This window comes from Myodes glareolus, chromosome 20 (genome assembly GCF_982192425.1).
Source record: "Myodes glareolus chromosome 20, mMyoGla1.1, whole genome shotgun sequence".
NCBI classification, from domain to species: Eukaryota; Metazoa; Chordata; class Mammalia; order Rodentia; family Cricetidae; genus Myodes; species Myodes glareolus.
In genome coordinates this window covers 18,446,041-18,517,925 of record NC_142045.1, presented here as the reverse complement: position 1 = coordinate 18,517,925, position 71,885 = coordinate 18,446,041, and the positions used below count along the sequence as shown (strand labels likewise).

Genomic DNA, 71,885 nt, shown 5'->3' with positions numbered 1-71,885 from the left:
CATGAAATTATTTATTTCCCATGTTTCCATGGTTGCAATTAACTTCCGTAGGTTGGAGTTTTCCTTCTAACAGTATCTGTAGAAATATGTATACTAAGAGCATCCTTGCTGGGCACAGTGACACAAATGAAGAAGACAAAGATGAAGGAGATGGTAAAAGAGAAGTGGAGAAGAAGAAGAGGAGGAGGAGGAGAAACAGGGCTTCCCAGCTAGGTGGTGGAGGCAAATCCCTTTATTCCCAGAATATGGAAGGCAGAAGCAGGTAGATCTCTGGGTTCCAGGCCAGCCTGATCTACAGAGAGAGTTCAGGGAGCCTCTGGCTCTGGAGTACTGAGATGAAAGGCTTTTTAAAACAATACAGTGCATCTCAACTTAGACCAGCCATGCTTCAGAAGCTACAGAGGACAGCCAGGGGTACACAGAAAAACCCTGTCTTGAAAAACAAAAACAAAAGAAAATAGCAAGAACAGCAACAAACAAAACACTGGGCTTGCCTTTGAGTACAACACCTGAGGGGAAAAGGCAGAGGTATGCTGATCTCTGTGAGTTTGAGGTCAGCTTGGTCATAGCTGGAACATAGTGGGTTCCAGGCTAGCCAAGGTTACACAGTGAGACTCTGTCTTAAAAAAAAGAGAAAAACTGGAAATTTTTGTTATTTTTCCCCCTTTTCTGGTTTGTTTGAAAAAATATTAACTAAGTTAGTCATGCTATGAGCTAGTTACAATGGTAGAGACTTACAATCCCAGCAACGGAGGCAGGAGAATCACAACAAAGCTACCAAATAAGACCCTGCATCAAAAATGAATAAATAAATAAAATAAAATAGTCCTGATACCGAGGGTTTGGGAAGCCCTGGAATACCTTTGCTTAACTTCCAATCCTAATCTAGTGTCTTACTGCGTAGGAGAACTCTAGGGTCTTTATAAGCTTGGATAGTATTTTCCATCTGAGAGTGTGGGGACACGCCACCTGCTTCTCACTGTGTTCAGGGTAGAAATGAGGAAGTTCTTGTTTACATGTGTGCGCTTGTGTAAGTGGAGACTGGAACATCTGTCTTGATGAGAGATGCTAAGTTTAAAGAGGCAAGCTGCTATGCTATGGAGAGGATCATGTGGCAGGGGACTGAGGGTCACAGACAGTCTGTCATCCCAAAGATGACAAAATGATGCTACCAGCCTAAGAAGTTGCCTTCTTCTGGGCTTTTTTTTTGGTACAGTGCATCCCAACTTAGACCAGTCATGCTTCAGATGCTTCATAACCATGTGTAGCTGCTCAGCTAACATCAGTTGTATGAGCGTGTAAAAGAAGGTATTTTATTATCCACATAAAAGTTTACTGGAGACAGCCTGAGTTTCCTATTTTTAAAAAAGATTTATTTTATTGTAGTGTGGGTGGGTGGGGGTGTATGCATGCACACATTCATCGGGAGAGGGCGTGGGTTGGATCCCAGATCCCGTAGAGGTGGTTTCACAAGTGGTTGTAAGCCCGACACGGGTGCTGGGAACTGAACGCAGGGGTCTAAAAAAGCAGCCAGGGCTCTTAAATGCTGAGTCATCACTCCATTCTCTAGCTCAGGTTTTCTAGACTGAAAATGGAGACCAGGAGCTGGAGTGACAGCTCAGTGGTCTAGAGCACTTAATGTGTTTTCCAGGACCGAGGTGGGAGTAGTTCCCAGCATCCACACAGTCATCCTCGATCATCTGTAACTTTAGCTGCAGGAGGTCCTAAGCCTCTGGCTTCCAAGGGCTGCTGCACTCATGGGCCCATGCCCATGTGAAAACACACACCTACACATAATTTTAAAAAATGCCTGATTATTATCATTATTTTTTTTGACAGTATCCCTCTACATGGTCCTGGCTGTCCTGGAACTCACTATGTAGACTTGGCTGGCTTGGAACTCACAGAGATCCTCCTATCTCTGTCTCTTGAGTGCTAGGACTAAAGGTGTATACCACCAGGCCCTGCTAAAATATATCATTTTTAAAAAATGCAAGGCCAGGCATGAAGGTGTATGTCTCACTTAGGAGGCCGAGTCAGGAGGACCACTGTAAATTTGAGGCCAGACTGTACTGCATAATAAAGTCAGTGGACAATGCCCCCCCCCAGCCAAATTGGTGAGTTTTTATTTCAATGAGAAACTTTATATCAGAGAGAGAGAGAGAGAGAGAGAGAGAGAGAGATCACATCTAATGAGCACACAGGTCATGCTCATATAGCTACGAACTCCTCAGCCAGTATCCCTTTTGATGGGATTTATGAGAGATTGCTAAGACTAGAGACTGGCTCCTCCTACCTGGTTCTGGTGAGCCCGGAATCACAGTTTTTGTCCCGTTCACTGATAGCTCTCCTCACAGCGCCCTACAAATTCTCATGTTCTGGATATGTCCTCTTTACGGTGCTCATTAATATTGTTTAATTCTTACCCTAGTTCCATAAATTACTCCTTTCAGAAAACCCCATTTTGAAGTTCTCTGAAAGAGAAACGAAAGGCCTTGACTCCAGGATGTTGAAGCCACTTCCTCAGACAGAGACTGTAGTCACCAGGGCATCAGTGGCCCCCAGGGCCTGTGCAAACTCACAGCTTCACTTCCTTCTTGATGTAGAAGACCCACGTCACCGCTGACATTCTCATTTTGGTGGCAAGCACGTGTGTGTCCATTTTTAAGTATGTTTTCAATATGTGTCATTTAAAAACTAATTTTAAGGGGAAATATGTCATATACATTGTTCTCTGATCTTTATCTCATGAATAAGGTTCCTCCCCCCCCCCAACCTTAGCATTATTTATCTAGTTTCTTTGTTTGTTTTGTTTTGGGTTTTTGAGACAGAACCTTGTGTTGCTGAGGATAACCACGAAGTCCTGAGCCTTCCGTCTCTACTGATAAAGGCTGGGCTTACATCTGAGTGCCACCAAGCATGGTTTAAGCTTTGTTATTGTGTATTTTATGCATTTATTTATGTTTAGAAACAGTCTCTCTAGGTAGCCCCGACTTAGAATCACTGTGTAGACCAAGTTAGCCTCTAAGCAGAGCAAGGATGTATACCCCATTCCGGCTCACTGGACAACACAATCTAATGTTTGTCCATTCATTTCTGTTCTCACAGTCATTGCTTATTTGGGGCCCTTAGTACCACTCATTCCAACTTTGCATCAGCCTCTGGCTTAGTTAGGTTTCTGTTGCTCTAATAAAGCATCATAGCCAACAGCAACTTGGGGAGCACAGCGTTTATTTAAGTTTAAAGTTCCACATGACAGTCCATCACCAAAGGGAGTCAGGGCCCTCAGCCTGCTTTCTTATTTCAGGGCCCCTAGTCCAGGGGTAGCCCTGCCTACATCAATCAAGAAAATGTACCACAGGCTTGCCCACCAGCCAGTCTTGGGGGGGAGGATTTCTCAGTGGATGTTTCTTTTTTCCAGAAGACTCTAGCTTGAGCCAAGTTGACTTAAACTAGTCAGCGCAGCCTCCACACGTGCCCATGTCTTCCATTCCTTCTCCTGACAAGATGCCCCATCCCTGTATAAGCCTGACACCTGCGTTCTAGCTAAGAGTACCACGTGAACTTGAGCGCTTTCTTTGCTCACGTCTAGTCTGAACTGGTGAACTTGAATAGAACAAAAGCTGAGCCACACGCCCCAAGTGCTTCTGCTAGTGGGTACAAGAAAAGGCTCCACGTTGGATCTGCCTAAGCTCAGAGTCTGTGATCTGTAGCCGTCACAGTGTGTAAAACATGACATGTCCCCAAAACATGAATAGTTCTTACCTCCTTTTCACAGACATCCAGTGGCTCCTCAGTGCATGCCTGAGGCTGATCTTCCAGACAGTATAGCTACCATTCCTTTTGCCATGCTCCACTAAGAATTTTATGCAAATTTATTATTATTATTATTATTTTGGAGCTAGGGTTTCACCATGTCGCCCTGACTGACCTGGAATTCACTCTGTAGACCAGGCTGACTTCAAACACAGAGATCCACCTGCCTCTGTCTCCCGAGTGCTGGGGTTAAATGTGCACAACACTGTCATGTGTTTTACTCTTTTAGCTTTTCGGGGGTCCCACCACCCAGCTGCCTAATAAATCACACATGGATGGAAGCTTATTCTTTGTTAAAAATGCCTGATCTTAACTTGTCTTGTTTCTTGCCAGCTTTTCTTAACTTAAATTATCCCAACTACCTTTTGCCTCTGGTCTTTAGTCTTTATTTCTGTATACCTTTATTTCTTTCTCCGTGGCTTGTTCCATAGCTGGGCGGCAGTCCCCTGCTGTCCTCCTCTTCCTTGCTTCTCCTACTTATCCTTTCTCCCTGGCAGCCCTGCCATCCTTGCTCCTGCCTCGCTATTGGCCGTTCAGCTCTTTATTACACCCTCAGGTGTTTTAGACAGGCAAAGAATCACAGCTTCACAGAGTTAAACAAATGCAGCGTAAACAAAAGCCACACACCTTAAGATAATATTTCCCAACACAGCACGCTGTATGGTTACCTCACCAGTCTGCATGACTGCCTCTGCACTCTCTGTAGTGGACCTCTTAGTCCACCCCAGATTCATATTTTGAAAGCTTAACCATCTAGGCGAGAGTGTTAAGAAATGGAACATTTGAAGAGTGATTTGGTCATGAGAACAAAGCTCTCATCATTGGTGTTAGTGTCCCTGCCGAAGAGACTTCACTACTGAAAGATGCCATCTATAAACCAGAGTACAGGCCTTTACCACAACCTGAGTTTGCTGGAGCCTTAAACTTGTGCTTGCCAGAGTCCAGAACTGTAAGAAATCTCTGTCTCTCTGCTGTCTCTCTGTCTCTCTGTCTCTCTCTCTCTCTCTGTGTCTTTCTGTTTTTGAACAAGGTCTGTCTATGAAGCCCTGGCTGTCCTGAAACTCACAGAGATCCACCTGCCTCTGCCTCCTGAGGAATTAAAGATGTGCACCACCCTGCCTGGCTCCCAGCTTCTGCTTGTTACAACCACCCCATTTAAGAATATCTTCTCCTTGTGCAGGGACCATGCTAATCTTCTCTGTGTAGTTCCAATAATAATAATAATAATAATAATAATAATAATAATAATAATAATAATAATAATAATAATAATAAACCCTCTCTTGGCACTCTGAAGGGCTAAGATGCTTCTCATACCTGTTCGCGTTCTCACACCTTTGCCCTCAGCGTTTCCTTGACTTGAGTGACCTTCCACCTTGTTTCTTCCTCGATGTGCTCATTTCACGTCAGAACTCACCTGAGACGACGTCTTCTTACTCCTACTTGTTTCCCCAGTCAACTTCTCCTGCTATGACCATAGCTATTTCTCCGGTTTACTCCCACAATGCCCTGCTGGTTGCATATAGTTACTTTTTCTCTGTGTGTTATTGAGTACTGCTCTGCTGTCTATAAATACTGTAAGGCAGGGATCACTTACTGTTTTATTTAAAGGAGGGTCACTGGTCACTGGGGCTTGCCATTTACTGAACCTGAAAGCAGACTGGCGCATGGCGAACCGCAGAGTCTCATCTCTCCACCCTGCCCTCTCACACAGCTGTGTTTGACCAGGCCTGGGTGGGTTTTTTTTTTCCCCTGAGGTTTTGCCTTCAGGTCCTGAGGTGTGGGTCTGCGTTGACTCACAGGCTGGCTTCAGTCAGGACAAGGGAAGAACAAGATTGAAAGACTGTGTGGAGGCCATACAATGTAGAAAGATGACCATCTTCAGATTGTGCCCAGAGTGGTGAATAATCGTGTATGGCCTGGCTGCCTGTCAAACCATGTTTGCAGAGGAGTTTCTCGGCAACCAGACGGACAACACAGACATCCTTAGACAGCGAAGACTTTTGATCATTAGGCTTACTTAAAAAGTCTCTCTGATAAAATCGCCAGGAAGCTTGTGGGCCAACTACCCCAGAGTGTTTCCTGTAGATAGAAATTGATTTTTTTTCCAAACTCTTGCTTCCGTCAATATAGACCTACTAAATACCTGCTTTTCTGCCATCCTTGTAACCAGGCTTCTGACCTCAGACTTTATTCCTGAATGAAGTACTACGTTAAGATTGCGGAGACTCACCCGGGCATCAGTGGGACACCCAGTTAACACCACCTGAGAAACTACAGCTTATGAGGTTGTAACACTATTGGTGTGAATGTAACCAGTGTACACACCTTCCATGACACAATACATATGTCTAGAACCAGTACATGAAGTGTGAACGACACTCTCTAGGACTCCTCTCGACTCACTTCTTAAATTTTGACTTTGTACCCTGCAAGGTTTTTGTTGTCGTATGTTTTTGTTTCTGTTTATTGAGACAGAATATCTGTCTCTAGCCTGTCTAGCCCTGGCTGGCCTGGAACTTGTTATGCAGACCGGGCTTGGCCTCAGACTCACAGATCTGCCTGCCTCTGCCTCTGAGTCCTGAGATTAAAGGTGGGTGCTACTGCTGCAACTCTGAATAATTTTGTTCTAACAATCTTGCTACCGAGGTGAGGAATCTTCCTTTAGGACATGCAAGAGCAGTCTTGTTGAACTGGGCTGGGCTGGTTCTTTTGCACTTCTCTTGCCTCACAAACAAGGGAAGAAACAGATTATGTGTGCTGGGCCAGCAAAATGACACAGCAGATGAAGCCCCTGCCATGCACAGCGGAAGACCTGAATGTGACCCCTGGAACCCATGTAAAAAGTAGGAGAGCCCTGAGTCCACAAAGTTGCCTTCTGACTTCCACATGACTATCACGGCATGTGTGTACCCCACACGTCACACGTGCGCAATTAACAGTAACACATTTTAAAATTGACTGTGAATATTGTCACAGATGCGCAATTCTGATTTTATATGGGGATGTAAGTTTCTGGAATACATCGAAGGGGGCAAGAGACTATTTGGACCTTAGAGCACCCTTTACCTTCGACCAGTCTAGCTGGGAAACCTCTGAGGTCTACATGTCAGGTCATAAAAGGCTCAGGTCCTTTAGGAAGGAAGGTTAGGTCACCTCATCAGGTTGATGATGCCAGCCATTTAAGCTTCTAAGGGTGTGGGCAGCGTTGCCTAAGTCCTAGAGAAAGGAAGTTGTAAGGACAGCCACGGTCTCAGGACCTCACTTTCTTCCTTGTTTTCTTCCCTCTTTTTCTTTTCTCTTTTCACTCGTGACAAACCTCACAATTTAGTCTATACATTTGAGGGTGTCAATACCTAGTTGTAACAGATTAGGAAAAATATTTATTATCTAAAGGTAAAGTTTTTGATGAGGTTCTGTATCTCACAGAGTGAATGCATGGAGATTTTTTTTTTTTAATGTACCAGGAACAATTGATTAACAAGAGGCAGGACCTTGTTGCTGTAACTGTAATTTTAGCATGGAAAGTGGATGAATAGATACTTAATAAGAAAAGTTAACTGAGTGGTTTCTTTTTCTCAACTTAACACATGTCAGAGTCGACTGGGAAGAGGACTCTCAATTGAGAAAGTGCCTTCAACAGATTGATGTGGTGTTCTTGGTGATTCCGTAGGAAAATTTCTTGATCAAATGATTGATATGGGAGGATTCACCCCATCGTGGGTTGTGCCAGCCCTGGGCAGCTGGTCCTGAACTGTATAAGGAGGCTGGCTGAAGAAGCCATCAGAAACATGTCCATAAGTGGCACTCATCCATGGCCTTCAGCTCCTGCCTCCCTGTTCCTACTCTTACTTCTCTAGAAGTTCGGTAAAATAAACCCTTTCCTTCCCGAGCTGCTTTTAGTTGTGGCCTTCATTACAGCAACAGAAAGCAAACTAGAAAACAGAGAGAAAGACAGTGGCAAATATTTCCATTGGCTCTTCACACAGTCTCATTGTAGCTTGACTTTCCGAACTTTAAAAGCCGGGAAGCTAAAGAACTGCATTTCCAAGACTCCCTTGGAGCATGAGTGTATGGAGGGGTTGTGCTGCTTTCTTGCAGGAGGAACCCTGCCTGAAGTAGCAGGCAGAGTGGATGGTGCAGAAACCATGCGCTTCTTCTGGGAGGCCCAATTGCAGAGTTTCCTGCTGTTTCTATGCAGCTGGCTTAGAGGTTCTGCTGATCAGATCCTAGACCCATGGGTACCCAGCAGGAGGAGGTGGCAGCAGCAGGGACATATTTGTTAGAGGGGTCACATGGCATGGTCAGTCATTACTCCTCACTGGATGGTCAATGGCTATACAAAAGGTAAGCCTTTGTTCTTGACATTCAGAGTCATGCTGTGAGTTAACCGTGCTCCCTAAGAAATCTCTTCATGATTGAATGAGAGTGTGCGCTCTTGTCTAAAACTGGTATATTAGTTGATTTGTTCCTAAATTAACAAGGGGAACTAGTCTGCACAATCTTGAGGTACAGGAGTGGGGTGGATATTTGAGAACTGGACACAATCATTTGACCTTTAATCCAAGCCAATTTAGTCTCAAATTTGGTGAATACAAAACTCTGGATTTTTGTTATTTTTTTAAAGGTTTATTTATTTTAGAATTTGTGTATGAGTGTTTTCTCACATGTATTTATGTATACCACGTACATGCCTGATACCCACAGAGGCCCAAAGGTTTCAGATCCCCAGGATACAGAGTTACAGACAGTTGTGAACCTTCACCTGGATCCTGGAAAACAAACCTGGATCCTCTGCAAAAGCCACAAGAGCTCCTAACTACTGAGCCATCTCTCCGGCACCTTGGTGGTTTGTTTACTTGAGGCAGGGTCTCACTGTGTTTCCCTGGCTGGCCTTGACCTCACCATGTAGTGCAGACTGGCCTCCAACTCGCAAAGGTCTGACTGCCTCTGACTTGGCAGCGCTGGGGTATGAGGTGTAGTGGTGCTTTTGTGAAGATGACAAAGACTTCCCAGACATGACCTCCTGGCGGCTGTAGGCCCTGTTTCCTTAGTTATCTGGAAGACGTCTCTTTGTTAAGCTTCCATGTGTACCTTCTTGTGGCTTCCTTCTTTCTTTGTGTCCCTCCTTCTTGTTCTTGGTTGGGTACTCTTTCTGCTGCTGACCCTTTACTAAAGAGGATTCCTGGGTGTTCTAAACTCAATCTGCTTCTCACTCAGCATTATTCAAGGGAGGAATTCCAGGTGTTCTCTGTCCCTATGGTTTTAATTCATTTCTATACAACACTGGCTTCTAGATTGGTTTCTTCAAGTCACCTCTCCTAAGGACCAACTATAGACCCAATATGTTCACATTAGCTTCTCATGGGCACTCATGACAATAGCATGTACGAACCAGAACTCATTAGCTTCCTCTTTCTACCCCCTCAAATTCCCTCTCATTGGCGAGCTACTATTTCCATCTCTTCTCTATGCAGGTGAATGGTACCACAGTCAACAGGGTTACTGAAGCCAGAAGCCGAGCACTAGCTGTTGCCCGTCTTTCCTTTGCTGAGCCGACCAGTCCTGCCACTTCTGAGCATTGCTCAACTTTCATCTCTACTGTCTTAGTTTAAATACCAGCACCTACAGCCTCCGTTGCTGCAATAGCTTTCAGCCAGTCTGTCTTCCCTTAATCCTGACTCTCTCTTAGCCTTTTTTCACCCTGAATGTAGATGAACACATCTAAGATATGTAGTGTTGTGCCTTTCTCTTGACTGAGTTTTCTGCCCCACAAGATCCCACAGCCATTTAGTCCCAAATAAATACACAGAGCTCTACATTAATTATAAACTGATTAGCCTAGTAGTTCAGGCTTCTTATTAACTCTTATAACTTATATTAGCCCATACTTCTTGTATGTGTTGTCCATGTGGCTTGGTACCTTTTTTGGCAAGGCAGTCACATCTTACTTCCTCTGTGTCTGGATTACGACTGCAGACTGACTCTTTCTTTTCCCAGAATTCTCCTGTTCTTCTTGCCCTGCCTCTACTTCCTGCCTGGTCACCCCGCCTCTACTTCCTGTCTGGCGACTGTCCAATCAGCGTTTATTTAAAATACAAGTGACAGGGTACAGACCATTGTCCCACAGCATTTCTCCGGCCTGTGAGTAGCATCATAAGCCTTACACAGGGCTTGGAGGGTGTCCTCTCAGTGGCTTCCTCTTGCACCCTTGTTACACTCCTTGGGGCCTCTCCAGTTCACTTAAATGCCCAGACTCATTGAGTTTCTCTCAGGTCCTAGTATGTGTTGTTGCTTCCAGCCTGTGTACTTCTGCTTCCAGCTGTCTGCTCCCCCTTCATTCCCCAGTGGCAGAGAAGTCCCCTCTACTACCGCTGGAAGTCTGCAGTCGTTAGCTTCTGATTTACTCTTGGTCAGACCCCAACAGACCCAGCTCATGAGTCAAGAGCTATCTTTCATCTTCTCCTTGTTAGTAGATCTATTACCTCACAGGATACTGGTTCTTAAATATTTTTGAAATGGTGAAATCGATGCAACTACTAAAGAACAAATACACGATTCTTCTTTATCATTGCTTGGCAACTCTAACTATAAAGATATAGGGTTGGCAAAATGAAACTTTTGGCTAGACCTCAATCATTGTCAAGCCTTGGTGTGGGAAGTCCTTCTGTCTATGTGTTGCTTTTATTGGTTAATGAATAAAGAAGCTGATTTCGGCCAATGGCTTAAGAGAACATAGCCAGGCTGCTGGAAAGTATATATATATACTACATACACAAACACATACATACACACATATATGTGTATATACATAACACACACACACATATATGTATGTATGTATATATATGTATATGTATATATATATATATATATATATATATAGAGAGAGAGAGAGAGAGAGAGAGAGAGAGAGTAGGAGAGAGTAGGCAGGGTCAGGGAGAAGCCATAGAGCCGTCAGAGGAGAAAGACACGAGTTGTCTGCTGGAACCTTGCCAGTCGTCCACAAACCTCATGGTAAAATATAAAATAATGGAAATGGGTTGATTTAAGTTATAAGAGTAAGCCAGAAATGCCCTTAAGCTATTGGCCAAACAGTATTGCCATTAATACGGTTTCTGTGTGGCTATTTCAGGAGGCTGGGTGGCTGGAAAATGAACCAGCAGCCTCATACTACAGATTGACGTGCCAGTATGGGGCAAGAATTTCCACGTAGAGTCTAAGTTAAAAAAAAAAAAAAGGCTTCTAGACCCACAAAAACAGGAACCAAGTGCAGCTTCTTGGTAACAGCAATTCTTCAGATAGACTCTGTTTGCAAGGGATGATGTAGGTGGGCCTTCTGTCTATGTGTTATTTTCATTGGTTAATAAAGAGACTGCCTTGGCCCTTTGATAGGACAGAAAATTAGGTAGGCAGAATAAACAGAACAGAATGCTGGGAAGAGGGCAATGAGGCAGATGCCATGGAGCCAGCCACCAGGTCAGACATGCTGAATCTTTTCCGGTAAGCCACCACCTTGTGGTGCTACACAGATTATTAGAAATGGGTTAATCAAAATGTGAGAGTTAGTCAGTAACTAACTCTCTAGAGATAATGGGCCAGGCAGTGTTTAAATGAATACAATTTGTGTGTTGTTATTTCCGGGGATAAGCTAGCCATGCGGGAGCTAGGCGGGATGAAAAGCAGGCCTGCCCACAGCTCCTCACTACAAAGGGAGGTACAGTAAAATCTGCATGACTTCTTTAAAAAAGCGGTGGTTTCCTGGTTCTCCAGTACAAATGGCTCTAACTCTTTTGGCAGGGCCACTATAGTTCATTTAAATGGGGTTTGTGAGCAGAGTGCTACAACTTGCTTAATGGCAACATAGACCAGCTGGGTGCCTGAAAATGGGGCTGTGAGCATGGCTCTCAGAGGCAGTGAACATACTTCCACCATGCTGGACTGGGCAGAACAAGCGGGCAGGGCCATAGTGGCCCTAGCCACACCCACTCAGCATAAAAAAAAGTGCTTCTGGTCAGAAAATAATTACAGATACACAATAGGACAGATTCAGACATAAAAGAACTCTAAATGAGACTCAGTGTGTTTAAAAAATGTACATAGGCTTGGGAGAGAGAAGAAAAAGAGTAAAGAGACAGTAAATGTAATATAAAAGTACAGGCAGTCATAGATTAAAGGAGTAAAGATAATAAAATAAATATTAAACTTGTAAAAAAAAGTAATAAAATAAGAAAAATCGCCAAATAAAGATGGAATATACACAAAGAGTCTGGATTATGTATATTATTGTGTATTCTTTGGATTTTTTTTGACTATGAAGAAGGTAAGAACAGAGAGACATTTCATTATATATATAATGAAATATATATATATAAAATTATATATATATATATATATATATATATATATATAGAGAGAGAGAGAGAGAGAGAGAGAAAGTGAGTGTAGGTGGGGTCAAGGAGAAGCCATGGAACCACCAGAGAGGAAAGACATGAGTTGCCAACTAGAACCTTGCTGGTAGGCTATGAGCTTTGTGGTAAAATATAAAATAATGGAAATGGGTTAATTTAAGATATAAGAGTAAGCCAGAAATGCCCTTGAGCTATTGGCCAAACAGTATTATAATTAATACAGTTTCTGTGTGGTTATTTTGGGAGCCTGAGCAGCTGGGAAATGAACAAACAGCCTCATACTACGGATTGACACACCAGCGTGGGGCAAGAATTTTCACACAGAGTCTGATAGTTTTTTTATTTCCCCAAAGGCTTCTGGACCCACAAAAACAGGAGTCATGTGCTGCTTCTTGGTAAAAGCAACTTTTCAGATAGGCTCTGTTGCAAAGGAGGTGCAATAAAAATTGCATGGCTTCTTTAAAAAAAAGAGGAAGGCTTTGCATGGCTTCCTGGTTCTCCAGCACAACAGAAATGGGTTAATTTAAGGGATTGCGGGCCTGCTGTCTCACTAATCCAAACTCGGCTTCTCATCCTTAAACAGCAAGCACCTTGACCGTTGAGTCATCTCCACAGCCCAACCATTAGTTCTGTTTTGTTTTATATTGCTACCGTCTCCCTTAAACTCCTCTCCTTCCCCCTCACCTTTCCAAGGATGGGGATTTCAGAAATCTGCCTCTGTACCTTGCCCTCCATCACTGACTTTAGAAGAGGCTGGGAGTCTCATTAGTACAACTTAGAATAAAATATCCAAATCTTAAATCGAAAGCTTGATTAACTTTTAACCTATATCCACCTATGTCGTCACTACTCGGATCAGTGATAGAATGTGTTCGGTGTCACACAAGGCTCCCTTGGGTTAGTCTTCCAGTCAGAATCTTTCAAAAGATAATCAGTATTCTAACCTCTGTTAGTTGTTTGACTAATTTCAAAGTCTACATAATGAAATTATGAACTATCTACATTTTTTCTTTCTCATCTCTAATTTTTTTATTATTTTTTTCCATACAATATATTTTGACCATGTTTCCTCCCTCTCCAACATCTTTCAGTTCCTCCTCACCTCCCTGTTCCCCTATGGTGGCTAATTTTATGTCAACTTGACACAATCTAGAGTCATCTGAAAGATCGCAACCTCAATTGAGAAAATTCCTCCTTAAGATCTGGCTGTAGGGCATTTTCTTAATTAGTGATTGACGTGGGAGAGATCAGCCCATTGGATGGGAACACCCCTGGGTCGCTGGTCCTGGATTCTATGGGGAGGCATGGGCATGAGGAGCAAGTCGGGAGGCAGCACCCCTCCATGGCCTCTGCATCAGCTCCTGCCTCCAGGTTCCAGTCCTGTGGGGGTCTCTGCAGTCTTCACAGGTCTCAGAGAGACAAGCCATGGAGGCAAGAAGGCAGTGTTCATCGCCCCATGACTCAGTAGCTGGGCTTGGTTCTAACTTCAGGAGTCTGACTCTGAGTTGTTTATTTTAGGCATATTTAAACACAGCACAATCTGGTGAAAACTATTCTTGTGAAGATTAGCTCAGTTCCACGTGCACAACAAAGCATACCTAAATCTCTTTGAGGAACAAAGTAAGCTAAATACAGAGTAAGTGTGACTACATCAAAACTCTGTAAAGTACCTTTCATAAGAATAGATTCTGTGGAGCGACTGAGAGAAAGGACAGGAGGAGGGTCTGGTGCCGGAACAATCTTCAGACACAGACTGCGCAAAGGTCAGCGGGCTAGAAAGCACGTCGGCTTCAGCCTTCTGGACAGAAAGCAGGTTTGACATTCCTTCCCTTAAAGGAACAATCGGAACATATAAGCATTGCTGCAATACTACAGAAAACATCCATAATTGGTCTCCTGAAGTTGGTGAGTTTTCAGAGACTAATAAAAACTAATAACATCCATTGAGCATGTGCTGTTTGCCTGACACATTCTAGGCACCTTGAGAGGTTGTCTTATTTAATCACTGTAACAGTAGGAAGGGAATTGCTGGTACCCTCATCTTATGATTGAGAAATTTAAGGCATACAGAGACATATAATTAATTTATAGACTTGAGCTAGCTAGTACCTGTTCAGATTACTAAACATAACCCTTCTTTGGTCTGATCAGCCTACCCAGAAAGCATTTTTATGAGAGATAAAAAATTTGGATTAGAAGTCGCTGTGGTAGTGCACAACTTTAACCTCAGAACTCAGGGGTCACAGAAGGTGGATCTCTATGAGTTCAAGGCCATCTTTCTCTGCCTAGAGAGTTCCAGCCCAGCCAATTTTTCATTTTCATTAGTGAGACCCTAGAGGAGAGAAAAAGGAGAGAGAGAGACAGAGACAGAGACAGAGAGACAGAGAGAGAGGTATTCATTCCTATCGGAACCTAGCACTGTGATTTTGGTTTGTGGAATAGTTTTACCAAGTTCTAAAATAATCTACAGAGTGTCAGGTAAGATCCTATAGTAAAAAAATTACATCTAATAGGACTAAAATCTAATAAGATTTTGGGGAAAGAACATAAAGATGTCAATTTTCTAAATAATCAAAAGTAAATTATGTGAACATATTACTAAGGTCTAGTGGTAGTGAAGAATATTCTTCATTATCTCTAGCTCCTGGTATTCAAGACCTTGTACAGTTCCTCTTGCCTATTGAGTTGGTGTTGTCTTTTACCAATGGAATGTGGTAGAGCTGACAGTGAGTCACTTCTGTGGCTAGGACATAGAAATATCATTAACTCTCTCTCTCTCTCTCTCTCTCTCTCTCTCTCTCTCTCTCTGGACATTCACTTTGCAGAAACCCAGCTCCCATGTTATAGGAACACTCAAAAGAAGTATGAAGAAAGAAATGATCCCTCTAGCCTATGATCATGTGAACTATTTTAAAAGTGGATGTTCGAGCCCTGGTCAGGCCTTCAGATGACTGTAGCTCTGAGTGGTAGCTTTGTAAACTCCCGAGATAGCCCGGTACAGACCACCTGATTCTCAGAAATGACGTAAGAAAAAGAAGCTTATTGTTTAAAACTGCTATGTTTAGAGCAACTTGTTATGAAGAAATTGGTGATCGTGGCCTGCGGATGTAGCTCAGTTGGTAGGGTGCTTGCCAAACAAGCGCAAAACCCTGGGTCCAATTTCTACCATTTTATAATCTGGGCCTGGTGGTGCAAGCCCATAATCCCAGCACTTGAGAGGTGGAGACACAAGATCAGAAGTTTAAGGTCATCCTTGACTACTTAGCAAGTTTAAGATCAATCTGGTATAAATGAGATCAATCCCTTTCTCTTTCTCTCTGAAAAACAAAAAGAAAGTGAAAAAGAAACCATGGGGCCCGTGACACTGAGTTCAATCCCTAGGACTCTCTACAGAAGGAGACCCTGAGCCCTGAAAGTTTTCCTCTGACCTTCCCACACGTGCTGGGGCACATGAGTATGGACATTCAGATGAATGCATATCACATACACATTCACAAATAATAATAATAATAAATATGTTAGATTTAAAAAAGAAGTTGGTAATGAGTGCAGACTCCGTGTAGAGCCTTGTGAGACCTACACTAGAGAGAGCCCTAACTCAGCACCAAGCTTCAGTCACTACATCATTATGGTAACTGACCTCCGCCTAGGTTAATAGCTGAGACTACTAGGTAGTCATAGCAGAAATGACTAATTTTTTTTTAATCAAAATTTGTCATCAAACTTTGTGTCTCTATCAGAAGGTTATGTCTATGTGTCCACTTTCTGTTACCGAAAGAAATGCCTGAGATTATCTGCTTAGGAAAGGTTTGTTTGGGTTCATGGTTTCAGAGGTTTGAATCCATGATTGATTGGCCCTGTTGCCCATGGTCTGTGATAAAATATCAAGTCTGAAGCCTTTGGAGGAGCGAGATTAGTTCCCTAATGGCACGGATGGAACAGACAGAGAAGAGAAAGCTGGGTATTAAGATTCCAGATGAGGCCTCGGATTCAATCCCTAATACTCCAGGCAAAGAAGAGAGAGACCCAGAATCGCCTCTGAGCGCATCCTCCCATGATCCCGCCTCAGACAATTCTACGACCTCCGAGGAGTACCAAGCTGTAAACTGAGTCTTTAGTGAGTGAGTCCTTGACGAACCCACACGGGAACTGCCGCACCGGCCGAGCCTCCGCCACACTGCCGACTTTTCCTTGCCGCTGTTTCTCAGAAGCAGAACTGTGGCTCATCTGGACCACCAGGGCTGTGCTTTCTCAAGATGCGCCATTGTGTGCTGCTCCGCGTGTCTTACAGGCCAGGCCTGGGGCGTGTCAAATGACCTTGGCAGCCACGTGTTGAAGACAGCCTGGACATCTACCACAGAGTGAGTCCCTGACGGCTTTATGGAACACTCCCTCCACACACTGCGTCTGACAGATCATTCCATTAGACAGAAATTACTTCCATTTGTGTTCACATGGCAATCTCTTTTAAGAGCTATGAATTAAAATAAGGCAAGCTTGACCCTAAACAATTACAGTTTCGGTCTTCAAACTCGAGATAGCCTCCTTTTCGTCCAGAGTCTGGCTTTGATTTTAACAGTATTTATTTCTCCACGTCTATTTTTCTAAGTTCATTGTTAGGGCGGGAGTCACACATGACGGATGTGCAGAGGTCAGAGTTCAACTTTCGTGGAGTCGGCTTTCTCCTTCAGCCTTGACGTAAGCTCTAGGGATCACACTGCAGCTGCCAGACTGCGTGGCAAATGCCATCACCTGCTGACTTACCTTGCCGTCGCCAGTCTCATCATTTGGTTTGCCACTTTATTAACATTTTAGTCTCCAAACTGCAAACATACATGGACAAGCTTAAATAATGCCTCATGTGCTCGTAACTCAGCCTCAATATTTGGGCTGAGGCCATTCCCTTGCCCTGTATAGTTTTTTTGCCTTTTCCCCCTACACATCTACCTGTTCTTTTAAAGCAAATGCCACAATCCCAAACATCATATCGTTTTGTTGAAAGAGTTTTAACTGTCCCGTAAGAAACTCCTTTTACCTTCCGTGGAATCCAGTGTTTTGGGGAGGCTGAAGGACCCAGTTCCCGTTGCACCCCAACATAGACGAAGACAGCTGTAAGGGAAGGCTTCCTGCTCCTTTGTGGGGCACAACCCCCTCCCTTGAGGATCCAAACCTTCCTTCGCTCCCGTAAAGCTTGGAACATTGCTCCTATACAATGATGCTGGGTGCCAGGCAAGCTGAGATTCCCAACGGCCAGTATGAAAACAATGAGAAGCCATAGATACGGGCATGAGCTGGCACTATGATCTTGGCTTAGCTACTTGTATGCCCTTTGACCATTAATTTAATCACTCAAATCTTTATATCTTCTTCTTTACAAAAGAGATAGTACCTATTCTGTGTGCTTCATTGAGTCAATAGAACAATAGAAGCAGTGAAGGTTTTTTTTTAAAACATTAAATACTGGGCTAAGAATGTAGGTCAGCTGAGGGCTTACCTAGCATGCACAAGGCATTAGGTTTGATCCCCAACACCTCCTCAAATAAGGTGTGGTGGCTCACCCTGGAAATGGAGGCAGAAATATCAGGAATTCAAGGTCATTCTCATCTATATAGAGAGTTTATGACCAACCGGGGGTACATCTCAACTAAACATTATCTAATTACCAGTTTTTAACATGGAAGGGATTGCAAGATGTGCTTTTAATTCTTATTTAATGCTTGCCTCTAGAGTATTATTCGAGATCACTTAAACTTCAGGATTATTAAAAATCAGTACTAACAACAGGAACAATTTTTTTCCAGGTCGTTTTCGAATGTGAATCACCATCCGTGACGGGAAATTGGCTTTGCAGTGTGTATATTTCTAAACATATTTCATTTGAGAAGATCAGACAGCACTATAGTTCTGGAAGTAAAGGGGAAGTAGATTCTTAACTAAATTTTGCCCTGAGTAACTTAGCTTCTCTCCCCTCCCGACTGGCCAGATTTGATCTAGAGAGCTGGGTAACCTGTGGTAGTGAGAGGAAGCCAGCCCTGCGTTTTCAGACTTCAGTGGCTCCCCTCAAACAGAATGCGTCTTTCTGGATTCCTGAGCTGAAGACCAACTGAACTGGACCGTCAGGAACGTGCCAGTCGCCAGGGAGAGGCAGAGCAGTCTGCCCCACTTCCGGCAGGCTCTCTGAGCTTGCTGTGCCTGCTCAGCAGCCATGAACTTGCACCCTGCCGATCTTCGCCCCACCCCAGCCCCTAAGCTCACCTCTTAACTCTGTGTTCTCCATCTTCTCTGCTCATGTACAACATTTCAGCACCATCATCATAGAAGTTTAGTTTTCCTTTTAAGGAAATGTACAATAAATAACATGGAAAACAAGCTGTTTATTTTATGTACACACACACACACACACACACACACACACACACACACACACACACAAGTCAGAGAGACACGGAGAGTGATGACAGATGTACGTGTACACAGAGGCCAGCAGAGGATCAGGTATTCTGCCTTACTGTTCAGCTGCTCCGTCTTACTGTCTTGCGGCCCTGGAGATAGCCTGATAGCCAACACGCCCTAACAATTGTCCTGTCTCCACCCCATCGCTCTGGGGTTACAGGGAAATACTCTACCGTGTCCAGTTCCTTTTACCTGGGTTCTGGGATTTGAAGCCCGATCCCTATGTTTGTACAGCAAGCAGGCTTACCTCTGAGCTATGTCCTTAACCGTAGATACAGACTGTATTTCGTTTTGTTTTCTGAGACAGGGTCTCACTATTGTAGCCCAGGCTGTCCTTGAATTTCTACCTTCCCACTCGTCTAATAACTGTAAAGTATCTCCTTGTGGTTTATGATAAGCACTGACTTACCGCATTTTAAATTCTTATAGGTGCTAACTTAACATTGTAAAATTTTAGGATTTATTTTTGTTATTTTTAAATTATGTGTGTCTCTTCTTTGTGGAGGTATGCACATGTCTTGTCAGAGATGCTGGCTGTCCTTGGAGCTGGAGTTACAGGTTGTGAAGCCACTTGACATGGGTGCTGGGAGCCAAACTCAGGTGCTCTGCAAGAGAAGTGTGTATTCTTAACCGCTCAGCCATCTCCAAACCCCAACACTGTAAATTTATTAACTCAGATTATTCTGGGTTAATCTATATATTCACTAACTATTGTAAGTCTAAGAACCACTCAACTGTTGCAATGGCCTCTAGGCGACAGGTCACAACCGTGAAGTAACTTGGTCTTCCCTGATGAAGAAGCAAGATGATGAAGGACGGATGTCCCTGATCTAATTTATGAATAAGCTTAAGGAGAAAAATTTTCAGTGAATTCTGTATGGACTCTGGTGCTCTACTTAACCTGATAATTAAGTGTCCAGTTAATGTGGACTTTCAAAGTAATATTTGAAAGGAAGGTAACCGTAGGCAAATAGATTTCCAGGACAAATGGAGGTTAGGTGTCTAACTTTTAGGGGTCACTTGTACTGGGAGTGAAGAGTTCCGTAGTACTGCATGTATTGACTCAAAAAAAAATGAACATTTTTTTTCTGTAAATGGGGAGGAAGTGTCTTAGACTATGAAAGCAAATACCACGGCTCTAAGTTCCACTATATGAAGAAAAAAATGGAGTGAGTCAATTAAAATTTTCCATTCCATCTAATTTGAAAACTTACCTTGTCTTCAAAGAGAGAAAACAGAGTCCAGGCAAAAGATTTCCAGTTTAATCCCCAGAACCAGAAACTGAAAAGCGTAAGAGAGTCCACTGTGACCATCACCGGCAAGCTGCATGTTCTGTGACTTTCACACCTGTGAGAACGAGTTGCAGAGTTAGTTCTGAGTTCAACCCCTTGTACCACAGCCTCCGTAGGCATCAGGTTTGCATGTAGCGCACAGACACACATTCAGGCAAAATGTTCATAGACATAAAATAATAAACTGATTTTTAACTTAAAATCTTAATGCATTTTGTTTAGTATGTGCATACATGTGTGCTTGTATGCACATGTATGTGAGTATATGAATGGAACTCAGAAAGAAACTTACTAGAATCACTTCCATTCTTCCATATATGCCCCAGGGATAGAACTCAATGTAGCACAATTAGCGAAAACCTAGAGACAGAAAATTGGAGTCAACCTGAAGGTCAGAAAAGCAAAACAGCAAAACCGGCTCTTATCTCTACCTCAGTCTGAAATGGCCATCCTGCCTCCAGGAATGTCCGAGACTGTGTCTGAGAGCTGTCTCCTCCCGTCTTTTCTTCCTCTCTAGGGCTGGGATTAGAAGTGTGTCCCACTGGGGTTAAAGGCATGTACCATCCAATTTCTATGGCAAATAGCATGGCTACTGGGATTAAATGTATATGTTACCACTGCCTGGTCTTATCAGTGGGGTTGTTTTACTTCAGGCAAGCTTTATTGATTAAACTACAAATGAAATATCACTACAACTCAAGTCCTCAGACTTGGTGAAAAGTGACTTCACCCACTGAGACATTTTGCCAGCCCCAAATTTCATTCTTCCTCAAGGCCAAACACAGTTCCATTATGTATATATAACACATTCTCTTTTTTAAGATTTTTTTTATTTAATTTTCGATTTTTTTCTATACAATGAAAAAGGAAAGCTGTACAGAGAGAAAGGGTCCATCCAGAGAGGTGCTTGAAGTCCTGAGGGCAACTCTCATAAAGACCTAGAAATACCCAGACAAGGGGCTACAGTGAGGGTTCAGAGGTTAACAGTACTTGTTGCTCTTGCAGAGGGCCTGGGCTGGTTTCCAGAACCCACATAGTGGCTCACAACCCCCTCTAACTCTAGTTCCAGGGATCCAATACCTTCTTCTCACCTCCATGGGCACTAGGGACAGGCCCTGCCCCCACTGCTAGGAGTCCCACAAATAGACCCAGCTACACAATTGTCACACATGTTTAAAGGCCTAGGTCGATCCCACGCAGGTTCCGTAGCTGTTGGTCCAGAGTCTGTGAGCTCCTGTGAGCCCAGGTTAGTTGTTTCTGTGGTGAACCAGACATCTCATGTAACCAGATTGATGTCTAGCATAGTGATTATCAGAGAGGCTTCATCTAGCAACTGATGGGAGCAGATGTAGCCACAGACAAACATTCGGCAGAGCTCTGGGCATCCTGCAGAAGAAAGAGAACAAGGAGGGATTGTAGGAGCCAGAGGGGTCAAGACACCACAAGAAAACAGCCCACAGAATCAACTAATCATGGTCCATAGGGGCTTACAGAGACTGAACCAATAACCAGGGAGCCTGCAGGGGACTGATCTATGTCCTCTGAATATATGTTATGGTTGGGGTTCCTGTGGTACTACCATTAGTTGGAGCGGGGCTGTCTCTGATTCTTTTGCCTACTGTTGGGACCGTTTTCCTCCTACTGGGTTACCTCATCCAGCCTTAATATGAGGGGATTGCCTAGTTTTATTATAACTTGATATGCTATGTTTGGTTGATATCCCTGAGGGGGCTGCCCTTTTCTGAAGAGAGAGGAGGAGTGGAACTGGGGAAGAAGGAGTGTGTGTGTGTGAGTGTGTCTGTGTGTGAGTGTGTGTGTAGGGGGAGGGGGGACTGGGAGGAGTGGAGGAAGGGGGAAAACAAGAAATAGCAACAACAAAACCGTGATCCAGCCCATGTCAAGAGCCAACTGCCTTGTTCTTATAAAGCCCCAAGCTAAAGACCCCCAAGTGCCAGAACCGTTGTTTGCAATGAACTGATCTGGGTACCCTCACAGCTGCAGGTAATTACCAGAGGAGACCAGGTGTCTCTGGCTGGAGGCTCCCCATTGCTCTGACTAGAATATTGCATGTTAGTGACAGTGACCCCCCCCCCCCGCACCATCCCCCTGGCAAGAAGAGATGTCCATTATAGGGGGTGTCCCCACAGGGACGAGGATGTCACAATGAGTACCTTCTCTTTCACAAAGAAAGGAGTATGCCATTTGTGAGAGCGGGTTCCCCATAGTGAGCTTTTTAAGGTTTCTGTGCTCTACGGCAGTGCTTCTTTGGCATTGCCCAAGGGCTGGCCAGACAGCTCAGTAGATAAAGGCACCTGCCAAGAGCCTGAGGAATTTGAGTTGGAAGCCTGGCACCCACAAGAACTGACTTCTGCAAGGTGTCCTTGGGCCTCCTCATGCACATGGTGGCACATGTGCAACCCCTCCCCCACTAAATAAATAGCATTTAAATGTTTTAAAATATCGCAGTGTGGTTGAATTACCCAGAATGCTATTAAAATAGGTTTACGGGCCCCACTGTAGATGTCCTGATTCAGCAAGTTGGGAGAGGGGCCCAAGAATATACATAGTAAGCTTCGTTATGTGGAGCACCTGTGTGCTCCCGTTAATCCTCGTGGTACCAGACTCGTATGGGGAATTGCTAAGTGATACGGAGATAGGATGCTTCTTGCAACCAGCGCAGCTTTTCTCCCTGGACCAGAGTCTGTCTGGACCACGTTGCTTCCCCTTCCCCAGTGAAAGGACAGCAACACCCACCCCCGAAGCAAAAGCTGCAGTGGGAGGTCCCCTCTATAAAAATGTATTCTTTATTTGTGTGTGTGTGTGTGTGTGTGTGTGTGTGTGTGTGTGTATGTGTGTATGCATATGTATGTGCAGATATTCACAGAAGCTAGAGGAGAGCCTTGGATCCTCTGGAGTTAGAGGTGCAGGGAGTCATGAGCCTGCCGTGGTGGATGCTGGGAATCTCACATTAGTGCTCTGAAAGCGTAGCGTGGGCCCTTGACCCACTGAGCATCCTCTTCAGTCCCCTTTCTCCTTGTTAATCTCTTCCTTCTCTTTCTTTTACTTCCTAACATTAATATGCAGAAAGCAACTGTGAATAATGCGTGGAAGAACATAACTGGGCAATTGTCTTTCAGGAGTTCAAAGAAAGGCAATCAGGAAAGGCTCAGGTGGAACTCAAATGGGAGCCTGACCTTGGTGAAGGGTGGTATTTGGTTAGCCAGACAACAGGGAGTCCATGTTTCAGACTAAGGCAGCAGCGTGGGCATGGCCTCAGATGCAGGCCAGCGGGGAGACAGGCCTGCAGGATAAGATAGGGAGGTCAGAAAAGGAAGCCGCAAATATACAGCTCATTCGGTAAGACATGGGAGGGTGCTGGTGGTTTGATAAAGCTCTGCTTCAGGCAAGTGAATCAGCCAGTGAATGTATGAGCTGGCTAGCCACAGAGGCCACCTAGCAGACACCTCTGAGAATTCAAACCTGGACAATTCGTCTCTGGTTCCTCCTTCAGCCTGAAATGTGTCTAATTCACAGCCTAAGACACCCTTAGATGTTCCTACCTCAGCATGTCTGTCTAAGTTTGGTCCCATAGCATTCTGTCCTTCCTTCCTTCCTTCCTTCCTTCCTTCCTTCCTTCCTTCCTTCCTTCCTTCCTTCCTTCCTTTACTCTCTCTCTCTCTCTCTCTCTCTCTCTCCTTCTCTCCCTCCCTCTCTTCATCCCTCCATCCCTCCCTCTCCCTCTCCCTCTTTCTTTTCTTTTTTTTTGGGAGGGTTCCTAGAAAGGGTTTCTCTTTGTAACAACTCTGGTTGTCCTGGAGCTCACTCTGTAGATCAGTCTGACCTTGAACTCACAGAGAGATCCACCTGCCTCTACCTCCTGAGTGCTGGAATTAATTTAAAGGTGCATATGACGACACCTCAGCTCTTGTTTTTTTTTTTTTAAACAATATTGTTTCAATCTTTTCCCAGCATATTTTTACTGATTATTTGGGAATTTTACACAATGCACTCTGATCACACATGATGCCCATTCCTCCCAGGTCCATCCTCCCACCCTTGTACTCTTCCCCCAAAATGAAAAACAAATACATCAAGTCCAGTTTGTGTTGCTCATCAACTCATTGGGGCATGGTCAGGTTCCCAGTAGTCAACCCTTTAAAGATAACCGAGTCATGAGTGTGTGTGGTGTGTGTGTGTCCATGTGTGTGTCCATGTGTGTGTCCCACCAGATGTCAACTGTGAAGAGCTACAGTTCAGCATCTTTACCACAATTTTTTTAAAAAGTTTTTGTTTGTTTCAGATTTAACTTTTAATTGATTCTTTGTGGATTTCACATCAGGTGTCTCAGTCCCACTCACTGCCCTGTCCCTTCCCATCTATAAGTCAGTAGTAACCTCCCACCCCCATTCCAGGGTAAAACGAGATAAAATTGAAAAGAAACGAGAAAGAGAAAACTCTTGTTGTGAAGCTGCAGTGTAACACAGTGAGTCACACAGCTTTTCAGTCCGTTTATTATTAGTTGCAAGTATTCATTGCACTGAGTCATTGGTCTGGTTTGAGGTCTGCTTTTTGCTACATCATCAATACTGGGCCTTCCCTGGGACTCCTCTCAGATATCCTGACTGGTGCCTTTGGGTCTGCAGGACCGGCCCCTTCCTGTGCTCCAGCAGATCACAGGTGGGGTGGATGACGGGGTGGACCAACTTATAGCCCTGCTTCTGAGTCTGTGGCTGGGTTGGTCAGCCTGCCAGTTCTCCCTCACCCTCAACATCAGGGTGAGCTCTCCTGCACCACCCTGGCTAGCTCACTCTATGTAGTAAGCAACAAGGGGCGGGGCCTGTTCTCCTGCTCTCGTGTCCTGGATTGTCTGGCACACGCCTCCACCACCAGGCCCAGCTCTACTGTGTTGCCCAGGCGAGGTGCAGGGCTACTCTGCCCAGGGCTACTTTGCCCAGGGCTGCAGCTGGTGAGAGGTCTTTATCACAATTTCGAAGAACTCTCTTCAGTGATTTCCTGTCTGAACTGTTTGTTTCCTTTGTGGGGAGCAGCGGTAGTTGTCAGAGAAATCTTCAATGTCTCTCATTCTCAACCCTGAGTCTACCGTCATTGATACCACTACAGAAGCTTCCCTGCCCAGAACATCCAGAGGCAGCCCAGATCATGGATTTCCACGTGGTTTCTAGTGTTTCTTTTTTTTTCTTTTTTTCTTTTTTCTTTTTGGTTTTTCGAGACAGGGTTTCTCTGTGGCTTTGGAGCCTGTCCTGGAACTAGCTCTTGTAGACCAGGCTGGTCTCGAACTCAGAGAGATCCACCTGCCTCTGCCTCCCGAGTGCTGGGATTAAAGGCATGCGCCACCACAGCCCGGCTCTAGTGTTTCTTATGCGTTCAAAAGTCACTTTCATTGTCTCTGCAAGCTCTAAGTGGTAGCTCCAGTATTAAGTAGTTTCCCAACTAGTCTTTGAGTTTTTAGCTGGGGGCCTGTGGTGCACCTGTGGAGGTCAGAGAACCCGCAGTCTGTTTCCGCCCTGCACCATACGGGTTTCTGGGATTGAACTTGGGTCATCAAACTTTACTCACGGAGCTATCTCGCTGGCTGCCAGCTGGCCATTAATTAATTAAGGTGGCCTTGTGCACCTCCCGTTCTCTTCCCTCCGAGCCTTTTCATCCCTCCCTCAATACCTGCTCCCTACTGGGTCATCAAAACCCAAACTAGCTTTATGGGTTTTTTTTCCCATTTATCTTAGTTTAGAGGCATTTTCTTTTTCCTGCTGATCAAACTCACTAGAATATACGGCAGCAGATGGGTTTTCTCCGAATGTTGCTTCCACTCAATGGATCTCACGTGTGACTCATAGATCATCTCAGAATTACAAGCAAGATGCATTTGTCAGCTGAAGAAAGGGAGAGAGTAGCACTACCCCCTACGTTCATGTTTCTCAGCATGCCTCTTGGTCTTCTCCAGAGAAATACAGAGGCCAGGTTAGACCCTTCTATGGGAGTCTGCTGGAGAGATACAGAGGCCAGGTTAGACCCTTCCGTGGGAGTCAGCTGCAGAAATATAGACTAGGTTAGATCCTTCTACGGAAGTCTGCTGCAGAGCACGCTTTCCCGGATCCCTGGCAGGCCACCATGTGGTTCTCACCATCATGACATACTCTCCTCTCCACACGCTGGTGTGTTCATGCTTGCTTCTTTACTCAATTCTCAAGGGCTAGTTCACTCCACCCTTGTCTCTCTACTCGCCCTCTTCCTTGGCCACAGAGCAGATGTGCTGGTGCTATGTGATTTATGGGTGCCCTGTTTTGTTTTTTTTTTTTTTTTATCTCATCTCCAGGAGCAAAGCTTGCGCCCAGGGGCTGATCTGAGCAGCCATCACAGAGACACCCATTGGACTGCTATGGTCCCTTTTTTGATCTCTTCCTAGAACCACAAACCAAGCAACTACACTGAATCTCCATATGGGAACAAACAGAATCTTGCATTACATTTCATTATTTATTTAGATGATTAATTTATTTTTAATATTTTTGATGTTTTCAGATATGCGTGAAATACATTTTTCTATTTGCTTCCTTTTGTCCTCTTACACTCCCACTAATTTTTTCTCCTCTCTTTAGCCCCACATTGTGTATGTGCGTGTTTGTGTGTGAGTGTGCATGTTCCTGCGTGTGTGTGTTATGGGATATTTGTACACTGTGTGAAGATGTATTGTTGTGATTGGTATAATAAAAAGCTGAACAGCCAATAGCTAGGCAGGAGGTGTAGGCGGAACGTCTGACAGAGAGAACTCTGGGAAGAATAAAGGTGAAGTTGCCAGCCGGACAAGTAGAAGAAACAGGAGGTCCAAGATGGAAGAGAGGTTAACACCACATGGCAGGATGCAGATTAATAGAGATAGGTTCTTTTAAGTTAAAAGAGCTAGTTGATATGAGCATAAGCTAAGGTCAAACTTTCATAACTAATAATAAGTTTCCATGTCATTATTTGTGAGCTGGTGGCCGACAAAAATGTTTGCTATAAGGGTGGTTTCCCAGTGAGTTTAATGGGTTTAATGGATTGCTTACATGAGTAGAGGTGAGGGGTTATTTTTTTTAAAAATTATTTACTTATTTTTTTTAAATTTCATTTCATTTAAATTTCATTTCAATCACACCCTCCCACCCCTCCTCCTTTACCTCTTCATCTCCCCCCAACCCACTCCCATCCACTCCTCCCAACCCACCCTCATCTACTCCTCCCAAAGGATAAGGGCTCTCATGGGGATTCAACAAAGTCTGGCACATTAAGTTGAGGCAGAACCAAGTCCCCCCCCCCCATTAAGGCTGAGCATGGCATCCCACCATAGGGAATGGGCTCCAGGAAGCTAGCTCATGCACCAGAGAAAGATCCTGGTCCTGCTGCCAGGGACCCCGGGTGAGGATTTATTTTCCAAAGTCTAGGTAACTTTTCAGATGAATGTTTCCCACTCCCCCTCGCTAGCTGGTTTTGTAAACTTTGGGCAGATTGAATGGTTTCTACAAGTTTTTGGGAAATTTGGAAAACGACAGCAGGGAGCTTTCCTCTTGTTTCTCAGCCTCTCCCACGGTGCCCTAATGTGTCCGGGACTGAGGTTTCCGGGGTCTTCATTCCAACACATCAGTTTTGTCGGTACTTAAATACCATCGCAATACCAAAGCATTCAAAACACACCAGTGGCGCTCTCTGCATTCACTGAAAGCACTCCTGATCACACGCTCGGTGCCAAACAATGCCGTAAGCGCTTGGATCTCAGCAGTGAGCAAGGCAGACTGAAGCTCAGCCCTCCGCGTGGACTCACAGATGAGAATAAGCAAACATACAATTTCAGAGACTGGTAAGTGTTATTGTATTAATTAGGACTCCCTAGGGGAACGAAATGAACAGAAGGGATATGTTTATAATTACGAAAGGAGGTTTACTGTGTCGGCTTATATGATTAGAGGCTGAATGATCCCTCCGCGGCCATCTGCGTGCTGCGTAGCTGCTCAGCTCAACAAGCTGGAGGCCTCAGGAGAAAGACAACCCGTGACACAGTTCTGAGTTAAGGCTGAAGAGTGTCTGTCCACTCGTCAGGAGCATCACCAGACTGCAACTCGCTCTTACTGTCCAGCTCTTGGCCTTCCTCCACTCCCTCAGCCTTCAGCCCGCTGGATGGTGCCACCCACACTGAGGTTGAGTCTTCCTGCCCCTCAGCTACTGTACTGGTGCCAGCTGCCTCTGGACAACCAGTCTGACACACACCCAGGGTGCCCTTTACTAAATCCTAGGCATCCTTCAGTCCAATCAGATTGACTACCAGGATTAACCACAATAACTATTGAGAAAGAAATACAAAGTATCAAGAGAGACAGTGGTGGGGGTAGTTAGTGGGGCCTCTCAAAAGACGTGGACCGCGGTCTGCGGTTTCCATGATATGGAAGAAGGGAGCCATGAGAGGTCTGGGACAGCTAATGCTCCCGGCAGGAGGAGAAATATTAAGTGTGAAGACACAAGTTGAAGGTGAAAGTCCATGATGCCACGCCCACAGAGGTCCAAAGAGGGAAGGGAATAGGAGGATCTCCTGAACTTGAAGTTACAGACCATTGTGAGCAATCTCGCAGGTGCTGGAAACCAAACCCCAGACCTCTGCAAGAGCCGTAGGGCTCTTAACCACTCAGCCATCTTCCCAGCTCCTTTATTGTTTATTTTTTCTAAATTGGAGATATAAGTCACATGACACAATCTACTATCTACATTAGGTTTGGGGAATTTTTTTTTATTTTATTTTTGTTCTAGCATTTTACTATGGGTGCAGTCACAAACCACAAATTTCAGGACATTTTCACCAGAAATCCTTTCCCTGTTGGTAGTTATTCCCCATCCTCCTTCCTTCCAGCTCCCGGCAGCCACTAGTTGACTGCCTCTCTATGTGGCCTTGCCTGTCCTGGGCATTTCAGGTAAAGGGAACATGGGGCCTGTTCTAGTTTGTTTTTCTGGTACTGTGAGGAACACTGACTGAAACCAACTTGGGGGAGGAAAGGGTTTATGTGGCTTACAGGTTACAGTCTATCTTTCTGGGAAGCCAAGGCAGGAACCTGGAGGCAGGAGCTGATACTGTGGCCATGGAGGGGTGCTTTTCCTGGCTTGCTCTCTAGGGCTTCCTCAGCCTGCTTGCTTACACAACTCACTTGCTCAGGAAGTAACATGCTGGGTGGTCTGTGCCCCTTCCAACATCCATGGAGATGCCTTCCAGCCAACACGATGGAGGCAACTCTTCAACCGAGGCTCCCTCTCCCCGGGTGTGTATAGGTTTGTATCCAGCACCACCTGTTGAGTCTGGTCTCTCTCATGGACCAGAATGCTTTGTTTTGCTTTATATGTACATGAGTGTTTTGCCTACATGTATGTCTGGGCACCACTTGCATGCCCATGGTGTTGGATCCCAAGAACTAGAGTTTCAGACAATTGTAAGTGGTCGTGTTGTTGCTTGGAATCAAACCTGGTTCCTCTGGAAGACCAGCCAGAGCACTTATCTACTGAGGCCTCTCTCTAGCCCTGGGCATAGTGTTTTTAAGGTTCACCTATGTCATAGCATGTAATAGTACTTTGGTTTTTTATTTTTAGGGCGAGTAATATTTCATTATCTCTGTGTATTATATTTTATTTCTCCGTTGATCATCTTCTGAGCTTTTATTTGTACTGTTCTACACCTTGGCTATTGTAAACATGACCATGAACATTCTGGTAGGATCTTTGCTTCTCTTTGTAACTAAGGGTGATTAATATAGTAACTATGTTTTAACTGTTTGAGCAACTGTCAGTCCCTTTTCCAAAATGGCTGCACCATTTTAAATTCCCAGAAACTAGGAAGAAGATTCCCACATCCTGACACACTATTTTCTGGTTTTGCAGTTTGTAGCCATTCCAGTGGGTACAAGAAAGCATGTCATTGTCATTTTAGCTTACCGTCAAAGTTAGTTTGTATCAATTTGACTCAAACTGGAGTCCCCTAGGAAGAAGGAATCTCAGTTGAGGAATTACCTCATTAGATTGACCTGTGAGCCTGTGCGTAGGGGTATCTCCTTGATTAACGACTGTTGTAGGAGGGTCCAGCCCACTGTGGGCGGTGCCATCCGCAGGCAGCAGGACCTGGGCTGTGTAAGAAAGGAAGCTGAGCAGGCCGATGGGAACAAACCATTAAGTAATGCTCCTCAACGGTCTCTGCTTTAGGTCCTATTCTTCGTTCTTGCCTTGCTTTTCCTCGCGATTAACTGTAACCAGCAAGCTAAGTAAACTCTTCCCTTCTCCAGTTGCTTCCGGTTATGGTGTTCATCACAGCGGCATCCAGAACACTTGCATTTCTCCAGTGACTAACAGCGCTCTCATTTCCTGCGCCCGCAGGTCATTTGTCCGCCTTTGCTAAGGGGAGTTTCTGCAGCCATTTGCCTGACTTAAAAATTGTCTTTTACTGTTGAGTTGCAAAAATTCTTTTATGTATTTAAGGTTCTTGACCCTTATCGGATATATCATTTTAAAAAATTAATTCTTATCTTTTGAAACAGGGTTTATCTATGTAACTCTGGCTGTCCTCAGACTTATTATGTAGACCAGGCTGGCCTCAAAATCCTCTTGCCTCTGCTTCTGGTGTGCTGGGACTAAAGGCATGCACCACTATGTCTAGCTTAAAAAAGATAATTCTTGTAGTATGAACTGTTTGTCAAATGTCTTTGTAGTGCTCTTTGACCTTCTATAAGTTACCTTTTTCCTTTTAGAAATAGAAGATCTGCTATGTAGTTTGATCTTTCCCAAGCCTGTCAAACAAAGGAAAACAGGTTTGATTTCTGACAGGTTTGATTTCTGACCCTCACCTCACTGTCATCCTCCTGCTGTAGCTTCCTGAGTGGATTACAGTCTGGGATTACAGACGTGAGCCACCATACCTAAAGGATGTAAATTTGTTTAAAAAAAAATCACTTGCAGATATGTAGAAAATTCACTGTTGGGTGAGGAACGGTGGCAAAGAGACAAGGTAGAAATTATTGCGGCAATCCAAGCAACAGCGAGCAAAGACTTGTGGAGGAAAAGGTTGGGTTTAGATTATTGTCGCCAGCTAGCGGAGAGTGGTGTCTCACCAGCTGTCTGAAAGGCTGTCGGCATGCTTTAGAGTGTTTAGAGTGAGACCAAGAGAGAAATTTGGACACTGCTCTGTCCACGCAGGTGACCTGTGGACCAACCATCAGCGCTGCCAGCCTTCTCAAGCAGCTCTGGACTCTCTCAGGAGGCTGGCAAGCGGATTTTCTTAGGAAATCAAGATCAACTGGGCTGACTTGAGAGTTGTGTTTCAGTTTGTCTGGAGGAGCAGAGGAAGTATAAAAAGAAAAACAAAACACAGAAAGATGAGGTGATTAGCCGCAGGGAGGCAGGCAGAGCGCTCAAGCGGAGAGACTGGATCTCTAGGAAGGTCAACTGAGCTCTCAAAGGCAAGGACAGAGGAGGTGGATCCAGGTCTGCTTGTTTGAACAGGGAGGATTAGAGAAGCTAAAGATGTTTTTATTAGCTATCATTGGTTCAGGAGTAGCAACTGGATTAAGAAAAACAAATGGTATCTGACAGGACTACCTGCCCGGTGCCCACAGGAAGCCTGTCTCGGGAACTGACAGAGACTCCTGTGACCGATCCAGGTGAAGAACCCACAGTGTGAGCGCTTGAACGAGCTTCTGATGACGGGCAGAGTTCTACCAAGTGTTCATAAAGAATTTGGACTGACTCAAGATGGAAAGAGCAGGTAGGTACACGGCAAACACTCCTGCAGCTACCGAGTGGGTTAGATCCAGAACCTGGAGATAGATGCAGCCAGCAATCTAGTTTGGCCTGTGTCTTCAACGCATATGTCAGACATTTATGGAGTTGTTATGCTAAATTGTCATACTAAAGCGTGGCAGAGAGGAAGAATTAAGTGGACAACAATAACCAGCCAAGTCTATTGGTCTATTGATGGGACAGCTCTCCTGTCAATCAATCCAGCATAGGTACCAGAACCAAGGACTATTTAAACAAACTAGCCCTAAACTTTGTTGACTTCATATTCCTCTTTTAAGGTGGTTCATTGTATCAAAGCTACAGAGATAGAATAGAAAAAACATTTTCTGGACCAGAAGGCATGGAGAAAATCAAGGAAGGTAGACTTTAATTTCCAGCCCAGTGTGCACTGAGAAATTCTGGAACTTCAGCTCTGGAAGGCTCAAAGTTACAGCAGAGAGGTGTTAAAATACAAATTGACAAGATGATTGAGTGGGTAAAGATGCCTGCTGCCAAGCCCGGCAATCTGACTTTGGTGTATTTCTGTCGACTTAGCGGCTATGCGTGATCTACTGATATTTTAATTACTTTCTGTGGCCCCATAGCCCCCCCACAACCAGTGCCCCACCGGCTACTCAGGTCTCATTGCCACCGCTGTGATATGTAAGTTTAAACGAAGTCTCTACTGTTCTATTTACCAATAAAGACTCGGAAGTCAGATGTGGGGGTGAAAACCTGCTAGATCAGAGAGGCCGAGAAGCAACCAGTTGACCTTCCTTTTTGGCCAGAGACCTAACAAGAGACACATCCCCGACTTATCCCAAACCAAAAAAAAAAAAAAAAAAAAAAAAAAAAAGCGTGAAACTCCAAGTCCTGTCCTACCCCTTCCCATGCTTCTCTCTCTATCCACATTCCTGGCTCCTTCAGACTGTCTATGACTAATTCCCGTCAACTAGTTGCTGACTCTGCCTCCTGCACCGAAGTTGATTTTATTTAATTAACATAAATGCAAACTCGGGGTTCACTGTGTGATCAAATATCCAAAAGCATAGTTTTGATCGCTGAGATTCTCAGGGTGGAAGGCGGGAGGCGGGAATGCATTGCTGCAAGTTGTCTCCTTTCCTCCACACGCTTACCATGGCAATTCACATACACACACACACACAAACACACACACAGACACACACACACACACACAAAGTCACACACACATATAAATAAGCATAATCAAGTTTTGTTAAAGAATGTAAAACTATCAGCGAACTATGCTTAAGGTCTGAGCTATATGCCTTTATTCTTCCTGGGCTGCAAACTTGCAATTTCCAAGGAATTGCACAAATAACCCAGTCCGTGTAGAGGACAGGTCTCGGCCCTTGTGAGACTTCTGTGAGCCATGGTTCCACTTATCAGATTGAAATCCTGTCCAAGATACTGCGGAACTACCCTATAATCTCATTTATCAAAAAAAGGGGAAAAAATGGGGGCTGGATAGACGTCTCCGTAGTTAAAAGCACTGCTTGTTCTTGCAGAGGACCTGGCTGCTCTTGCAGAGGATCAGGGTTTAATTCCCAGCACTCAAATGGCAGCTCACAACCATCTGCAACTCCAGTCCTAGGAGATCTAATGCTCTCTTCTAGCTTTTCTGAGATCCAACCCCCCACCACGCAGCCACCACACACACACACACACACACACACACACACACACACACACACACAGAGAGAGACTTACATGCAAACCAAGTACCATACATGTTTAGTAAATAAATTTAAAAAAATGTTTCTTAGCAACCCTTTGAGATATTACTTGAAAATCTCAAAGCTGAACATATAGCCACTGCTAAGACACATAAACGAGGCTCTTTGGATTCCACATCTGTATGTTTCTTATTGTTTCCCCAAGTGTCTCTCCATAGTAATCTCGAGCTTAAAATCTATGCAAAAATCCCTTCCAAATAAATTCCAGTTCTGCTTCACTCTTTTCTGTGGCCAAGTCAAGAATCAGGTATGTGTGATGTTTTTCTATTCTTTCCATTTATTTATTGGCTTTAAAATTTTTTTACTCAAACACTATATTTTGATTATAGTCTTTCCCCTCCCCCAACTCCTACTAATTCCCTTCATCTCCTTCTCCACCCAACTTCATGTTCTTTCTCTGAGTCTCAACAAAATAAAAATAAACAAACATAAAACCAATAAATACCAAAACAAAACAAAAACAGAACAAAAAAGTACTGGCCAACTATGACTGAGCGTAAGGTTTGTCCTGGAGTGTGGTCAGTATACCTAGTGTCACTCTGTTAGAGAAAACTGATTGCCCCCTCCCAGCAGGTCTTAACTGCAAAGAGTTTCTTGGTTAGCAATGGGAGTTGTGCACACTTCCCCTCCGCTGTGCTGGGATTCTGAATGGCTTGAACATGCGCAGGTCTCATATGGCCGTGACAGCCTCTGTGAGTCCATGTGTGCATCAGCTCTGCTGTGCCTGCAGATGCTGTTGGAGTCACCTACCACTCTGGCTCTCACACACAGTCTTCCCACTTCCTCTTCCACACAGATCCCTGAGCCCTAAAGGCAGGGATTTAATATACACATCCCACCTCAGATTGAGCGCTGCCAAGTCTCACTCTCTGCACACCATCCTGGTGTGGGTCTCTGTGTTAATTCCCATCTACTGCAGGAAGAAATTTCTTTGATGAGGGCTGAGTGATGCCCAGATTTTTGGGTATAGTTTTATGCCTTCGGGAGTTGTTTAATTGCTGCGTTCATTTAGCAGAACAATAGTAGTAAGTTTTCCCCGGGGCACATGACCTATCTAGTCCCAGGTTCTTGGTCATGTTGGTGGTGTCAGGCATGGTTTCCATCTCAGGGAGTGGACTGTAAATCCAACAAAAATGTGGTTGTTACTCCAATAACATTTCTGCCACTATTGTGCCAGTGGGTATATCTTGCAGGCAGGTCACTATTGTAGGCACAAGGGGTCACAGTTTATTGATACTGATGATTACCTGTCTCCTCTAGTAGCATGCACAGTACCTTCTAGCACCATGAACACTAGTTAGTAGAAGTGGAGCTTCTTGCTGGATGTCAGCTCAGTTTCTCTATGTTTATTCACATAAGTGGTGTCTTTAGCAATAGAGCCTTCCCATCCAAACTTGGAGGGTAACACCAGTAATTAACAAATGGGACCTGATGAAGCTGAAAAGCTTCTGTACAGAAGAGGACACCCTCGTTTGAAAAAAAGCAACAGTGTACAGAGAGGGAAAAAAGCTGCCAATTATACATCTGACAGAGGGTTAGTACCCAGAACACACAAAGAACTCAAAAAAGAAAAAGAAAAAAAAATCCCCCAAACGTCAAGGAAACAAATAGCCCAATTTAAAAATGAGGTATAGAACTAAACAGAATTCTCAAAAGATGAGAAACAAATGCCCAAGAGACACTTTAAAGATGTACATTCTTAGCCATCCAGAAAATGAAAATAAAACTACTTTGAGATTTCATCTTCCTTAGACAGAATGACGACATACGCTCGTAGGATTCGGGGTGAGGGGAACACGGAATCGTTTCTGGTGGGAGTGTAAACTGGAAGAGCCCCTGTGGAAATCAGGGTGAAGGTTTCTAGAGGCTGAAACTGTATTTACCAGAAGACACAGATATACCCTTCTCAGCATATGCTCAAAAGACTCGACATCCTATTACAAGGATGCTTGTTCATGCATGTTCGTTGTGTCTCTCTTAAAATAACCTAAAACTGGGAATAACCTTAATGTCTATCAACTGATGAATGGATAAAGAAATCGTGGTATGGTTACAATGGAATAATATTCTGCCATTGAGAAAAATGAAATGACAAAATTTGCAGGTAAATGGATGAAGTTCGAAATAATCACTCAGCGTGAAATAACCCAGACCCAGAAAGACAAACATGGCATGTTTTGCTTTGATATGCGGTTGTTAGTTTTTAAGCTTTGGTTATGTGAACTTCAATCCAAGTAACAACAGAGCTTATATTAGCTAGGAGGCCAGCAGGAAGGAGGGGATCTTCCAAGGAAGAGGAAATAAAATACAGTATTTTAGAGAGATAAGGAGAAGCTAGAACAGGAGGGCTAAATGGGGAGGGAGATTGGAAGGTAGGGCAAATAAGAGAGTGGAGAGGGGTAATTGACACGGAAAGGCTTTTGGAAAGTTGTGTGGTAAACCTTCTGTTGTAGAAGTGTCCTAAATATATATACAAATATGAAAGGAATCTGAGAGAGGTCACCGTATAATAAGGAACATAATGCCAAAGTAAACATCTTATGTCATCAGCGAGAACCTCCAGTGCCAGGAATGGGTTCCATCCTGCTGAGTCATTGGTCAAAGGCTTGAATAGGCAGTACCCCCCAAGACTTACAGGCTACCTCCAATTCTATATGAATGACGTTTTCACCTGAGTAGAGTTCTCCAAACAGAAGTGCTCAGTCTGCTGCAGGTGGCTGCAGCGGGAGCTTTGTGTCCCTGGCTCCTGCCCAGTGGCTGCTGACGGAAACACCCTCTCTGGCTCAGACTCCTGAAAGGGTTTGCTCATGGGTTATTGATGAGGCTTGAATTCAGCTCTGCGTCAGGGTGCTGGAAGAATAGCATTCAAAAGGATAAAGGGAATTGGAGTTACAGATACACAGGAAAGCAAGGAGACAGCAAACAAAGCCTCGTGACTTATGCTGCTGACAGTTTAAGCGTCTGACTCTGCAAGAAGATTGCATTGACTTAAATTCTATTGTCATAGAAAGAGGGCTACTTAGAGATCTCAGCCCCGCTCCCATCGACAGATATGTAGACATGTGTGAGAACGTGGGACTCAGATTGTAGATGCAGAGCTTGGATTATGGAGAACTAGCCCAGAGTGGCTGGTGTCACAGAGATGTGAACGCAAAGCTCTTTTCTTACTCTGACCAACCCTCCATCTACTCCCATTTAATTATCGCCAGCAACATGGACAACACAAATCCTGGGCACTGAAAACATTCTGTTTAGATAATATTAGTTTGTTTTCTAGACACGGTGGGTTTGGTTCAAGGCTGTGGGAATCTTTAGTGTACTGTAAAAATCTTCAAACAGAAGAAAGAGCGAAGAGGCATATATCCTCCAAAATCCTTCAAGACTTCTGTCTGTGCCATCGAGGATGTGGGAGGTTGAGGCTCCTGCCCAGGGCTACCTACAGCGTAATCCATTGAGGATGCGGGAGGTTGAGGCTACAGCCCAGAGCTACCTACAGCCCAGAGCTACCTACAGCCCAACCTACTGAGGATGAGGGAAAGTGAGGCTCCTGCTAAGCTCTACCTACAACCCAACCCTCGCAGCCGAGACCGGGCAGAGCAAGAACCCGCGGGGCCTAAAGTTTGGATCGACTTCGGTTTCTTTGCATTTTCAAGTCCCATGCACATGAGAGTGAGATTTTTGGACTTTGATTCTGTTGACCTCTGAAATCTTTGGATTAATTTGCATGCAGATTTAATTTTTAACTTTAATTTCCTCCCAGGAAAATCCATGTAAGAAGGCAGTTAATATTCAAATCTGGGACTTTGAATGTCACCGGCGTTTTTAAGATTAGCGTATTTCTATCTTGTTAGTTTCATCTCGGTGCCAGTGTTCTCTTGATGAGCTCCAACTGGATAATGTTAGAGCATGGTGGGACAGGGAAACACAACAGCAAAGGGATTTCCCTTGGGATACAGGCTTTCTAATTTATAGTCTATTCTGACCCATTTTGGCATCTTCTATCTAATAAATGCCAGCCAGCAGTATCCCAGAAGAGTCAGACCCTGTTTTGGGGTGTAGCTGATTGAAGGTGGGACTAGGATTGTCTGAGCAGACTTCGGGCCACGCCCTTCAAAGGGGGCAACCATGGCAGTGGTGAGTTAATGGTTAAACTCAATGGAGTAAAAGAAGAGATCTCCCTTGTGACCCGCTGGGGACCTTGCCACCTTTCCACTCCTCATTTCCTCTTCTCAGAATGTGTCAGAGCCGGCAGACCTGGGGGATGTCACCATGCTGCTCTCTGTCCATACAGGGATGCTCACCATGGCCTGTGTGACCTGGGACTGAATGGAAGCCCGAATAGCTGAGGCTTCACTGCCCGAATAGCTGAGGCTTCACTGCCTTCTTACCCACAGGCAGAACTTTTCCTTCCCAGAACTCCCCACTGCTATTGCACGGCCCCTATAGGCTGCCACGAGTTCTGCTGAGTCTGCTTGCTGTTCAGAGTCCTGGCTCAGAACAGGGGCGATTCTCTCCTCTTCTTCTCTTCTCTCTTTTGGGTGCTGAGCAGAAAATAAGTATTATTTTTTTTTCCTGGTACTTCTGGCTCTTTTTACTCTTTCTGTAAACTGCCCTTGCCTTGTGACACTTGCCTACTGTGTGGCTGTGTCTACCCTGTGGTTGGTCTCCATGCCTAACTCAAACTGATATTGTGGCTCTTCCTCCCTCTTCAGCTCCAATCTATGAATGGATTACAAACGCTCTAAAACTCACCCTCTGTGGTCCATGAATTCTACTTTTGGAATTTGTGAGACAAACCACTAGCTTGGGAAGCTTCAGTGGCCACGCAATGTGTCTTTCCAAGAAAGTCTCCAAAGACACCCCTACTTTTCTGTATACTTCCGATCACATGTTCTCCTCTCTTCTTCCTCATCAGTAGGAGCAGACTGAAGAAAGAGAATTTGTAATTTTTTTTAATCATTTGAGATATAGAGAGAATTTCCAGGACACAGGTAGGGGCCAGTGGATTGCCATTGTTCTGGAGAGGGAAGCAGGATGCAGTGGATTCCAGGAGAAGCAACTGATAACTCAGGTTGACTAGAATGGAAATCAAAGAAATGATGAGAGGAGAGAGCTGGGCAACAGTGTCTACTGCTGTGGGACCATCTAGGGAACGGCCTGCAGTTCTTGTCAGTGTGATCTCTGCTCACAGATTGCTCAGGGATGAGGCAGATTGATGGACAGGTCAAGAATGAGCTTCTGTCTACAGCTGGTCCATAGAGTTTGGAGTCTGTCTCTGGAGATACTTTACAAAGAATTATTTGATGATCCTGGAGAGGTTTGGAGCACTTGTTGCTCTCCCAGAGGACCTGGGTTTAGTTCTCAGCATCCTTACGGTAGCTCATAACCATTTTAGTTTCAGAGGATCTGAACTCTCATCTCAGGAACTAGGCACAGAGGTGGGACACACATATACACAGGCAAACGTTCATACACATAAAATAAACATAAACAATTTTTTTTAAAAATGTTGTTTGGGGGAAGAGAAAGAGAGACTACACATTTGCATGCGTGTCTACTGGCCATGGAAGGGCCACAGACCTTACCCCAACCCTACAGGCATGCCCAAAGGCCTATCTTCTAGATCCCATAAAGTAGACAGTTAAAATCAATCAGCACTCATCCTGATACAGTTACTATGATTATTTTTGTATGTTTTCTTTCTTTTTTCTAAGATTATTTTACTTATTGTTACTCCTTAGAGAATTTAATATAATGCATTTTGGTCACTTATATAGTTTCTTTTATATCCCACTGTCTGTGCAGATTTTTTAATATAAATATGAAAACTACACATTTTCTGGTAAGTTACTAGAATATAATTATTTTCTCATGTTGTTGCATTTGAATTTCAATAGTGTGAGAGCTGAAAGGGTTACTATATAAATACAGTGATGGAATTTGGTAGGTATAACTTCTCTAATTAAAAATATTTTTTTTAACTTTCATTTAGTCTGCAATTAACCCTGTAATTCTATGGTTATGTTCTTTTCCAGTTTTTCTCAGTGTATGTGACTTTCTAGAAGCACAAACCAACACTGAATGTAAATAGTGAATGGAACACGAACATGTAGGGCAATCACTTTGTAAACACAAAAACAACTTAAATGTGGTTTCAAACCATGACATGAAACAGAAAGTAATGCCCAATTTCATCAAATAACACCAACAAAAAAGAAGGAGAAGGAGGAGGAGGAGGAGGAAAGAAAGAAAACAGAGAAAAGTATTGAGAAAATCAATTCATTGGAAATGTCTGTTTTAAGGTCCCCCCCCCCCCCATTAAAGGTCCTCTGTGAATACAAAATTGTGCAGCATGGGTCCACAAGGGAAATGCTTGAAAGTTCATCAGGATTTCTTTCTTAAAGCAATAGTATATTGGACTTAAGTTTTAGCCAAAGGCATTAGAAGAACCTTATCCTAAGGGTCAGTGGGGTGGGGGGGTGTTTAGAGAGATATGTTATTTTGCTTATAGACAAAGAAACTGAAACTCAAGAGTTAAATAATTTGCTGACAGCCATAGATCAGCAAGGAGAAGGCCCAGTTTCGCAGGCCAGGTCTGTCTGACCCCAGGGTCCAGTTCTGTTCACCACAACCTGTTCTGTAGACTTCTCTGTGGTTCTAATACTGATTTTCCTCTTACCCTGACAATTGTATCTCATCTGAACTAATTTAGCAAGTCCTGGTGTTACATTTGGGTGTGGCTAAACAGTAAAATTATGTAGGGAATTGTGTTGATTTTTCATATAATTAAAACATTTTAATTAAATTATTTGGATTTTTATGCAGAGCTTTATTTTCAGGGTCTAAGCTGTTCGTTGAAAGCGCCTTATTAAAATGTATATATTTGTATGACTGGCACAGAAGAAATTATCATTATTTAGGGCATCGCTTCTTTCCATTCATTTTTCTCTCTTCCATGCTCTTTCTAGACCAGTGCTTCTCAAACTGTGGGTCGTGACCCCTTTCACTGTGTACCAAATATTTACGTGACAATTCATAGCAGTAGCATAATCACAGTTATGAAGTAACAATGAAAATATTGTTGTAGTTGGAGCTCACCACCCCCGAGGAACTGTATTAAAGGCTCACAGCATTAGGAAGGTTGAGAACCACTGGAGGTTCAATGCAGAGGGCTTTTCCCTCTGAGGGGTTCCCTCCTCCAATGAATGGAAGTTCTCCTGGCAAAAGAAGCTTCTGTCTTTTAACCTTTCTGATGACGAAGCCAAATTTGCTTTTGGTTTGGTTCATTAACTATGCAGCTAAAACGAGGCAGCAAATCTTTGCTACGTGGCTAATAAATAAGACTTCCCAATTCCACTCTTAATTTCTTAATGCTCTGAATTTGGAGTTGAAAAACAGACTCTCCAGCATCGTATAAACGAAACACCAACTTGGTTTAGAATTTTCTTTCTGGTCGTATGGTAACCGACAAGCATTTTGCATAGCTAGGAAGGAAACGAAGCTATGTCGTGCCGTTCATCCACAATCACTGCCAATCAGAAAAGTGAAACTCTAGCCATAGAAGCATGAGTGTGTTTTATTAGGTAAAATTTGAATAAACATCTTGATTAATTTATGGTAATTTCACAGATGGAACATTTATTAATTTCTCTGAAATACAATTTAGAAACTTCAGGAGACAGGTACTTAGCATGTGCATCAAAGAATAACAGCCTCCTCTGAGACAGGTTAGTTCTGAACGGTCCTTTAAGTTTGTTTATTTATTTATTGCTAGGTGGCTCTGGTTGACCTAGAACTGGGAGCAATCTTCCTGTAGCAGCCTCCTGCAGTTGTGAGTCAGCACTGACGGAGTTGTAAATATTTATTTTATTACGGCTGGAGAGATTACGAGCATGCTACTCTCGCAGAGTCCGTATTGTTGAGTGTTAGTAGAAGATGTGTTACATTTGTTTATGCTGTGAAATATCTGTTTAATGATACAAAGACTTGTTGCATTTGTTTAACACTGTGAAGCGGTGTTACTTTGTCTAAAACACCTGATTGGTCTAACAAAGAGCTGAAAGACCAATAGCCAGGAAGGGGAAAGGAAAGGTGGGACTGGAAGGCAGATAAAATAAATAGGAGAAATCTGGGAAGAAAGATAAGGGAATGAGAAAAGGAGGAGAGGAGAATGCCAAGGGCCAGCCACCCAGTCACACAACCACCCAGCCACCCAGCCACCCTGCTATCCAGCCACCCAGCCACCCAGCCACCCAGCCACCCAGCCACCCAGTCACCCAGTCACCTAGCCACCCAGCCACCCAGCCACCCAGTCACACAACCACCCAGCCACCCAGCCACCCTGCTATCCAGCCACCCAGTCACTCAGCCACCCAGTCACCCAGCCACCTAATCACACTGACACCGAGTCACCCTGACACCTAGCCACCCAGCCAGCCAGCCACCCAACCACCCAGCCACCCAGTCACCCTGATACCCAGCCAGACATGGAATAAGAAGGGAAGAAAAAATATACAGAAATAGAGAAAGGTAAAAGCCCAGAGGTAAAAGGTAGGTGAGGTAATTTAAGTTAAGAAAAGTTGACTAGAAATAAACCAAGTTAAGACAGGGCATTCAAAAGAAAGAAAACATCTCCATGTGGTTATTTGGGAGCTGGGGGTGGGTGGGCCTCCTAAAAGAGCAAAGAGTAAATAAATAAAACCAATTACAAGAACCCAGGTTGGCTTCTCAGCACCCATGCCACGTGGTTCACAATCATCTGTAATTCCAGATCCAGGGATAGCTGGCATCCTGGACTAGTGTGAACACATACACTCATATACACATACCCACATCTAATTAAAAATAAGGTAAAATCTTAAAAATATTTTAACTAATTAACTTAATTTGCTGTTGTTGTTGCCTGTTTTTGAGACAGGATTTCTCTGTGTCACAGCCCTCGCTGTCCTGGACCTGGCTCTGCAGACCAGGCTGGCCTCGAACTCACAGAGATCTGTCTGCCTCTGCCTCCTGAGTGCTGGGATTAAAGACCTGCACCACCACCACCCAGATAGCTTAAATTTTTGAATTAAACTATTCTTTTTTTAAAAAAAAAACAACAAAATATTTGAAGAGCCAGGTGTAGTGGCCTTTAGTCTCAGCACTTGCGAGGCAGAGGCAGGTGGATCTCTGGGAGCTGGAGGCTAGCCCAGACTATAAAATGAGTTCCAGGATTCCAAGGGTGGCTACACAGAGAAACTCTGTCTTGCAAAACCAAGAGCCAAACCAAACAGAGCCAAACCCGAAACCTCAACACTTCCCCTCCCCCCAAAACAGCTAAACAAATGAAAACTAAACATGTGTGCATGTATCTGAGCTAGGTAAGCATGGTGGCTCATACCTGCTAATCTGCACACGAGAAACCGAATCAAGAGGACTGAGTGAGCTCAAGGCCAGCCTGGGCTATATTATGAGACCTTGTCATAGAAAAACCAAAGAAAAATTAATTAAAAATTTCATTGCCTTTTTATTTATTTACTTCGTGTGCACACGAGTATGTGTGCTTGTGTGTGGACGTCAGAGGCAGCCTGTAGAAGCTGATTCTCTCCTTTACCGTATGGGTCCTCGGAATCACAGTCTGGGTATTGGTCTCAGCATCATGTATTACAACCCTCTGAACCAACTCACCGATCCCTAAAATATGACTCTAGAAAGAAGGTGAAACACATGTCAGTTATGTTCACAGCAGCATTGTTTGTCATAGCCAGAACCTGGAAACAACCTAAATGCCCCTCGACCGGAGAATGGATAAGGAAAATGTGGTACATTTACACACCGGAGTACTACACCGCAGAGAAAAATAACAACATCTTGAAATTTGCAGGAAAATGGATGGGGCTTTAAAACATCATACTGAGTGAGGTAACTCAGACCCAGAAAGACAAATATTATATATACTTACTCATAGACATAAAGCAAAGAAAAGCAGTCTACAATTCACAATCCCAGAGAACCTAGACAACAATGAGGACCCTAAGAGAGACATACATGGATCTAATCTACATAGGAAGTAGAAAAAGACAAGATCTCCTGAGAAAATTGGGAGCATGGGTACTATGGGAGAGGGATGAAGGGGAGGAGAGAGTAAGGGAGGGGAGCAGAGAAAAATGTAGAGCTCAATAAAATCAGTAAGAAAATAAGGTGAAATAATGGAGATTAAATGGGAGTAAATTTAAGCATCTTAGAAATTTATCATGTATGCACACACATGAATAACCTGTGCACACATAAACACCATTTCTGTTTGATAAGCTAAGTGTGGTCTACCTCAGTCTCTGTAGAGAAAAGCAAGGGAAAAGAAGAGCAAATTAGCAAAAGGATGTTTCTGCCATCGGACTGTTAGTTGACTCATTTCTTGGCAGGGGCTGTCCATGGAAAGGCATCACTGGACGGGAGACCCAGTATGGCTGAGTTCCAGCTCCGACTCTTGTGATGATGAGTCTGTGTGTCAGGTCTACATCCAGAAAATGTTACCGTGGTGATGTTAAGTTTAGAGGTCTGGGAAGGAACTCACAGAATATGATGGAGGTTCTAAGTCCCAAAATGTTACGAGGTTCAACATCCGAGGCAGACAGAGTTGATTAAAAAGCTGCCTCTCCTTTGCTAGTCTTGGTGGAATTTTTAGGACAGAGCGTTTTCTAGATCAGAGCCCACTGCTGGCACTCAGGAGAGCTGTTGCTGTAACCTGGAGTGAAGGAGCACGCCAAGCTCGACTTTCCACACATACAACCTGCCATAGCCCATGCGACTACTTATTGGACATTTTACAATTTTATTTATTTGGCTCCTTCTGCGGATTTCATAATTTAATTTCATATCATTTCTCTTAGCATTGCTTTGGATCCCATCAAGTCCTTAAGAGCAGGCAGAAACACACAGGGCTTCATTAGACTCAACTCCAGGTTTCTAGCTGATATGGTTATAGTTCTCCCAGAACACGTGACTGTCCTGAAAACGGCTTTTCTTCTCCAAGCCACTCTAAGCCAGAGATGTTGTAATTAACATCCTGAGGATCTCCAAAGTAAGACAAAAAGTTAAGAATATATGCAATACCTCAAAACGTTGAAAATTAGCAGCACCTAAAATTTTATAATTGCTGGGGATGGAGAGATGATTCAGTGGTTAGAGCACTGGAAGCTCTCCCAGAGGACCCGGGATAAATTCCCAGCAGCCACATGGCAGCTCATAGCCGGCTGTACCTTTGGTTCCAGAGGGTTCAACACCCTCTTCTGTCTTCTTCTGGCACGAGGCTCACAAGTGTGACTGTGTTTGTGAAGGATTTTCTTGATTGATGATTGACATGGGAGCGCATAATCCACTGTGGAATAATCCACTATTCACTAGGCAGGGGTTCTGGGCTATATAAGCCAGAGAACAAGCAGGGGAGTGAGCCAGGAAGCAGCATTCCTTCATGGCCTCCCTCAGTGATGGACTATGACATGAACATGTAAGCCAAATCCAAATAATTTTTAAATTTTTATTTATTTTGGCCAGACTGTTTGCATCACGACAACAAAACGAAACTTAAAGAGTCCAAAATGCGGCACAGTTTAGCGACATCTCCAAAACCCCCAGCCTTCCTGGCACTTTCCCTGTCTCCTTGCCTGCGGGTGTGGTGTTGGTAACCAGGGTTGTTAAGTACCCTGGTGATGTCTGCAATGTTCTGTGAGCATGGTACACCGAAGACACTGTTATACCGAAAGGGGCAACAAGCCTACTTCAGTGACAGGCCAGAGGAGGGTACCTGCGTGCGAGAAAGTTTATTTCCAGGAGACTGAAAGCCTCCACGCCTAGGGTAGGGTGAGCACACCAAGGTACCCGGCCCCTCACTTTAACAAGGCTGCGCCTTTCACGCAGGCATGCAGGCACGTGGGGGGGGGGAGAAAGCGAGAGAGAGAGAGAGAGGGAGAGAGAGAGAGAGAGAGAGAGAGAGAGAGAGAGAGAGAGAGAGAGAGAGAGAGAGAGAGAGAGATTCCTAGGAGGGTCAACTTGGAGAAAAGTCACAGAGTGGTTCGTGCCAGAAAGCAGGCAACCAGTCACAAACCCAGGAATTTTGGAAGAGTGAGAGTTTGGGCAGGAGCGAGCCACATCACGTGAAGAAGCCGAGAAGCTTGTCTTTGTTGTGCGGACTGTTTCTAACTTTAGGACACTAAATTCCAGCCGTTTCACAGCTCAACTGGGCTCCCTACCGTTTCTCATCCCGGGAGTGCTCAAAGAGGAACAATTCCAGGGCGCCAAGATGGAAAGAGCAGAGGAGGAACAAGGAACAAGACACTCAGAGCGGGGCACAAGATCCTAGAGAATCACCCCTTTTTCCTTTTTTATACAGACTGTGACCCCAGCCCACAGTACAGAGCTACTCTGATTCATGGCGGGCCTCCGCCCCTCAGTTAAACATTGCTGGCAACGTCTCTCATAGAAACGCCCAGAGATGTCGTTTCCATGGTGATTTTAAATCGCACTGGCTTGACAAGCAAGATTAATCATCTCACAATTCACAGCCCCAAACAGTAGCCCCTCGTCAGCACACCAGGGAACAAAACCTCAGTCAGAAACCATCCCTGCAGATGCCTTGATCTTGGACTCAGGCTTCAAAGCCTGAGAAAATTCATTTCAGTCATTGATGCCACCCGATCCGTGGTGCTCTGTGGCGGCAAACCTCGTAGACTATCACCAGAAGGGAAATGCATATATTCTCCTGAAATACGGTGTTTATAGCATTAATTTTTGCTCTTTAAAATGTATTCTATTAAATTTGCGTGTGTGTGTGTGTGTGCGTGTGCGTGTGCGTGTGTGTGTGTGTGTGTTTGGGCATATGTGCGCCACAGCACACGTGAAAATCAGAAGAAACTTTGTAAGAGTTCGTTTTCTAGCTCTTTGTGGGTTCTGGGGACGAGACTCAAAGCCTAGTCAGGCTTGGCAGTGCGTTTACCCCCTGAGCCATCTTGCTGGCCGCTAATTTTAGCTCTCGACCCTCAATAACCTAATCTCCGAGTCTATTATTTGTGCAGGAAGGCAAAGCTACTTTGAAACTTACAAGAGTTGACTTGGTTGTTCTGTTGCTTGTTTGTTCGGCAAAGTTGTGGAAACAGCCACCCTCCGAGGCCCGGACTCGCGGGGTGGGGGTCACAGCACAGAAGAACGGTGCAGCAGAGTGTGTGTGGGGAGGGGGGGAGGGGAGGGAAATGCTGCTTTTCTCAGCTGAGAAGACAGACTGATTCAGAGAACATCATTTTCCTCGGCTCCTCCCTTTCGCTCTTCCAAGTGAAAGTAGAGGGGCAGTCAGCCTCGGGATTCCTTTCCCGAGGAAATATTTTATTACAAATATCCAGAAGAGTTCACGGACAGTCTAGGCATTCCTCCAGTGCCATTTGTCTCGGTGTGACTAGGGCTTGAAGATGGACACTGTGGTTCTGGCTCCTAGGGGGTCAGGGCAACGATGTTGGGGAGCTGGCTTACTCCCGTGCGGGAGAGCCGATCAGCCAACTTTCGGGTTTTTTAATGAAATGATGGCGAAGTGAGAAGGCTCAGCAGGCCAAGTGTTTGCCACATGAGCCTGATGACCCGAATTTGACCCCAGACCCACGTGGAGGAAGAAAGAGAGAACTAGGGCTGGAGAGATGGCTCAGTGGTTAAGAGCATTGCCTGCTCTTCCAAAGGTCCTGAGTTCAATTCCCAGCAACCACATGGTGGCTCACAACCATCTGTAATGAGGTCTGGTGCCCTCTTCTGGCCTGCAGACATACACGCAGACAGAATATTACATACATAATAAATAAATAAATATAAAAAAAAAAGAAAGAGAGAACTAACTCCACGAGGGCGTCCTTTGAGCCCATAAAACAGTGCAGTCCATGCGCCCACCACGTCTTACACAAACACGACGCTAACAACAAATATTTAAATGAAGGATGGAGCTCTGGCTCAGTGGCTAAGAGCGCTTGTTGCTCTTCCAGAGGACCTGGGTTCAATTCCTAGGACTCACCTGGTGGCTCACATTCTTTGTAACTATATTCCCAAGAGATCTGACACCCTCTTCTGGCTTCCCTAGGCATCAGGTGTGTAAGTGGTGCACACACTGTAGTAAGGAGGAAGGTTGCTTCTTGGTTCCCCGCCACCCCGGCTAGCTTAGACCCGAAATAATCACACAGAAACTGTATTAATTAAATCACTGTTTGGTCCATTAGCTCTAGCTTCTTATTGGCTAACTCTTACATATTAATTTAACCCATCTCTATTAATCTGTGTATTGGCACGTGACTGTGGCTTACCAGGTAAAGTTCCGGCATCTGTCTCCTGCAGGGCCACATGGCTTCTCTCTCACTCCACCTCCTTTATCCCAGCATTCAGTTTTGTTTTTCCCACCTACTGCTATTCTGCTCTGCGCAGGCCCAAGACAGTTTTTTTATTAAGCAATGGTATTCACAGCATACAGAGGGGGGATCCTGCATCACTTAGGGGTGGGGGAAAGGTTAAAATACTGAAATAAGTGATAAGGACATTAAGCATATAATGTAGAATAATAGATGTATGTCATAAATCTACCTTATGTTAAAACAAAACAAACTTCCTCCAGATGTACCCAAAGGCTATCCAAGTACATTTAAGAAAAGGTCTGATTCTTCAATTTTAACTAAAGACACACCTAAAGCAAAGGACTTTGAAAGTTGAAAGTAAAGCAAGCAACACTAAGTAAATAACTAAGAAAACTGAATATGGGGTTGGAGAGATGACTCAGAGGTTAAGGCCATTGGCTGCTCTTCTGGAGGCTCTGAGTTCAAATCCTAGCAACCACATGGTGACTCACAACCATCTATAATACGATCTGGTACCCTCTTCTGCTGTGCAGACATACATGCAAGCAGAACACTGTGTACATAGTCAATATATAAATCTTAAAGAAAATTGAATACATTCTTGGGTACACTTACACAGCAGACAAACTTGACAGTGTTTAGTAAGATATATAAACAAGAGCATTAGCATCATTATTCATAACAGAAAACAATCTGGAAAGGTTCTTGATTATTCATTAGCAAGATGAATACATAATAAAGTAACAGTCTCAAGGAAAGAACAAAGTCTGTGTGCAGTATCAGAGGTTTCCAGACGACAACCCTGCTTTGTTGTTTGGAGACATGGCATTGCTAGGTAGCCCAGTGGCTTTAGGTTCTCCGTGACCTCAACCCCCCAAGTGCTCAGATTGCAGGTACATCTGGCTTGCAGTTTTGAATCAAAAGAGGAATGGTAGGTGTGTATATCTGCCCTCCTTTGCTTTTCTGCTGCTCGGGTAGAACACTGACCAAAAGCAAAGTGGGGAGGAAGATGTTTATTTCATTTTATACTGTACAGTCCATTGCCTAGGGAAGATAGGGACGGAGTTCAAGGCAGGATCCCAGAGCAAGAGCATGGAGGGATACTGCTTACTGGCTTGCTCCCCTCCCTTTCTTATACAGTCTTGGAATGCTGCCCCACTACCTACAGTGCACTGGGCCCTCCTGTATCAATTAGCCATTAAGAAAATACCCCACAGACATACCCATAGGCCAACGAAATTGGTAATTCCTCAATTGAAATTCCCTCTTCCCAGATTGTAGTTTGGCTGTAATTTGTGTGCACCTGACAAAAACTAACCAGCGTAATATTCATATAAATTAAAAAACAATGAAAATAATAAGTAACATTATTTAAGGACTTATTTTCTGTAGACAATCTAGCTGGGCAGGTTTAGTTCCAGCATTTGGGAGGCAAAGGCAGGTGGGCCTCTGTGAGTTTGAAGCCAGCCAGGACTACACAGTGTGTCTCACGACAGCCGTAGCCACACAACAGACAGAGAGATTCTATCGCAAAACAAGACGAAACAAAACAAGGCTGGAGAGGGAGGACTCCAACCATAGGACGGAATGATGACCCTGGCTGCAGGTTAGTTGGGAGGTAGCTGACAGAATGGGGAGATGCAGGCGTGCAGGGCCACACGGAGGTTGGTTGAGGTGTTAGTAACGTTCTATTTCTTTTTCTGAATGATATCTGATATATATGAACACACACCTTGTGGTTTAGATAAGAAATCCCCCGTATGCTCATGTATTTGATACTTTGTCTCTAGTGGGCATGGCTGTTTGGGGGAGGCACTGGAACCTTCAGGAGATGCAACCTTGCTGGAGAAAGTCCTCTCAGGGGGTGGAATTTGAGGGTTGATGGCCCTGCTTTCCGCTTACTCTCGGGTTCCTGAGTGTGGATGGAAGATGTGGTCAGGCAGTTTCCTGCTCCCGCTGCTGTGCTGCTCCACTGTCGTGGACTCTAACCCTCCGGAACCGTAAGCCAGGGTAAACTGTCTTCTGTAAGCTGCCTTGGTCATGACGTCTATCACAGCAACAGGAGAGTTGCTATGACAACACACAAACACGTAATTTGGGATCATGTACATTTTTAGTGAAATTTTCTATTTCTAAAAATGTATTTATATAGCTGCAGTTTTCTTTAATATGTGAACTTTGTGGGGGGCTTTTTATGGGTTGAACAGGATTCTCTACACAATCCTGGCTGTTCTAGAACTCATTATGCAGACCAGGCTGGCTTTGAACTCACAGAGAGCTGTCTGTCTCTGCCTCCAGCAACCTTTTTTCTTTTCTTTCTTTCTTTTTTTTTTGTTACAAAATCCCAAAATGCAGATAAAGCAAAGGAAAAAAAAATCTTGTAAAGGAAACTTCTCCAGGGTAAATACTCTTATGAATTTCATGTGTATGTTTTTAAATGTACACTAGGCTTCAGTGCACATATATCTGTAGAAATACATAGTTTATTTTTATGGAATGTATAATTTAACACACATGATATAACCGCTTGCATTTTGCCTTTTCTTTTTCCCTTTCAGAATCCCTTCTAGCAAGGTCCCCACATAAGCACCACGGGCATCCGTCTGTTGTGGTGGTGCTTTTATTAGTCATTTCAGTGTGATGTGATCGGAAACTTTATTTTGCTTGAGTCTACACCTTAGGCAGAAGTGAGGTCATGTAATATTGACAAATTTAGATCTTGGTAGCTTGTCACAAAAATCCTGTTTTCTCGCTCGTGCAGCCTGTCCCGCGAGAGCTGACGGAATGCTCTGAATTGTGTTTCTAGACGCCAGCATTCAGCTGGATACAGCAGCCGCTACTAGGAACAGGTCTAGTCCCTGTGACTTAGGGGAAAGGGCTAGAGTCTTAAGTAGGCAATGAAGTGTTCTGCATCAGAAGCTCCCCTCCGCTTCCATGTGCAGCTCACTGGCCAGAGCCAGCTGCACGGTGCTAATTTAAACAGGAGGAGGTGGGAAACAGTTCCTAAGCGGGCACCCAGAGGGAGTAAATCAGGCCTATTTGGCAATTGCGCTAATGACTTCCTTACCACATTTATAGTCCGATGGATGCCTTTTTTCCTTTCTTAAATTAAATAAAAGATTTAATTTTTAACCACACACATATGTGTCTGGGTCTGAGCACACCAGTGTGGGTCTCTGTGGAGAGCAGAAGCAAATGCCAGAACTCCTGTGAGCTGCCTGAAGTGAGTGTGGGAATTGAACCTAGGTCCCCTGGAAGAGGAACCAGAGCTTAAACCCCTGAGCCAGCTGCCAAGCCTGGTCTGTTTTATCGTTGTGCTTTCTTAGGTTTAGATCGCTAATTTCTCTGTTGTTTTTTTCCCCCACCCCACACCATGGTGTGTCTGGCACACAAATGCATGGTATAAGTTTGTCAGCATCAATGACTGAAAAGTCTATTTTGTTCAGAATTCTGTGTGCTGGGCTAAGGGTGTGGCTCAGTGGGTAGAGTCTCTACCGCGTGAACCACATCCTGGGTTTGATCTCAAGCACAGCATGGATTCGGCGTACTGGTGCATGCCCTCCAGTCCTAGCACCAAATAGACTGAGGCAGGACAAGCACAGGTTTGTGGTCATTTTAGGCTACATAGGCAGTTCCAGCCCAGCCTGGGGTACATGACACCCTGTCTCCAAAACAACAAGGCTAGAGAAGTGATGTGACTCAGTGCTTGAGAGTGCAGGCTCCTCTCTCAGAGAACCCGAGCTTGGTTCCCCGCATCCACTCCGGGCAGCTTACAGCCACCTGTGACTTCAGCTCCTGGAAATTAAACACCCTCTTCTGGCCTCTAAGGGAATCATCACACTCAAGGAACACACCATACACAATACACAATACACACCACACACACACACGCACATACAGGCACCAATCAAAATAATCCTTTTTAAAAAATGAAGAAAAATAATTCTATTTGGTTTCAAGCAACACAGACCAAAACTATGGAAGCGGGCCACCTGAACAGGAGGGTTTCCTTGTTGTCACATGAAGAAGCCAAAGGGAGGTATCAACTCCAATTATGGCTGGTGCCTAGAATGTCATCAAACTTCCAGCCTCTCTTACATGTTGTCCAACAGTTCCTTAATATGTAACCGCCTCTGGCTACAAAGGAAAGTTGAAGATAAAGAATTTTTTTAAAAAGAACACATCACCGTAATGGTATAGAGAGAGAGCTTGTGTCTGAATCTATGTCTTTTTGAGCTTTCTGTAAATATTTTCATGGAAAGTTATGTGTACATGTGTTTCACTTGCCAAATATTTAGTAAAAAGTGGGTATAGTTCCTACTTGGCTTGACTTAAAAAAATACTCCTTATTTTTTATGGTTGTATCTGTTTTGTTTTGTTCCCTTGCTCTTTTGTCCACTTGCCAAGTTTTCTTAAAGATCTAGCATTTCAACTCCGTTTTTTCTTCCTAAAGCCTCGTCCTCCATTCTCTCCATAAGTGGCAACATCACCAGCTCTGCTGTTTTGATAAAAAAGCAGAACAAACCCACGGACTCTCTCACCCCCACCCAGCAAGTTCCCCAGGATCCTCCCAGTGTACATTCAGAGTCGGATCAGGTCAGGTCACTTCCTCCTCCCCTGCTCCCCTCATCCTGTCCCAATGCCATCCTCTCCAGCTAGGGCAATATTCGGAGTCACCTACCTGGATTCCCTGCCTCCACATTGCCTGCCCTCCCTCACTAGCTGCTCGCCACACAGCTGTCAGGGTAGTCCTCAGCTCCCCTCCTCCCGGCTGTCCAGTGGCTTCCCAGAAGAAGGCAGAATAGACTCCAACTGTTCCCTGTGGCCTACAGTTCCTGTACTGCTCACTTTTCTAATAACGCTGTCTCATCTCCCCCAGAGTTCCCTTGTTTGACGAGGTTCCCGCAGCAGCCCCGGGCTCCGTCTCTTAGCTGGCTGCGACCTTTGTAGCACTAGGGCCTTTGCTCTCACTTCTGCTCTTCGTCATGATCCACATTTGACTGTGCCTGTCACCTTCTCTGGGACGCCAGTCGCTGGAGAGTCCCATCTGCTGCCGGCTCTTTTTAGTCCACCGCCTCTCCCCAGTAGCACTTTTGATCATCAGATAAGATACGGTCTGTGTATTTCCTCTTCTGCTTCCTGCTTTCTCTTGAAAGGCTCCCCACAACACCACAGCTTAGGCACATGCATGATTAAATGCCCTATAAATGTTTATAAACGTTTGCAACCAATTGTTTTCTTATTAGGACTGAATTTAACTCATAAATTAGCAGTGAGCTGGTATGTTGGGTTTTTTTTGCCACATTGCACCTCTTCCTATATTAAGTTATTTTTAAGAACAACTATAAAAATGCATCATTTTCTTCATATAGATTCTGCGCATGTTTTTAGTGAGACTATGTCTGGGTAATTTATAGTTATTATCACTACTGTGAGTGGAACTCTTTCTCCTTATTGTTGGCTAAAGGAATACTACCTTCCAGAGTCATAGGTGTGGCTGGCTGCAATATGGACTCTTGGTTTGTCATCCTACTCTGGGTTTTCTAGATAGACATACCATCTGTAAATTATTATTATTATTATTATTATCATTATTATCTGAGATAGGGTTTCTCTGTGTCACTTTGGCTCTCCTGGAACTCACTCTGTAGACCAGGCTGGTTTCGAACACAGAGTTCTGTGTTCCATCACCTCTCAGCAGGGATGGGTCTTGAAAGTAGAATGGTAAAGATCTTGGTAGAATAATTTTGCCACCACCACCCGACTACCATCTGTTGTTGTTGTTGTTGTTAACTGTCCTGTAGATGTAGACTTTTTGATGATTCCCGTACAGTCTTGGGCTTAGTGGTATTACTAAATTTAACATAAATAATATGTTAATGGTATTTTTATATTAAATTTTGTTTATATGGGTCTGGAGAGATGGCTCAGCAGATAAAAACACACACTAATCTTCCAGAGGACCCAGGTTTGGTTCCCAGCCGAGCCGTCTGTAGCTCTAGCTCCATGTAGCTGACACTTCCGCCTTCCTGAATTTACAACTCAGACACGTATGTACACACAATATGAGAAGTAAACTAAATCTTCAGAATTTGAGTTTGATGTTCTGGCTTACAGTTGGGTAGCTAAGTCTCTTTTCCTCTCTTTGTGAAAACCAGGCCTGATGTGTGAGCAGGCTGTGCCGGAGACTTGGGTTACTACGAGTCTGGGAGCTATGGTTCTGCAGACCATTTGTAGGTGAGTAAGAGAGCAACCATCAGTAAGGATATGAGGAAGTGCAATGAGCTAACAGTCCAAGCTGAGGGAATCCTGGTTAGGCTGTCGTTCTGATTCCTGCACATAACTCAGGGAGCAGAGCAAGCCCTCTGAGAATGCCGCTGAAACAGAGAGGTGTCAAGATGCCCTTCAGGGTCCTCTGTGTTCAAATCTGCAAAGAAACACTGCTTCCCAAGAGCAATGTTCCTGAGATAGGGAGAGCTGTGGGTTCCATGAAGCCTCCAGGGGTCCAAGCCTTGCAAACGTATTGAATTTGCCCATACCTCTCTGCAAGGTTTGCTGGCCTCAGACTTAGCCCTGCTGTAGCCTCCAAGGTCCCTTTGGTCTGAGGGTGAGTCACAGTTTCTCCACGAGTCTTTCTTAGTCACAGTGTCCCCTGACCTTCAAGGTCTGGCACATAGCGACCAGTAAATAATTCTCTAATTTCTGGCATAAATGTATTTTCTTAATAAACAATGACTTCTGCCAACCCTTGGAACTAAAAAGAAAAACATGTCAACAATGGGTTACAACACAAACTTTCGTGAACTTACCTAAGAGGTAAAGGAAAAAGCGTCCCAAGTTCAAGCAGACAGAGTAAGAAACTTGTGCAGATTCGTGCCTAAAGAAAAGGATAGAGTTGTGACCAAACGCCAAGATCGCGTGTGAAGTCTGTGCTTGACTTAAAAGCTGGCAAAGTCCAGTGCTTCCCCACACTAAATCCGAGACGCTTCTGCTTTTAGAGTATTCGATCCAAACGCTGAAAGTTCTCATTCTTCAGTGAGATTTAACTGTTTTCATAAACTTATCATGAATTTTGGCTGCGCTGAGGAAAGACGGCCACTAAGGCAGTCCAAAAGGTGCGCGCAGAATCCTTGGTGAATTAATTGTCTTGTCTGACCCTTGCTTCATATTCCTGGAAAAACAAAACAAAACAAAGCTCTAAGACCCTGTAGCAGTGGCATAGGACCTAAGGCTGCCCCATTTCTTTAACGATCTTCTTTGGGGTATGTGAATGTCTGTGTCTATGTCTGTGGGTGCTCTCGGGGACCAGAAGAGGGCAGTAGATCCCCTGGAGCTGGAGTTACAGATCGCAGAGAGCTATCCAGTGTGGATGCAGGGAAATGCACTTCTGTCCTCTGCGAGAGCCCAAGTGCTCTGACCACTGGGCCATCTTTCCAGCCCCACACTGCCTGGGTGGTCTGACTTACTGGGTCTCTGTCTCTTTAACTGTGACAGCATTTGCTTTTCTATCTTACTTTATCATTTCCCTTATTACAAGTTGTTTTTAAATTCCCTTTGAAATGTCTCATTAGAACTTGTTCGCTGCGTGTATTAGGATGTGGATAATTGTTTACCTAAGTGTTTAACTTGGTTGTGCTCTTTGGTATATCCTTTATGGGCTTTGAGGACTAAACCATATTAATCAGATCAATCTTTTTATGGTTCCTATTGTTACTTTCACACTTATCATAGGACTCTTTGAAGGCATAGGAAAGAATCAGAGAATAATGACTTTGCTTCTGTAAGTTCCAGCCTTTACTTAGATATAATTACTTTTCCTTAATACTCGTAGGTAATTTAATTAGAATACATTAAAAATGGCTGAAGATGAATTTTTCCTGTGTGATCACGTGAGCAAACACTGCATCTCATCTTTCACGATGGAGTTTTGACATTTAGATGGATATCAACTAATATCTTTTTTAAGTTTTAAATTTTTTTATTCAAAAAAATCAATTAATTTATTTATTCAAAATAAATCAGAAAATGCTAAGAATCTGTGCAAATGTACGATGTCTTTTGATGTCTAGCAACAAGTCCTGGGAAATAAAATTACAGGGTCACCTTCAGCTGGACCAGCAAGTATTATCTAAGTGTTTGTTCTAGTAAAACAAGAATTCAAAACTTAACTGTCTTGGCAATAGAGATGTCTTCATGAAAACCTGACAGCCATTTCTTTTGAGTATTTTTTAGTTCCTAAATGTCATTGCTTGTATTTGATGATGAGGTCAGTGGCAGTTCATAGTTTCAAAGTCTTTGCTGCCAAGAAGTATAGATTCCAGTCAAAATTACGTGGGCATAAGAGAAACACGCTTTTGTTCTCATTGTTGTTTCTAACCCCCCCCAACTAATATCTTGATGCTCTTTAGACATAGTGTGGGGGCTGGAGAGATGGCTCATTGGTTAAGAACACTTGTAACTATTGCTGAGGACAGCGGACCTGAGTTCAGTTCCTGACACCTACAGGAATCAGTTCACACCCACCTGGGACTCCAGCACCAGGGAATCTGATGCTTCTATGTGTGCTGCACTCGTACATATAATATACCCACACACAGAAACAGGCACAGATAAAATCAAAACAGGACAAAAAAGGTCTAAATATAAATAAATAAAAATAAATCTTTTTTATTTTATTTATGGGCAGAATAGTTCAGTTTTGTTAGCCTGCAGGTTTGTGTTTTGTTTTGTGCTGTTTGAGATAGAATCTATGTAGCTTAGGTACCATCAGTCTGAACATTCTCTCTTCCTTCTGTCTCCCTAGTGCTGAGGTTACAGGCTTAAGTCATCCAGGATGGAATTACTTTTAAGTTAATCAGTGTAAACAACAGCCAGGAGCATGACACTATGTCTTCCACAACCACGGAGCTGGTATCAAGGGGCAACACAAATCATCTGGAAGGAGCGGGGCTGCCTTCAAGAAGAGATATCATAAAACAAAACAAAGCCCAAACCCAAGTTATGAGGTACAAAAAAATGTTTTGTTTCTGAGGTTTTGTTTTCTGGTTTTTTGGTTATTGCTGTTGTTTTGTTTATTTGAGATAGGGTTTCTCTGTGTAGTCCTGACTGTCCTAGAACTTGTTCTGTAGACCAGGCTAGCCTCGATTCACAGAGATGCGTCTATCTGGGCCTCTCTGTTGGGATGTAAGCATGCACCGCCACTGCCAGGCTGTGAAAACCATGTTTATTTAGCCTGTAATAGAGTCCAGTAATCCAATGCTTAAAAAAAACAATTATTATTCCTGGCCGCTACTCATATACCCTCAGCTGACAAGAAGAAAAAGGAAAGAAAGAAATCAAAAGTGAGAAGGCGAAAGGAGAAAAGCAAGGGCGTGGGAGACCAGAAAAGTGAAAGCAGACGAATGCCTTGACCTTGACCCTCACGCGTTACTTCCCTGAAGCCAGAAGTGGTCACCCAGCACGTGCTGAGATCCCATTCTGCCCTCTTCCCATCCTTCCTCTAAGATTAAGACCAAGAGCGGCAGCTTGACCACTTGAGCAGCCGCTCACTGAGTAAGCATTCATTCCCAATCTTACTCAGTCTTGCTCGCAAGACCACACCTCCGTTTTCCGCAAGTCAGTTCCGTTTACGCTTGGTTCCTAACGCGCTCATTTTCAGCATGCCTTCCGCTTTTCAAACTGTCCGGGGGTTCGGGCTGAGAGTTGAAGTGAGCCCCGGGAGGTGCCAAGTTTGCTCCGCAGGAACCCGCAGCTTCCTCTCTTCTCTCATCTGCCACGCCCCTTCTCGGCTGGACACCTCCTCTTTATGACTTCTTTGCTTCCTTACATTCCTGTTCTCATTTTTACTCGTGCCCAGTGTTAGAGTTAGTTACTTGAGAGTGCAGATCGTTAAGGGCATATTCACACTGCTAGTGTTTTGTGTTAGATACAGAAATGCTGCGTGTCCAATACAAGAGTTTTGTTTTTTTGGCTCGCTTGCTTTTTAAAAGCACTCTTGCTGTATAACTCAGGCTTCTTAAACACTGTCTCCTAGGTGCTAGGATTACAGATGTATACCACGATGTCCAACGTCGACCTAAGTTTGACGAACACGTGAATAAAGCGTGTAAAATTATATGCGCACCTGAACTAAAATAGGAAAAACAGACAAAAGTGCAGTTCATAACCACACCAGGTTTCAAATGTTTGGATGATTTAAAGATGTTTTTTAGGACAAAAGAGTCTCCTCAAAAATAGCAAAACTACATATAAAGTAAATTTTAAAGGTTTTAAATGTTTGTTCTTTTTTCGTTGATGGGTATATGTGTGAGTGAGTGCATGCCAGGCCTATACAAGCACCTGCCAAGGCCAGAGGAGGGGGTTAGATCATTTAAAGTTGGAGTGGTAGGCAGTTGTAGCCACCCACAGTGGTGTTATTAGAAGAGCAGCAGGCACTGCTAACTGCTGAACCATTTCTCCAGCTCCCATTTTTAAAGATTACGAAATATAGTTCAGCCTTGCGTTCCTTCCTAAGGGGGAACTGTTACCTATTTGGGAAACAGCAGATGGTCACTGCTCACCAGAGTGAACCTGGATCACAGAGATGAAGAACTCTAAAGCGACAGAGACCTACACCAACCCCTTTTCTCACTGAAGTCGGAAGGGAATAGGTTAGGTTAATGGTGGTCCGGGTTACACAGCCCTGTGCTGCTGTTGTTGACTCCCTGATGCTTGCTAGCTAGCCAGACTCCATGTATCGCTGGAGTCAGAGATACCTGAATCAATATCCTTTAATAGTCCTTCATCAGGGTAAGGGATGCTATGGTCCCTCATGGTCCAGCCTTAGCCTTCAGACTGCCTCTCTTGTGCTGTGCTTTCCTCTTGTTTATTTTAACTTTACTGGGAGGGCGATATCTTAGTTAGGGTTTCTATGGCTGTGAAGGGGCACCACGGCCATGGCAACTCTTATAAAAGAAAACATTTAATTGGGCTGGCTGACAGCTTCAGAGGTTTAGTCCATTATCGTCATGGAGGGACAAGACAGCATGCAGGCAGACATGGTGCTGGAGAAGGAGCTGAGAGTTCTACATCTTGATCAGAAGGCAACAGGAAGAAGTGACCCGTGGACCACACTGAGTGTAGCTTGAGCAGAGGAGACCTCAAAGCCCACTCCCACAATGACACACTTCCTCCAACAAGGTCATACCTACAAAGGCCACACCTCCTACTGGTGCCATTTTTTATGAACTTATGGGGGCCAATTACATTCAGATCCCCACAGGGGTGTAATTTGGTGGAACCCTGGGGGAGAGATCCAGTGCAGTGATTGATTTTCTCCAGAATCCAACACTCCCACTCTAATCATCAAATTGTTCCTCACTTTGAAAAGGCTAAAATCAGCACTACTTTTACTTATTTTCAAAATGTCTCATATTTATTTGTTGTTCTTGCTTTTGAGACAGGTTTTCTCTGTGTAGCCCAGGATATCCTGGAACTTACTCTGTAGACCAGGCTGGCCTCAAACTCGGAGATCTGCCTGCCTCTGCCTCTTGAGTGTGTAGGGACTAGAAGAGGTCAGAGGTGTTTGTTTCCCTGTAACTGGAGCTGCAGGTGCTTATGAGCTCCTGACACAGGTGCTGGAACTAGAACTCTGGTCCTCTGGAAGAGCACTATGGTGTTCTTGACTGCTGAGCCATCTCTACAGCTTCTTAGGTATTTTTAAATGCTAGATAATATTTTAAAAATCATCATAAATGAGAGGAAAACATATCAGCTACATGGCAGGCTCTATAGAGTATCTCTTCACATTTATTTAATGTAAGAGTACCTTTACACCCCTCCATTTACACCCTGCATTGATTGGTAAGTACAAGCAGCAGATATGAACTGAGATCCACCAGTCTCCTCATGGGGACCTTTAGGGATGTGGGTGTTAACAGCGTCAATTCTGGCAGAAGATATGGCCCTGAGAAGAAAGGTCACAGATTGGACTCTGCCATTCTTCACTGAATCCTGAGTGCCTGTTGCTCTGGACCAGACTGCACTTTTAAGAACTAGGTGTAAAAGCGCTTGGTGGGTGAAAATGTTGCTTTCTCTAAACTGGGAGCTTGAGAGAGCCGGCTCTGGTGATTCATAGCTGTAATTCCAACACCTGGGAGGTTAAAGTCAGAGGACCATGGGAGATTCCAGGGGAGCCTGAACTATACATAGTAACTTTCAGACAGTGTGGGCTACACGGTGAGATCCTGTTTCAAAACTCAAAAAAGAAAAAAAGAATGGGGCTAAGGAGGTAGCTTGATTGGTAGAGCGCTTGCCTACTGTGCATGAAGCTGCGGGCTGCATCCCCACTGCCGTACAAATCTTTCATTCCAGTTCATGGGAGGCTGAAGTAGGCAGATCTCTGTGAGTTGGAGGTCAGCCTGGTCTCCATAAGATGTTTCAGGCCAGCCAGGACAACACAGTGAGATCCTGTGCCAAATAAATAAATAAAAACAAACAACAAAAACTAATTCAAGGTCATCTTCAGTTGCCCAGCTAATTTGAGGCTAGCCTGAGTTACATGAAACTTTTGTCTCAAGAAGAAGAGAATTAAAGAAACTAAACTAAGTAAACTAAATAAGAGAATCCACATGTGTTTGGGGAGAGGACCAAATGATCAAACATTTGTAGGCACAGAATGATAAACAGGAGAAGGAGATTGTTCTGCTCCCCTGTCATGTGTTCACCGCACTCTGATGCTCTGCCCTGAGAAGGGACCTGTGCTTTGGTGGCAACGAGCGTAAAGGCAAGGACACAGCAGCATCCTCACTGTGGTCTGGATACACAGAAGGATGCTCGAGCACCAACAGGACAAATTGCGTAGGATCACCTTAGTGAGTTTGATATAGAAAACGTCTAACTTTTCGGTTATGTTTAGCTTATTTAAAGCATAGGAGTGGGAGAAAGCTCGAGTGGCGTGCAAAGTCCCCAGCTCACCTGGAGAAGAGCATCCTTCTCACATCCTGAACCTGGATCCTTTTTTTCTGTGAATGTTGCCAAATTTGATCAGCTCATTCCAGTTCAGTTCCTTCCAACGTTTCTTTCTTTCTTTCTTTCTTTCTTTCTTTCTTTCTTTCTTTCTTTCTTTCTTTCTTTCTTTCTCTCTTTCTCTCTCTCTCTTCCTTCCTTCCTTCCTTCCTTCCTTCCTTTCTTTTTTCTTTCCTTCTTTCTTCTTTCTTTCTTTCTTTCTTTCTTTTTTTTTCCCTGAAAGCTTTTAAGGCTAGAAGGAAGTTTGGGGGGACAAAAAACCAAAACCAAACCATCAACCACAGTTCAAAGAATCCCATTTAACTGATCATTTAACCCCACCTGCTCCGTGCTATGGCCCTGTTTGCGTGCATTCCTCCCCTTGCACAGATGCATATCTGCGATGCACCTGTATCTGTTGATTCGGTTGTTGCTATCATTCCTAGCATCATCTTAGAACAAGGGTGTGCTATTTCATGCCCGTAATTCCACCGTTGCCCTCAAGAAGTTTACCGCTGACGACCCATGGCGGTGTGCGTCTCTGAGCCCATAGGCACACACAGGCCCAGGACTTATTTTGGATGGCCTCCTCTGCTTTATTTTTCCATGTTATTTCTCCAGATAATTTCTCAATGAGTCTGGAGATTGCCATTTCAGCTAGACTGGGTGGCCAGAGAGCCCCCCATCCAGCTTTTCACCCCCAGCCCCACCCTGGACTGGGGTTACAGACATGTGCTGTGGCACCTGCCTTTATGCTTGGGAATCTGAATTCAGGCCCTCAGGCTGGAACATCAAACACATTGTCCGCTGAGACATCTCCTGAGTCCCAGCCAATGTAATAAATACTCCATAACCAACTTCCCTAATACTTACACTTACATATTTATATATTTATTTATTTATCCTCTTTTTGAAGCGAGTCTCACTATGTCTCCTTAGCTGGTCTAGGAGCTTGCTGTGTAGACCAGACCGGCCTCAAACTAACAGAGATCCACCCGCCTTGCTGGTGTTGTCTCATTGGTTTATTATTGTTTTAACTGGTATTTTTGTGAAGCATTGTTTACAGAACCGCACGCTACACTTTTACTGTCCTCTGCTCGGCTTTTTCTCCTACTGATTTCCGCTTCTTTCGTGACGTGGACAGAATTGAAGACTCTAGACCTGCCGTCTTACTTCGTGTTCAGCTGAGTCAGCAAATACAGGCGCATCACAGTTAGCTGTAGCTGGCTTTCTCGTGACACAAATGTGTAGAACAACAGCCGCCTGTGCACAAACTGTTGCTTCTCCATCTCCAACCTGTGCTTTTCCAAGTTTGAGATTCACCTCATGAATCCCTGATGCCTTTCACCCCGAAACAATCCCTGAAGATCCAGATACTTAGCTTTTCTCATGGAATGGGACATTTTCCACTTACGTGCCTTTCATTTGTTTATGTATCTTTTGTCTTCTCTCTAGTGAAAGGCCATTTTAAGGCAGATCTAATAATTTGCTAGGCTGGCACCTAGCAAAGTATGGTTCACATTAGAGTAGGCATTTTTATCTGTCAACCACACATCTGCCTACACACCGATCGGCTGACCGGATGGCCAGTGGGGTCAGTACAACAGCTTCCATTGAGGAGATATAGTGAGTTGGTTAAAAATGTAAACTGTAAGCCCACTTACAGACTTTTTTTGTTTTATTTTTAATTATGTGAACGTGCATGTGCATGCCATGTGTGGGGGTGCTGGGGGAGGCCAGAAGGAGATGGTAGATCCTCTGGAGTTGGAGTTATAGGTAGTTCAGGAGCTGTTGAAAGGAGGTGGTAGGAACCAAACTCTGTTCCTTTGCAAGGGCAGCAAGTATTCTTAACTTCTGGGCCATCTCTCTAGGTCCTCACTTTTTTTCCCCTGTGTATTTTTTTTTTGTGTACACAGTAGTTTACTTCAAAACTTTTTTCTTTTTTTTTTAAATTTTTAGTGAAAATAGAACATGACATCATATGCCTCAAAGTTTTTTCATAAAAATCATATTGTTAAGCATTGAGGGGAGCCTTTCCGTCTAGAGATTCCATTGCTCATTTTTCATTGTTTATTGTTACTCATAAAAACAAATTATGTGTGTGCATTTGTGTGTGTGTGTGTGTGTGTGTGTGTGTGTGTGTACACTTGCCACCACGGACTTGTGGATGCCAGAGGAAAACTGAGGAGTTGTTCTCTCCCTCAATCTCTCTTCTCCATGGGTTACGGGGTCATGCAGAGGCTTGACAAATGTGTGGCAAATGCCTCCCCCAGGGAGCATCCCAGCCCTAGAGTTCATTCTACAACACTGGGAAATTCTTGCAAATTGTTTATTTGTGCTCCGCTGGCCTACTTCTGTCTTCTGAGGAATAAGGCCTCATCTTTGGACTGTGACTGAAGCTGATTTTCTCTCCCTCTTCTCTTTCTCTGAAATATACCTTTAATGTTTGCCATTAACCTCTCACGCAGTTTTTTTTCTTTCTTCCTTCCTTCCTTCCTTCCTTTTCTTCTTCTTCTTCTTCTTCTTCTTCTTCTTCTTCTTCTTCTTCTTCTTCTTCTTCTTCTTCTTCTTCTTCTTTTTCTTCTTGAGACAGGGTTTCTCTGTAACTTTGGAGCCTGTCCTGGAACTAGCTCTTGTAGACCAGGCTGGCCTCGAACACACAGAGATCCGCCTGCCTCTGCCTCCTGAGTGCTAGTGTTAAAGATGTGTACTACCACCACCTGGCTCCTATTATGCAGCTTCTAATAGATCTTTTTTTTATTCCCTCTTTTTCTTTTTCCCCGAGACAGGGTTTCTCTGTGTAGCTTTGGCCATCCTGGAACTCACTCCGCATACCAGGCTGGCTTTGAACTCAGAGATCTGCCTGCCTCTGCTCCCTGAGTGCCCGGATTAAAGGCGTGCACCACCACCACCACAGGGCTTTAAAATACCTGCTTTTCAAAATAAGTTTTCAGGACTTGGTCTTTGTTTTCTGAGTTCCTTTTTTTTTTTTTTTAAATCTTATCCGCTTCTTGTTTTAGGAATATATATATATATATATATATATATATATATATATATATATATATATGAACACTGTTCTTCCCGATGCCTTTCTCCAGTGCCCCAACCCCGAAGCCTCGGCTTTGTCTCACTAAGCCAATTACCACTCATCTTCCACCCATTTTCTGTCTCCTAGAATCTCTGTTAAAAACCCCACCCCCCAATGGACTTTCTGTGTTCTTTTTTTCCTTTATCATCGCTCTGATGAAGTTCACTCGCGGTCAGTTTGCCATCTTCAGCCGGTCTGTTGTATGGAAAAGTGTATGGGTAAAATATTTCCCTGGAGAAATTTGGTTCTGTGAATAGCGTAAGTTCCCTGCCTGGAAGTGATGCTTTGCTTATGAGACTGAGGTTGGCAGGCTCAAAGTTTCCCACTGAGTAACCTGGTAAGAGGAAGCATTTAGATACAGAGAGGGCTATAAACTCTGCAGGTGGTTAGACAGCCCTGATACTTAGTTACAAATGGATAAGATAGTTCTACTAAAGAGTTTAGTTCAAGCTACTTAAAACCAAAGGTCAGAACCGGTGGTGGTCCTGGGAATGTCTTTTTTAGTCTTTGATTTCCTCTAAACGTTTGCACCTGAGAGAATAAAGCTGTAGCATCGGGCCACTCCCAATCCTACTCACGGGCAAAGAATGTCCCCTTTGAGCCACTGTGACACCGGCTGGTTACTCCCACAGATTCCTCAGGATTGGCTGGGACTGCAAATAAAGCTGTTTGACTGTAATCAAGTCGATAAGCTACAATATAAACGAAGCTGCCAGCCACCTGCTCTCAAGCTACAGATGTGGCGCTTACTTACTTTTTCTCCCTAAGCGTTTTCATGCAAGAATTGGGAAGGAACCACTGTACCTGGTCGGAAGAAAAGAACTTCAAGGAAGAAAAATCCCAAAATGGGATTGCTGAATTCTAAAAATCCCAAAGGCAAACAAGCCCATATTCTTCTTCTGGGACTCGACTCGGCTGGGAAATCTACTCTGCTTTACAGGTTAAAGTTTGCCGAGACTCTCACAACCATCCCAACCATCGGCTTCAACGTGGAAATGGTCCAGCTGGAGAGTGATCTTCCGCTCACCGTGTGGGATGTTGGAGGGCAGGAGAAGATGCGCACCGTCTGGGACTGCTACTGTGAGAACGCAGACGGGCTCCTGTACGTGGTGGACTGTTCCGACGGCAAGCAGAGACTCAAGGACTCCTGTAAAGAGTTCAAGCACATTTTGCAGAATGAACACATCAAAAACGCGCCGGTCGTCATATTAGCCAACAAACAAGATTTGCCCGGAGCTCTGAGTGCCGAGGAAATCACCAGGATATTCAAGGTGAAGAAGCTGTGTAGCAATCGGTGCTGGTACGTGCAACCCTGCTGCGCCGTCACTGGAGAAGGGCTGGATGCCGGGTTCAGGAAATTGACTGAGTTTGTGAAAAGCCACCTGAAGGCCAGGGACGCCTTAAGACCTTAGCATTCTTCAAGCAGAAATGAGGCTGTGGAACCGTCCCGGCCTCTGAAAGACAATGACGAAGTGGAAATGGGAATTCTGTTTTATTTCCCATGAGAAGTGAAAAAAGTGAGTTACTGACTTTGTACATTTTCCCGGAGGTTAATTTCACCCTGTCCAGCTAAAGATGGAACTTTATAGCAAACTATGGGGTAACGGTCATCGAGATGGAAGAATTCGTATTTTGAAAAGGTTAATGTGTTGGATGATTTGAAAGTCATATTTAGAACCAGAGAAATGTTTATTAATTTTCTATGACCAGTAGAGTAATATCCGTCTGCTTATACAGTCAGGGCTCTTTCAAATGCTTCCCAGCCGTTGCACTGCGGCAGGTATTGAATTTTTACCCTGTTCCTGGGTAATAACTGAGTGGTGAGAAAAAAATTAAATTATGGAGAGGGAAAAGGTTGATGTTAGCCTCTTGGAAATCTTTGTTTTCTAAACACAACCCCCGTTCCACCCCCAGTCCTTCCAGCTTGTTGAAATCTATTTCTGGTAACTTCCTCCAGTGAGTCTTTTTGAAAATATATTTTTTATTATTTGAGCATTTCATACTATGCATATTGGTCATATTCTCACACACACACACACACACACACACACACACACACACATGCACACATACACACTCCCCGTGAGTCTTAAACATCTTTAGTTGCTCAAAGGAGGGGTTCTGCAGCGTAAACTCTTGGTTTGGAGCTTTGCTCAAGGCTAAAGCCTTGGGACCGGCTTCACTGGAACTCAGCTCAGCAGCCCTATTGCTTAGGAACACAGGTGCTCTTGGCACTGACCAAACAGGAAGCCAAGCCAGACTTTGCTCCCAGAGGCCTTGCAGTTCACTGGGGGAAGTGACAGGAAGCTGGTAGCTGGAGCAGGGCAGTGTGCGCTGCAAGTTTTTGCATGAGAGAGAGACACACACCCTAGGGACAGGAAACACTTCTTGTAGGAGATGGAGTTGAAGAGGGTGTCTAGCTACCAGGGACCCCGCCACAGAGGGAGGTTAGTCAAGAAACATTCTCATCACTAGGTGATTCTCCAAAGTCATCATGACCACGGGAAGACGTGGGTGGTTGAGCAGCAAAGGAACAGAGGATGGGGGTTGGTTTCTCCGTGAGAACAGTAGTGCTCCCAGAGAGAGGCCCTGGGACCTACACTTTCTCCTTTCCCACCCCAGTGAGGCCCCTTTGGTGTAGGATAATGCCACCGAGCTCCATGGCAACCCCAGTGGCACAAATAGTAAGACAATAGGGGAAAATAAAGGTTTAATAAGTCAAGTGTAGGACTGGAGAGATGGTTCAGAGGTAAAGAGCACTTGCTGCTCTTCTGGCAGACTTGAATGTGTTCCTAACTCATACTGGCTGGCTCACAATTACATGGAACTCCAGTTCCAGCACTCTTTTCTGGGCATTAATTAGCACATAGGTGGCACACACATACATATACACAGAAGTAAAAATAAAAATAAATCTTAGAAAAAAAGTAAGTCAAGGGTGATGGCCCCTGGGTTCCTCTAAAATGTTTTTGTCCTTATAGCTGTAATTTGCTCAGTCAAGGTCCTTCTGTGCTTCATAGGATGCCCCCAGGAAAGGAGAGACACATAAAAATGGTGACTTTTGGTTTAAAACTGTGTGTATAGCAGTCACCGGGATAAATGCTTTCCCCTATCTTCTCATGGAATGTTTACAATTGAGGAAAATAGGCATTAATATTTCAGTTTACAGACGTGAGCATCGGGACTGAACAAGGTGAAGTCACATCTGTCTCTCTCTCTCTCTCTCTCTCTCACACACACACACACACACACAGAGAGAGAGAGAGAGAGAGAGAGAGAGAGAGAGGAGGTTCGGAAGACAACCGAGGAGTCAACTTCTTCCACTGTGTACGTCCTGGGGACTGGGCTGAGGTCACAGACTTGGCAGCAAGTGCCTTTACCTGTTGAGACACCTCTCCAGCCAACTACTCCCCCATTTCTTTTATTTTTGAGTTTAATAATATAATTACATCATGTCTCCCTCTTTTTTCCTCCTTCCAGATTCTCCCATATGCCCTTCCTTGCTCTTTTTCCACTTGCGCTCTCTGTTTCACTCATTTGAACTGAGAAATTGCCAGAGCTAAGATTGGAACTTAGGTGTGTCTGACTCCAAGAAAGGCCTCCGCTGTTCCTTACTGCATCACTGTAGAGAGAAAATATCCTCTCTGTCATCAGTGAGCTTCCAGTACACAAGAGCTGGGGCTGGGCATCTAACTCATTGGTCAAATAACTTTACCAGCAATTCAAGATGCCCTGGTTTGATCCCAATCAGGGGATGGGGGAACTCTAGGTGATATGGATTCTATAATGAGAACGTTCTTGGAAAAAAGGGAAGGCAAATACACTAGTTAAGCACACTAGCAGATACAAGAAACACGTGGAAAGATCCGCCGATGATTCCAGGGAGCTCTGGAATGGTGATGCTAAAGGTTCCAAGTAGAGCTCTCCCCTGAGTTTCACGAGATGACCAACGCCCCATGCTTTACAGTTCCTTCATGTGTTTCTAATTTAGTCTTAAAATTAGGAGCCATTCATTTATTTCAATGCAGAATATCTGAACAGAAAGCGATCCTTTTGTCCCTGCTATTTGGTAATATGAATTAGGTCAACCGGTATGATGTAAAATTCAAAGAAAGGAGTTTGGAAACATATCAAAAATACTGGAAGTTGGGGTAGTAGGCATCTGCAGTCTCTTGATAAACTGGTGTTTTCTTGTCATTGAAAACACTCTTATTAACAGCAGGTGTTCCTCAGAATCTGTGTCAAGAGTTCCCAGAAGTGTGCGGGGTCGGTTGTACCTAGGACCCACTTTCCCAGCAGTTTCTGACTTTTCTGTGCTAATTTCACCAGTCTTCCCTTCAACATTTCCTGCCTGCTCTCGCTCCTGGCTTGCTTTCCTCTACTCAATAACACGGGTGAGAAAATTGGTGTACACACACACACACACACACACACACATACACACACACACACACACATACTATATACTATATAGTACACACATACTATATATTTACTACATATACACATATACTATTAATGCACACACAGTATATATACACATTATACATACACATACACACTATATACACACACTATACATATATACACATACTATATATACATACACAGTATATATACACACATGCTATATATAAACACACACTATATATACACACACTATATTTATATGTGCACACATGCATGCATGCACACATGCACACACACACATACACACACACAAACATACCCACTTAACCCTCTTCACCCTGATATACTTACTCATAAAGGCTAAATTTGAGGGAAGAGCGGAAGACAAGCTATAAACAGTAGAAAAACAGTAGTAAGATATTTCCTAGTAGATGAAAGAGGCTATGCATACTCATACTTTTATGTTTATTGCTATACCTTTTATTTATCTTCTTCTATACATTTTATTTATGTTTTGTGTGAATGGTGCTGGAGACTGAACCCAGGGCCTCATACATTCTAGGTGAGCACTCTGCCATTGAACTGGGCTACCCGCCTCAGACTTCTTTATTTTACTCTACTTAATGCATTCTTTCAGCTGTTTCATCTGCACGTTTTTATTTTTTACGCCTAAATAAATTTTATTGTGCATATCTGAGGTCTACTGTATGATGGTCTAAGGGACATGGAGGTTATAAAATGGTTTCTGTAGTGTGGCAAACTATCATCTCACATAGTTACTTCTGGGACAAAAACAGCCAGAATGGACTTATCACCAGAAATCCCAAGTGCCGTGGAGCTTTCTCCTGTCCCTGACACAAACTGAGGCAGAGCTGAGAGCTCACAGCTGTGGACCCAGCGGGGAAAGAAAAGCCACCATTTCTGAAAAGTGCCAGGGTCGAAGATCTGAAGCCTAATTCGTATGCTTTTCAGATAAAAGTAAAAATCAAATATTTAAATTTTCTCTTCTACATATTCTAAGTAAAAGCAGTTCCTCCAGGGCATAATAAAAAATGATAAATAACCAGGTGGTGGTGGCGAACACCTTTAATCCCAGCACTTGGGAGGCAGAGGCAGGCGGATCTCTGTGAGTTTGAGGCAGCCTGATCTACAAGAGCTAGTTCCAGGACAGGCTGCAAAGCTGCAGAGAAACCCTGTCTTGAAAAAAAAAAGAGAGAGAGAGAGAGACAGCGAAATGATAAACCAAACAGCCAGACTATCTTTTTCATCATTCATTTGCCGTATATTGTACGATCGCGAACACTGCTGAGGGTCTAGGAGTTCAGTGAAGTGTTTATGTTCTCTTTAAATTCCTTGAATTCTCTGATAAAAATTTATGATGACTTTAAAAATCTTCATGTTCTGGGTTCTTCTGGGCAGCTGTCATCTAGGAGTACTTCTTTTTTTTTTTCCTCAAAGTTTATTAAAATACAAAAGTCTCCATTTCCGCCCCTCCTCCCAACACCCTCCCACTCCCCCCACTCTCTCCCCTCCTCCCTCTCCATCCCCAATAGCAGTCAGGGTCTCCTGCCCTGCGGGCATTCCAAGCTCCTCCCCCCCCCTCCCTCCAGGTCCAGGAAGGTGAGCATCCAAACAGACTGGATCCCAAAAATCCAGTATATGCAGAGGAAACAAGTCCCAGTGTCATTGTCGATGGCTTTTCAGAAAGACTCCGGGCCAGCCACATTCAGAGAATCTGACCTCAATCAGAGAATCTGGCTGGATTACGTGCTCGCTCAGTCCAAGACAACAGGCCTTGGTGAACCCTCATTAGATCAGTCCCCTTGTATCAGTGGGTGATCGTACCCCTCGCGGTCCCGATCTCCTTCCTCATGTTCTTCCTCCTTCTGCTCCTCGTTTGGACCTTTGGGGACTCGGCCCGGTGCTCCAATGTGGGTCTCCGTCTGTATCGCCATCCCTCGTCGGATGAAGGTTCCCTCTGATCTTGCCTTCCTTGCTCACCTTCTCTTTCCTTCTGCTTCTCGTTTGGACCTAGGGAGTTAAGTCCAGTGTTCCAATGTGGGTCTCCGTCTCCATCTCCATCCATCGCCAGCTGAAGGATCTGGGACTCAGATTCTATTTCCAATCTCCAGGAGAAAAACTACCTGGTTTTTTTTCAGGTTCACCCTCCTATCCAGCTTCTCTAGGATCACAAATAATAGCCTCAAAGACCTTTAATTATGGCTAGCTAGGAGTACTTCTATAGAACTATGGGTTAAGCAAAGACTTCCTGTCTTGGGCATCAGTGTTGTTTTCGGGTTTTTTTTTTTTTTTTTTTTTTTGGTTTTTCGAGACAGGATTTCTCTGTGGCTTTGGAGCCTGTCCTGGAACTAGCTCTTGTAGACCAGGCGGGCCTCGAACTCACAGAGATCCGCCTGCCTCTGCCTCCCAAGTGCTGGGATTAAAGGCGTGCACCACTACCGCCCACCTCTTGTTTTCGGTTTTATGATTTGGCTTGTGGATTTTCGTCGGCTGTGTTTGCTGTGATTCTGGCTTTCTTCCGATCGGTTTATGCAGGAACTACTGGTGAATGAGCTGTTCATCTAGAGCAGGTTGTGGGTGCAGGGGTGGGCAGGCGGGGGCAGGCAGTGGGAAGAATGGAAGAGGAAGGAGATATTTGACCAGTCAAGGGAGACTCTTGGGCAAAGCAGGTTTGAAGGCCACTGGACCTTCCTAGGTTTACAGATGACCTCAGGCAGGATGGGACAGAGCCGGGATGGAGGGTGTGGACAGGAAAGGCAAGCCTTGACTCACCACGCAAAGGCGGCTCCTGAGCAAGAGCTGGCAGTCTGAGGGATTGGAACGACTGGACTTCCCAAGACAGTGTCTCATATAGCCAGGCTGGCCTTCACATAGTGTATATCCAAGGCTGGATGATTTATGTTAACATTTATGTTAAATGTTAATATTGTTGGGCTAAGTTACATCAGAATCGAGGAAGCTCACACAAAAACAAAAGGCAGTTGTTAGATGACCTGAGTATAAGAGTAGTGTTTTCACAAATAAATTCAATTTGTTTACTTAAATTTGAATGGGGATCAGTTGTGAGTGTAGCTTAATGATGGCGTATTTGACCACTATTTGTGAATACCTAGGTTCAATTCCCATAGAGGGGTAAGGAGCAGAGTATGGTGAGGACTCCTGGAAGCCCAGCACTTCGGGGGAGGAAGCAGATGTTCAGGGCAGACTTGTAGCAAATGGTGGAGGGGATGTTTGGGATGTAGCTCAGCTAGTGGGGTGCCCGTCTAGCAACTTAAAGTGTTGAGTTTGTTCCCCTGCACAGATCTGGGACTGTAACCCCAGGCACATGCCTGTAACCCCAGCACTTGGAAATCGGGGCAGGGGAATCAGGAGTTGAAGGCCATCTTTGGCTACACAGTGAGTTTGAGTTCATTTTGGGCTACCTGAAAACATATCTCAAAAAAGAAAAGAACCCACTCACAGAAACAAAACAACTATTACCAATGGTATTTTAAGCACGT

General features: G+C 44.2%; 1 protein-coding gene, 2 long non-coding RNA genes and 1 other non-coding gene across 6 annotated transcripts; 2 read left to right on the top strand and 2 right to left on the bottom strand.

Moving 5' to 3' along the window:
* Positions 1 to 4,951: 4,951 nt before the first annotated feature.
* LOC125394240 (U6 spliceosomal RNA) lies at positions 4,952 to 5,056 on the bottom strand. The gene has a single exon (XR_014999403.2). It is a non-coding gene; the product is annotated as a U6 spliceosomal RNA (small nuclear RNA).
* Positions 5,057 to 18,581: 13,525 nt separating this feature from the next.
* LOC125393988 (uncharacterized) lies at positions 18,582 to 57,654 on the bottom strand. Of its 3 annotated transcripts, XR_014999364.2 has the most exons (7): positions 57,480 to 57,654; positions 54,689 to 55,050; positions 23,167 to 23,273; positions 21,064 to 21,358; positions 20,265 to 20,332; positions 19,895 to 20,027; positions 18,582 to 19,285 (listed from the first exon to the last, which is right to left on the bottom strand). It is a non-coding gene; the product is annotated as an uncharacterized LOC125393988 (long non-coding RNA). The 3 variants fall into 3 exon arrangements; XR_014999365.2 differs by lacking the exon at positions 23,167 to 23,273; XR_014999366.2 differs by lacking the exons at positions 21,064 to 21,358; positions 23,167 to 23,273.
* LOC146890087 (uncharacterized) lies at positions 27,712 to 57,209 on the top strand. The gene is made up of 4 exons (XR_014999367.2): positions 27,712 to 27,824; positions 31,606 to 31,754; positions 54,038 to 54,116; positions 56,683 to 57,209. It is a non-coding gene; the product is annotated as an uncharacterized LOC146890087 (long non-coding RNA).
* Positions 57,655 to 64,635: 6,981 nt separating the features above from the next.
* On the top strand, positions 64,636 to 65,811 carry Arl14 (ARF like GTPase 14). Its single transcript, XM_048424740.3, is given in 2 exon segments — positions 64,636 to 65,357; positions 65,360 to 65,811. Coding segments are annotated over 2 exon segments (585 nt in total). The 5' UTR covers positions 64,636 to 64,799; the 3' UTR covers positions 65,387 to 65,811.
* The last annotated feature ends 6,074 nt before the right edge of the window (positions 65,812 to 71,885 follow it).